The 72089-nt window shown below is 37.4% G+C and overlaps 1 protein-coding gene and 2 non-coding genes across 3 annotated transcripts; all 3 read right to left on the reverse strand.

Annotated features, from left to right (window-relative positions):
• Positions 1 to 6084: 6084 nt before the first annotated feature.
• LOC116137535 lies at positions 6085 to 6191 on the reverse strand. The gene has a single exon (XR_004129199.1). It is a non-coding gene; the product is annotated as a small nucleolar RNA R71 (small nucleolar RNA).
• Positions 6192 to 24625: 18434 nt separating this feature from the next.
• Positions 24626 to 25108, reverse strand: LOC116137520 (secreted RxLR effector protein 161-like). Its single transcript, XM_031423223.1, has one exon. It carries the CDS (start codon positions 25106 to 25108, stop codon positions 24626 to 24628), a length of 483 nt encoding a protein of 160 aa, XP_031279083.1.
• Positions 25109 to 35974: 10866 nt separating this feature from the next.
• LOC116137534 lies at positions 35975 to 36081 on the reverse strand. The gene has a single exon (XR_004129198.1). It is a non-coding gene; the product is annotated as a small nucleolar RNA R71 (small nucleolar RNA).
• Positions 36082 to 72089: the final 36008 nt, after the last annotated feature.

The raw sequence follows: 72089 nt of genomic DNA on the forward strand, positions 1-72089 counted from the left end.
AACTCTCTCTCAAACCCACGGCCACTCTCTAATCTCTCAATGTGGTGTTAAAGTGTGGAGGTTTCATCCTTTTGAAGCTAATCTTCATCAATCCAAAGCAAAGGAGTAGGTATAATTTCATTTCCATGCTTTGTTTGAAAACTGGTTTTAGAATCCATGCTTTCATGCTTTCATTCTCCATCTCCACCACTCTTCATGCATGCTGATTCTTACATAACTAGCCCAACTGGAAACCCATGATAGACTATAACCCAATCTCCTCCTCATCTGTAACCCTAGAAAGAAACATCTGACTCTTCTCTGCATTAGTCACCAACCCAAAAATCTTGGCAAAATAATCCAAAGCCGATTTGATCAGGCCTAAACCCTAAACCTTTTTTGGAAAAGGTAAGTATTTTATAAAAGAGACAAAAAAATGTACAAAAGCGTGGGGCATATCCCAAGAGGATGATTGATAAATCTCAGTCAAAAAACACATGGGAAAACCCAAAAAGCCATAAATGGTGTAAAAAGAGCACATAGGCTACTCGAAAAACAAAACAAGAAGATGCCATAAATCACAAAGCCACAAACCATCATAAAAGAGCACGCAGGCTCCTTGCAAAGCTAAACATGAAGATGCCATTTTGCACAGAGCTGGGTCGAGATCTCGTACTTAGGTGCTAAACCTAAAATCTTGGCCTGGACTAGATCACAAATAGCTAAAACAGTATCCTTGTGAGAGCTGCAGTGCTGACGAAACACTTTATTATTCTGTTCAAACCATAGGAAATAAACAGTGGCTGAGAGGACCAATCGGGAAAGGAGGTGTCTAAAGTCACCTTTGCGTCTAAGATGCAAGCTAGCCCACATGTATTTAAGAATAACCGCTCTATTCCAATCTTGGATCATCTTAATCCTCAACCTACCCTCTCTCAATGGATAGCAAACAGAAGACCATGCAACCTTGGCACCAAAAGGGGACAAAGAACTACCCCTCCAAAGAAATGATGCCAAAATACTCTCAATTCGTCTAACTGTAGCTGCCGCCAAAAGAAACATGGATGACTAATATACTTGTATGGAGAATAGCATCGACTTGATCAACTGTAATTGGCCTGCATAGGTCAAAGATGTCGACATCCATAGCCTAATCCAAGATAAAATTCGCTGTAACAAAGGCCTACAATCAGAATGTCGAAGCCTGGTAGAGATCAGAGGAACCCCTAGATATTTGACCGGTAACTAGCCCAACTGGAAACCCATGATAGACTGTAACCCAATCTGCTCCTCATCTGTAACCCTAGAAAGAAACAACTGGCTCTTCTTTGCATTAGTCACCAACCCAGAAACATTGGCAAAATAATCCAAGGCTGATTTGATCCGGCTAACAGAGGAAGCATCTGCTCAACAAAACACCATCAAATCATCCGCAAAACACAAATGAGTAATAACTGCCTGCCTACACCTCCAATGATAATGAAAACCAGGGCTGTGAGAGGTTTCCCAAAAGATACCAGCTAACCTGTAACAACTGTTGTAAGCTAATACAATGCATGCATAATAACAATAGAAAATTGGGCCCAAAAACTTTCTTTTCATTATAAGTCATATGTCTTTTATACACAAAGAGTATTGTTTACAAAAAGTCATTTTAAAAGAAAAACAGGGGAAACAGTGTAGCTATTGCTCCTCGCTTGCCGACGCCCCTCCGACTGCATCAACACCTAGATCCTGCATCAACACCTAGATCCTGCATCCACAAAGGAAAAATAACGGGGTGAGCACAAAATAATGCTCAGTAAGTAAAACCCTCTATCTGTCTGTCCCCGTATGTATTACTCTTAATTCTTTCCTTACACTATTTCTGTTTCTACTAAACGTCATGGCCTCATCTTACCGGAGGTACGGCCGGATGGCATTCACATAGCACCATCTCACTCTCCATGACTATCGGGTGGAATTCACACAGTACCAACCCGTTCTTAATGACTACCGACTGGGGATCATGAAGCACCTACTCGGTTTTCGTAACTATCGGGTGGAGACCACCTAGCACCTACCCGTTTCTCATGACTTTTGGGTAACAATCACCAAGCATTAACCCGTCTCTAATCACTGTCGGGTGATGATCACAAAGCATCAACCCACTTCTAATAAATGTTGGATGATGATCACAAAGCATCAACCCCTTATCTAATAACTAATCGGGTGGTGGTCACAAAGCATCCACCCATTTCTAGTACTTATCGGGTGACGATCACAAAGCATCAACCTATCTCTAATGGCTATTCGGGTGGTGATCACAAAGCATCAACCCGATTCTTATAACTGTCGGGTGATGATCATAAAGCATCAACCCATTTCTACTACTCTTCTCATTCACTATATTCTAGCACTTTTCATTCTCTCTGCCCTTAGAGTAGTTGCATCCACCAAGTTCTCTACTCATAGAGTAATTGCATACACAAAGTTTCCTACTCTTTCTTAGGTCACTTTTCAATGCACAATTAGTGCCTATGGATGGTTCATCTCCACTAATGCACTTATGAAATGCCAACATGCAATGTTGCAAGAATTAAGGTTCACTACTCATACTCAAACCTCTATTAGGCATTTCATCAAACAACTCATGTGCATAATAAAACTCTACTATAACAATAATTCTATGTCTTTCTCTAACCATCCAAAATGGGGAGAAACCCCCTCACATAGCCATAAATCCTGCCAAAGAAAGACACTTCCAAAAAGGATTCCTCAATATCCTTCAATTCCATCTCAAACTACCTTTCCAACCCACATCTCACTTCTTATATTTGAAATGTATAAACAATCACAAAGCACTAGAAATCTCTATTTAAGCCTCAATAACATGGCATATAACATGTATATAACATACATACATAAGTGCTATCAAAACCCTAATCAAGAAAATTCCCAAATCTCAACTTGGGTTGGGGTTTACTTACCTTGTTATGGAGAGACTTCACTAACTCTTCCTTTCACTTGGTTTGCTTGACTTTTTCTCTACTCTTAAACAAAAGAACAAAAACCCTCAATATTCAATATATACACAAAAACTCACAAGACTTCACAACCAAAGCAAGAATCCTTACCTTAGGATGCCTTAGGTTGATTTTCTACCTCAAATCACTCCAAAAGCCCTTTAAAGCTCCTTGATCAAAAGAAAGAGAAATTGAGAGGAAGCAAGAGAGGAAAGTGGCGTTGGAGAAGAAGAATGAGGGGTTTGCAATGTCCTAATTCCTTTTAATGAAATTTATACACAAGCATTCCCATTTTGCCCTTACTCTTCTTTGGGAATTATATCTATATCCTTTGATTCATTACAAACACACCCCCATATCAACATATTCTCTATGAAAAATCCTTACATTTTACTCCCCACTTTTCTTGCTAATTAGGGGTAGAATGGTCAAATTGCCCTTAGGAAAGAAAATATCTAAAACTTAACAAACATTTTGGTCGACCTGTCGCCGCGGCGAGGAAGCTTCTGTCGTCGCGGCGAGGAAGCTTCTGTCGTCGCGGCGAAACTATCCAGCATGTTTCCCCGTGGCTTCAACACCTCTTCGCTGCGGCGAAGATTCTTCTTCTCCCCGGCGAAGTTTGTTACACTTAACTTCTTCTATTTTCTACCTATTTCAGTGCAATTATTCAACATAACACTCAATCAAAGGTCAACCAAACAATATTACCAAGAAACCAACTCAAATAAGAGCAAAAGAAGAAACAATAACTACGTACCTCAAGTGGGGCGTTACATAACCCCTCCATAACCAACACAAATAGGTAAGGAGAAAGCGAGTCCCCCTGTCGAACACCCCAAGAGGACCTAAAAAAATCGTGAAGCTCTCCGTTCAAGGTAACAAAGAAATACGGTGTAGAGATACATGTCATGATCCACCTCACCATATGCTCAGGAAACCCCACAGTATGCAGTCCCAAAAGGATGAAATCCCAACTCACAGTATATCAAAAGCTTTGCAAATATCAACTTTAAGGGCACATCGAGGTGAAATACCCGCAAGATGATAACTCCGCAAAAGCTCCTGAGTCAGTGATAATCCGTGGATTATACAGTTTTCATTAGACTTTTTAATCGGATTTTAGGTACTTTCTAGTGCATTTTGACCTGAATTGTTGCTTAATTCTTTACATTTCGTGTTTCAGGTTAAAATGGACATTTTGAGCAAATAAGGACAAAATTGGAAATTTTTTACTCATAAGTTAGCGGATCTCAGAAGTTATGAGAGTTCTGAAGCAGGATAAAGCACGATGAGGCTTGTTCCAAAGGGAGAGCACCGAGAATCAAAGAATCAAGCGAAGATGCAAGTAGAGTGGCAGTTCTATAATTTCAGAACTTTTCAAGAAGCTTCGCTGCGGCGAAGTGAGCTAGTCACACACCAGATCTGTTTGGTTCTTCGCAGCAGCGAAATTACTTCTTCGCCGCGGTGACGATCGTAAATTCCAGTTTTGTGAAACAAACAGTTTTACTTTTTCCAGAGAGTGGAGGAAGTAGGTTTAGCAACTTTTACATTTTCTTTGATTAAGCTTCGAGAGATTTAGTGATTAGAAGGGTGAAGATTCGATTTTGAACCAAGGGATTCATCATTTGGGGAGATTTCTTGTCCTTTCTCTTACTTTTCATTATGTTGAACTTGAATATTATCGTTTTTCTTATTTGTAGTGTTGATTTAGCTATGAACTAACCCATTTTGGGTTAGGGTTTTGATTGTAATTCGGATTTTAATGGGTTAAGTGATTGATTGTTTTATGTCCATATGACTATGCTTTGATTGTGTGTTTGCTCTGAGTTTTAATGCTTTATGTGATGAACATGATGAGATTGAGAAATGAATCATGTTAGGCTTCTTGGGTAATCACCATTATAGTATTGGATGCTAGAGATAGATTCAAGAATTAATGAAATCATTGTAGGATTCTTATGCTTAATGAGTTTGGAATTGTTAACTTTCAAATTGTTAGGTGCGGAAAGTTAATAAGGAAGAATAGGAAAACATAGCCTGAGAAGGTATGTTTAACACCTTAGTGAGTTCGATTTACAACCAATGCATATGAATGTGAATGTAGTTTAATTTTTAGGTTTAACCCATAAAGTTTGAATGAAGTCAAAACCCTACCCATTTTAATTGAATTGATTTTATCCGTATTTTTTTTCATCTTGCATTTCATAGTTAAATTTTAGTCAGTAATTTCAGATTTTGTTTTCTTTAATTGAAATTGCTCCCATTAATCCAAAAGAAGTCGATTGCTCTAACTTGAGAACAGTAGAATACTTAGTGCTTAGCTAGCAGTCCTCGTGGGAACGATACTCACTCATCACTTTATTACTTGAGCGATTAGTATACTTGCTACATATTGCATGTTGTAGGAAACACACATCAAGTTTTTGGCGCCGTTGCTGGGGAACTGTTTTAAGTTAACATTGAGCCTTTCTATAGTTAGCTAGATTAGAGTTTTTGTTTTTGTTTTTATCATTATTTGTTTTATTCTTGTTTTTAATTTTCAGTTGAGTTGTGATCTCACTTTCCTTCATTTTTGTTCTTGCAGTTTATGTGAAGAGCGAGACGTCAACCAGTGGTTCCTGTTGACCTTGAGATTGAGAGAACCGTCAGACAACGTAACAGAGAGGGAAGAGAAAGAGAAGATTTAGTTGTAGAAGCAGAAGAAATAGTTGTTGAATTGGCAGAACCAGAAAACAGGACATTGAGGGAATTTTTAGTTCCCATAGTGAATGGTAGTGGGTCGAGTATTACTAGACCTACAGTGCAAGCCAACAACTTTGAGATCAAGTTGGTAATCATCCAGATGATCCAGCAGTTGGTTAGATTTAATGGTGATTTGAAGGAAGATCCGAATCAGCATATTGCAAATTTCTTGGAAATTTGTGACACCTTCAAGTCGAACGAAGTGTCAGATGATGCCATTAGGTTGAAGTTATTCCCATTCTCATTGGGGGATAAACCCAAGGGGTGGTTAATGGCACTACCACCGGGAACTATCACAACTTGGAATGATCTAGCACAGAAATTCCTTACCAAGTTCTTTCCTCCAGCTAAATCAGCAAAATTGAGAAATGACATCACATCATTTCTACAAGATGAGTCCGAGTCATTATATGAGGCTTGGGAGAGACACAAGGAGTTAATGAGGAAATGCCCACACCATGGCTTGCCAGTTTGGATTCAAGTCCAAACATTTTACAATGGACTGATGGGTAACGTGCAAACCATGGTGGATGTAGCTTCAGGAGGGGCCTTGCAAAACAAGACACCAGAAGAGGCCTATGAGTTGCTTGAGGTTTTGGCAAGCAACAATTATCAAAGACCAAATCAGAGGCAACCAAACAACCCGTACTCCAACACATACAATCCGGGGTGGAGAAATCATCCAAATCTGGCTTGGGGCAATTAGAACCAGCAAAATAGTCAATGGAATTAAAGAACATTGCCAAACAACCAACCAGGGGTGAATAATCAACCGGAAGATGGAAGAGTAACAAAGTTGGAAGACATGTTTGGAAAATTCATGCAGGAGACCACGGGTTTCATGAATGAGATGAGGACAAATTTTAGAAATCAAGGGGCGTCCATTCGGAATCTTGAGGTACAGATAGGCCAATTGGCTGAGAAGCTAAATGAGAGACCTCAAGGTTCTTTACCAAGCAACACTATGACTAACCCACTTGAGCAAGCAAATGCCATAATTTTGAGAAGTGAGACAGTTTTAGAAGAGGTAGAGCAAGCTACCAAAGGTGTTAAGCAAACCGGAAAGGAAGATTCTGATGAAAAAGTTGATGAAGAGATTGTTGCTGAAGAGAAACCAAGTGGTTTGGAGGAAGAGAAAAAGAAAAAGGAAGAAAGGCAAAAGAAGAAGGAGAAATTGCCATTCCCGAGATACCACCAGAGTTGGCACATCACACCCCACCCGTGCCTTTTCCTCATAGATTGAAGAAAAAGAATCAGGATGAGCAATTTTCAAAGTTTATTGAAATTTTTAAAAAATTGCATATTAACATTCCTTTTGCATATGCATTGCAGCAAATGCCGAGTTATGCAAAGTTCCTTAAGGAAATCTTATCGAAAAAAAGGAAGTTAGAAGATGAGGAAACGGTGATGCTCACGGAGGAGTGCAGTGCCATCCTCCAGAAGAAGTTACCCCCGAAGCTCAAAGATCTAGGGAGTTTTACTATCCTGGTATTATAGGAGATATTACGTTTGATCGTGTTTTGTGTGATCTAGGAGCTAGTATTAATTTGATGCCCTTTTTTGTTTTCATGAGATTGGGAATTGGTGAAGTGAAGCCAATGACCATGTCGTTCCAACTAACGAATAAGTCAATAAAACACCCGAGGGGGATAGTAGAGGATGTTTTGGTGAAGGTGGGCAAGATAATTTTTCCAGCAGATTTTATGGTGTTGGACATGGAAGAGGATAAGGAAATTCCTCTAATTTTGGGCTGACCATTCTTGGCCACAGGGAGAGCACTTATTGATGTGCAGAAAGGAAAGTTACTGTTGAGAGTTCAAGATGAAACAGTAACTTTCAATGTCTTTGAGGCGATGAAGTTTTCAGCCGAATCAGATTCATGTTTTAATGTCGATGTGATGGACAAATTAGTTGTGGACACTATTGAAGAGAACACCCCACTATTACCTTTAGAAACGTGTATAGCCAAATCAAAAACAGTAGAGGCAGATGAGTCGGTGAGTAATGCATGTGCTAGGATGTTAGAAGCACTTCAACCGATTGATAAGAGTCAAGATGTAGAATTTTAGGAGTTTGATTTTGATAAAGAGAAGGAGAAGGAAAAAAATGAAGAACCTCCAAAGCTTGAATTGAAACCTTTACCTTCCCACCTCAAATATGTTTATCTTAGAGACTCAGAAACTTTTTCGGTGATCATTAGTTCAGGTTTGAGTACATAAGAGGAAGAGTGGTTGATTAGGGTGTTGAGGGAACATAGACTAGCAATTTGATGGACCATTTCGGACATTAGAGGTATCTCGCCATCATTTTGCATGCATAAGATACTCATGGAGGATGATTTTAAGCCTAGGGTGCAACCACAACGGAGATTGAATCCTTCGATGAAGGAAATGGTTAGAAAGGAAGTGGTGAGAAAGGAGTTGGTGAAACTCTTAAATGCAGGGATTATTTATCCTATTTCTGATAGCCCATGGGTGAGCCCGGTACAAGTGGTTCCGAAGAAAGTAGGTATCACGATGGTAAAGAATGAGAGTAACGAGTTGATACCAACGAGGACGGTGACGAGCTGTAGAGTATGCATTGATTACCGTAAATTGAATGAGGCGACAAGGAAGGTATTCATGTTTATGCAATGCACTGGGATAGGTATTCAGGATATAACCAGATTGCCATCGCTCTTGAGGATCAAGAGAAGACGACTTTCACTTGCCCCTACAGCACCTTTACTTACCAAAGGATGCCTTTTGGTTTATGCAATGCACCAGCAACATTTCAAAGATGCATGATGTCAATCTTTGGAGACATGAAGGAACAGTTTATAGAAGTTTTCATGGATGACTTCTCAGTTTTTGGTTCATCATTTGATAACTGTCTAACTAATCTTTCTCTTCTTTTGCAGTGATGTAAGGAGACGAACTTGGTGCTCAATTGGGAGAAGTGTCACTTCATGGTCCAAAAGGGAATAGTGCTCGGGCATAGGATCTCCAAGGATGGAATAGAATTTGATCGAGCAAAGACATAAGTGATTGAGAAGCTTTCACCACTATCAAATGTCAAAGCAGTCCGAAGTTTCTTGGGGAATGTAGGGTTTACAGACGCTTCATCAAGGATTTTTCTAAGATTTCTAAACCTCTTTGCAATTTGTTGAATAAAGATGTTGTTTTTTACTTTAATGATGATTGCATGCATGCCTTTCTAACTCTGAAAAAATTATTAGTGTCTTCACCTATTATTGCAGTTCTCGATTGGGGACTACCTTTCTAATTGATGTGTGATGCTAGTGATTTTGCTTTAGGGGTAGTTTTAGGACAAAGGAAAAACAAAGTGTTGCATGTAATTCAGTATGCTAGCAAAACACTCGTTGATGCACAATTGAATTACACCACCACTGAAAAAGAATTGTTGGCTTATTATTTTGCTTTTGACAAGTTTCGTTCTTACTTGTAGGTGCCAAGTGATTGTCTACATGGACCATTCAGCACTCCGGCACCTTTGGCAAAGCAAGAAGCAAAACCTCGGCTGATAAGATAGATTTTACTACTTCAGGAGTTCGAGTTGGAAATCAAGACAAAAAGGATTGGAAAATGTGGTGGCTAATCACTTATCAAGAATTGAGAGACCAATCAGGGAAAGAGGAGGAAATGCCAATTGAAGAAACATTCCGGATAAAGTTGATGAGAGGGTGAAGACACCATTTGGCGGATTTTGCAAACTATTTGTCATCAAGGGTGCTCCCAGTGTTATGACTTACCAACAAAAGAGAAATTTCTTCTCAAATTTGAAGTACTACTTTTTGGAAGAACCGTTTCTTTACAGACACTGTATTGACAAATGATTCGAAGATGCATCCCGAGGAGGAGATGGAAAGCATTCTAACATTGTCATGAGAGGGAGTAGGTGGCTATTTTGGAGGAGCTAGAATAGCAACCAAGGTTTTACAATCGGTTTGTATTGGCCAACCCTCTTTAAGGATTCTTTCCAAATGATTCAGGAGTGCGATCATGTCAACGAGTAGGTAATTTTCAAAAGAGAATGAGATGCTGTTGAACAACATCTTGGTGGTTGAGCTTTTTGATGTGTGGGGGATTGATTTCATGGGTCCTTTCCCAAGTTCTTTTGGGAACACATATTTTTGGTAGCGGGTGACTACTGTCGAAGTGGGTTTGAAGCAGTTGCATTGCCGACTAATGATGCTAGAGTAGTTGATTAAGTTTGTGAGAAAGAATATTTTCTAAAGGTTTGGGGTACCACGGGTAATCATTAGTTGAAAGATCAGCATGCATGCATGAAGATGGTGGAAATGGAGAAGAAAGCATAAAAAAAATTTGATTCAAAAAACCGGTTTTCAAACAAAGCTTGGAAAAGAGATTATACCTACTCCTTTGCTTTATTGATGAAGATCAGCCTCAAGTAATGAGACCTCCACACTTTAACACCACCTGAGGAGGTTTAGAGAGTGGCCGTGGCTTTTAGAGAGAGTTTTGGTTTTGCTTTGAGTGAACATTTGTGTTATGCAAATGCAACCTTTTGCATTTATATACTTGGGCAATTTTGTAATTATTTATTTTTCACTTCCAAGCCCAATAAAATCTTATTTTATAAAGGGACCCCACGAATTTATATGCTACCCTTTGAATAATCAATATTATTCAAGGGCCCATGTAAACTAAACTAGTTTACATTAACAACCCAAATTACCCCTTTTTACCCTTTAACTATTAAAAGGTTATTTTCTTCATCTCATTAATCTTCACCTTTAAGATATAATAATTAATATAATTAATTATTTGTGGCAGCCCCGGATTCGGCACACAGCTCCAGCGGCCCCACTCACTAGGAACTTCCCCCCCCCCCCCCCCTTAAGGGATTTATTCTCGCCTCCCCCGTGGCTCGAACCCATGCCCAAAGGGCTAAAGGCAAATGGGAAGCACCACGAGTACCATCAGGCTAGCTAGCCTGATGGTACTCGTGGTGCTTCCCATTTGCCTTTGCCCCTTGGGCATGGGTTCGAGCCACGGGGAGGCGAGAATAATCCCTTAAGTGGGGGACAGTTCCTAGTGAGTGGGGCCGCCGGGCTGTGTGCAATCCGGGCTGCCACAATAAAAAGGCGCCTTTTTATTGTGGCAGCCCCGGATTCGGCACACAGCCCCGCGCGGCCCCACTCACTAGGAACTGTCCCCCCCTTAAGGATTTATTCTCGCCTCCCCTGGCTCGAACCCATGCCCAAAGGCTAAAGGCAAATGGAAGCGCCACGAGTACCATCAGGCTAGCTAGCCTGATGGTACACACCATGCTCCCGGTTGGACTATAGCCCCTTGGTCCCGGTCGTAGTGTGTGGAGCAAAGTTAAATCCCTTAAGGGGGGACAGTTCCTAGTGAGTGGGCGCGGGCTGTGGCCGAATCCGGGGTTGCCACAATAAAAAGGCGCCTTTTTATTGTGGCAGCCGCTAGCCTGATGGTACTCGTGGTATTGCTCATTTGCCTATAGCCCCTTGGGGAATGGGATCGAACCACGGGGAGGCGAAAGAAACCCTTAAGGGGGGGGACAGTTTCAGATGAGTGCCGCCGGGGCTGTGTGCCGAACTGGGGCTGCCACATTATTGCTTGACCATTTTAACCCTTAAAATGTCACAAATGATTTCTATGTACTATTACTATAGAAATCCCGTTATTACCCTCAAAAGTGCTAGCCCTCTTCGGATAATCATTTCTCTCTCTCATCCTTCTCTAACTTCCCAAGCTATTGGTGTGACATGTTAGGTCCACCGTGGATTAGCCGTGAGCCGGTTTGGATGAATCCGGAAACCTGTCCGGAGGCCCAACGACTATGGTAAACATCTAGCAATGTGTCATAGTCCCTAAACCCGATGAAGAATACTTCATCGAACCCATTTCAGATCTAACGTACCATACAGGTAGTCCCTCCATTGAGATATCCTAATCGAGTATGGATTCATGGAACGTCAAATCCTAAACTCGACCTTCTACCCGAATTGTCGATCAATATGTCCGGAACTTGTCATCACAAACTTACTTTTGTATGACTAATAATAGACTCTGGCCAGAGATTCAGTTTTCCAACATTTATCGATTTTCGTCTAGGAACTTGATCCGGATGGAGTCAGCGGTACTCCCGATCCTATTTTCCGAGTCAATGGATCCCCTCTTGACCCATTCGTTTCCGCATATGAACACGCATGACCAAATAGGCTTTATTGTACAAAATGATTAGTCTCGTACTTATACACTGTAGAACCATACGCATCCATATCGGATCCGACTACAATGTCTCAGGTCAAAGGACTACATCGTGCACTGTATAACCAAACAATAAATCATGACTACATGCTTTTCCAAGTGTTTGTCGTTATTCGGTCACGTTCGAAAAACAGTTCACACACCGTTATCCATACCAATGCCCTAGTACATGACTATCATCGTCATCCGTACTTATATCAACTCGATATCTTTCGGAAGCATCCGGTATGCCTCCTGTACATATAGTTGCCCAAATTTATATTGCTTCTGCAGGGAACCCTTTTCGATAATTCATTTACCTATTAAATGAATCATCTGGACAATCATATACATATTTTATTTTAAATGCATGACTGAATAAGGAAGCAATTTACATATATCAATTGAAGAACTCTTTCTTCTATTATTTATGATATATTTAGATACAGACAAAATGCTCTGAAACCGACAACACGAATGGTTTCTAGGGCATACACTAATATACACTAATATTAGTGATAGAGGATCTCACTTTTGCAATAGGCAAATGGATGCACTGTTGAGTAAGTAGGGAGTGACACATAGAGTTGCAACACCTTACCATCCAAACAGCAAGCATGTGAACTGTCGAATAAGAACTCAAGGGGATTTTGGAAAAGACAGTTAATCAGCTAGGAAAAATTGGTCATGAAAGCTGGATGATGCGCTTGGGCATACCGAACCGCTTTTAAGACTCCGATTGGTATGTCTCCATTTAGGACATTTATTGGAAAGCATGCCACTTGCCGATAGAACTCGAGCATAAGCATTTGGGCAGTCAAGCAGCTAAACATGGACTTGAAAGCTGTTGGAGAGAAAGAATGTTGACTTTGAACGAACTCGATGAGTTTCATCCGAAGCATATGAAAATGCTCGGATTTACAAGGAGAAGACAAAAAGGTGGCATGACAAGCATATCCGGAAGAAGGATTTTGAGTAGGGCAGAAGTGTTGTTGTTCAACTCTAGACTTAGACTTTTTCCTGGAAAACTTAAGTCTAAATGGTTCAGACAGTTCACAGTGACAAGAGTTCACCCATATGGAGCGGTGGAAGTGTCACATGAAGAAAAGGGCACATTTACGGTAAATGGACAGATTAAGCCTAACATGTTAGGATGATGAGTTGCAAATCCATCCCAATCCGACTTGACTCCCCAACTTGAAGGTTGAGAGAGTCGAGCTATCGACTAAAACAAGCGCTTCTTGGAGGCAACCCCAAGTGTTTTTAATTATTTGTTTTTCATTTTGGTTGTTTAATTTGTTTGATTCATTATGATTTGTATGGTTTTTAATGTGTGTGTTTTAGGTGTTTCAGGTAAAGTTTTTGCCAAAGAAGGAATTAAAATGCTCCAGACTCGCCAGGCGAAGAAGTATTCTTCGCCCAGCGAAGCATTGTGAGAAAATTCGGTATGAAAGTCCCAGACTCATCGCGGCGAAGATTTTTCTTCGCCGAGATGAAGCAACCTAAAATTGTGTGACTCCTGGAAGTTTTCGCCCGGCGAAGGAATTGTCTTCGCCGCGGCAAGAAAGTAGGATAAAATTTTTGAAAATTTTCTAAGGCATTGTCACCGTGGTGAAGAAAATTCTTCGCCGAGGCGATTCGCCTCTGTATGTTTTCACTCAAGCAAAGAATTTTTCTTTGTCGCGATGAAACCTGGGTTTTCTTACGTTCATGCACGAAGAACGTCACAGCGGTGAAGTTTGTTCTTCACTGCAGTGACGATACTTTTCTATAAATACCCACTTTTCTTTTTCATTTGTCACGCACACTCTTCATTTTCACTTGGAGAAAATTTTCAAAATTCAATCTTTTGCTTCCCTAGTGCTTTTCCACCCAAATTTCTTACTCCATAACATTCCTAAACACCAAACAACCCATTTCAACAACAATTTTCACGAAAATTTCACGAAAAATTTTGGATCAAGAATTTGGGGCCTTTCAATCTGGTGCTTTTCTAGTTCAATGGGTGGCGAATACTCCTTCATTTTGGTAAGATCTCAGGTTCCCTAACTTTTTATCTCACAATTTTGAGTTTTTGATTGTAGATCTAAATTTTTTGTTACGGTTGAGTTGTGGAATTCGGGTGATTTTGAGCGTTGATTTTGTTAAGGAAGAGTAGCTCGTGCGTTGGGTGATTGTTAGAGTGTGGGTTTTTGAAATATTGGAGTGCTTGTGTAAATTGAAAATTTGAAGTTTGGGGGGTAAAGCGCGAATTTTTGGAAGTGTTGTTTGTTTTTGCAGGATAGAATTGATGGTGTAGAACAACTAGGTTTGAATTGTAGGGTATAATTTTTGAGTGAAATTTATTGTGAACAATGCCTGCCAAAATTAAGCATCCATACAGGTTAGGGCAAAGGAAAGAAAGTTGACACCGTTTTGTTAATGAGGAAGCCCGTAAAAGGTATGAGGGGCATCCAAAGAAAGGATAAGGGTATTATTCCTGAGCGCGGATTGACCGCGAATCAGGCGTTGGATTAGAGTCGAGGAGAGGATGGAATGTTCTTGAGTGCTCCTGCACAACAGCTATAGAGCCGCTAGTAAGGGAGTTCCATGCCAACTCCCGATTGTCAGGAAGTACAATTTTTGTAAGAAGAGCTGATGCCATTTACAAAAAAGTCAATGAGTTCTATAACCTGCTTGAAATTTTCCAGGATAGTACATACAGTTTAAGAGATCACAGTTTGAGACAGTATCATCCTTCCGGTCTTGCAAAACTGGATGCAGATTGGGCAGTATCGAAGAAACAGAAGAAGACTCTCAAGGGAACTCAGTTACACCAATGGCTCGATTGTGGCAATATTTTGTCACTGCGAAATTGATGCCGAAATCGCACTACAGCACAGGTACTCACAAAGGCAGTATTGCTTTACTCTATTGCCGCAGGAAGAGTATCGATGTTGGAGACATGATCTGGAATAGCATTAAGCAGGCCTCCAAACTAGGGCGAACAAGTTACGGTTTCCCACATCTCATCACGCCTTATGCCTTAGAGCTGGAGTCGAGGTTCAGGATGATGAGCACATATTCATGTTGCCCTAGTCCTAGACCAGAGTATTATAGGAAGCACCTTGACCGTCCGAAGCTGCGCAACCAAGAGCAGGGAAAAAAGCAAAGACAGGCCTGCCACATCATCCAGCTCCACAGCTACACAGAAAGAAATGATGCAGCAGATGATGGGTTTAATGAAACATATGGCAAAATCAGGATTGGTTGGTTGAGCAAACCCAGATGATGTATGAATGTAGAAGAATATCTAAAGAGCTCAATTGTGACACTTCAGCATACCAATGAGCACTGGGACTCAGATGAGTGGATGGGCTCCGAGTCAAAGAAGAGGAGAATGAAGAGGAAAGAGGAAGAAGAAGAATGAGCCGAGCACCTGTTTTCGTTTGTCTTTATGTTTATTTGTTTTTATTTGATTTGGTTTTTCATTAAACTCAGTTTTATTTCTGTTTGGTTTGTTTAGTTGTTTTAGTTATTTTTTTTAATTTGTAGTTGTTGAAAGGATAGATTAAGTTGATATTTTCAAGTTAGTTTGAATGTGTAATAACACAAGGGCCACCCTTTTCAATTGTTTTGACAGATTCTAGGTGAGAAAAGTCTGAGACCGGGTGTCATTGTGGAGCGACACTTCACGGATTAACCAGGGAGTTTTCTCGTACCTTTGTTATTTTGATTTTCTATTCCTGATTTTTGCATATGGAACATTGGGGACAACGTCATGTTTAGTTTGGGGTAGGAAATAGAAATAAACCAGTTTAAGGGTATATTGGCTGGAAACCAGAACCCGCCTTAAAAACTGCCTAGCAGTACTTGGTAACCTCTGGTATAATAATGCCATGTACACCTTAAACGGAAAAAAAAAAAAAAAATTCCTTCCTTAGTTTGATTTATTTTTGCCGATGATGAATTGTATAAATCAATGATGGAATATGGTTGTTGCAATTTTATTGTTGAGAAATGTTAAGCATTGCTTTAAGTTTTTGTGTATTGACTGGTTTTTATTGAGGTTTGTTGAGTGGTTCAGCCACAATTTCATTTTATTCGGCATGCTTAGTTCATTTATTGTGTTAGGTGATGTCTTGATAATGTTGTGGGACTCTAGAACCTAGTAGAGAAGTGCTTGAGGTGAAATTCTAGGAGTAGACATGGTTGAGAAGATGATTTAGGCATTTTTCGAAACGTTTGAGCCTTTCTAGCCGACCCATGAATGAAATTGTCCCTAGTCACCCATTTGAGCTGTATGAATTTTATTGCTTTATTTTTCTTGGAAAACAACAAAATTGTCCAATCCTTATACCCTAAACACTTTATCGTACCCTTAGGAGAATTCGGTCATAATGCAAAATAAAGAACGGGAAGAGTTGTACGAATAGGCCAAAGGAATAGTTTGGGGGTTGGGAGAAAAGAAATAATAACAAAAGAGGTAGTCACCTCCATCCAATTGAATTGTTTTATGTTCAAAAAAAAAAAACAAACGAATTCTGCCTAGTTTAAGGGTATACCGACTAGAAACCAGAACCCGCCTTAAAAATTGCCTAGCAGCACTTGGCAACCTCTGGTATAACAATGCCACGTACACCTTAAACGAATTTCCCCTATATTTATGGTATCCAAAATAAGAAAAATACACGTTTGAGGGTTGTGAATTAGTGGACATATCGATTGGTGGTTGAGAAGAAGTGGAGTTCGATGTGATTTTAGTTTTGCATTAGGATAACCGAGTTTTCTTACTTTGTTATTCCTATCCTTTTTCTTGGAACCCACTACCCGAGCCTAACGTTACAAGCTTTTAAAGACCTTTTGATTCTTATCTTTGTCTAGTCCTTATTAGTGGAGAGTAGTTCGATATTTAGGCTTATGGAGTCTGCCACCATTTGATAAACTTTACATTTTTGCATAAAATAATCCAGGAAGTTGGAATGTGGATTGAAGTGGGGATCACCTACTTGGTGGACCGATTGAGGAAGACAGTCGATAATGCTTATAACTTCTTGGAGTGTTGAACATTTCCTAATAATAATTTTTCAACAACTTTTGAGACTTGTGCAATTTCTAGGCAATTCATTTGTAGAGTTAAGTCTTGTTGGTTTTGTTCATTTTCCATTTTTGTTGTGTGTGTTTTGTGTTTTTGTTCATTGTTTGTTGTCTTTGTTTCTGTTAGTTTTGTACCGTATGCTCGGGGACGAGCATATCTTTAGTTTGGGGGTATTTGATAATCTGTGGATTATACAGTTTTCAGTAGACTTTTTAATCGGATTTCAGGTACTTTCTAGTGCATTTTGACCTGAATTGTTGCTTAATTCTTTACATTTCGTGTTTCAGGTTAAAATGGACATTTTGAGCAAATAAGGACAAAATTGAAAATTTTTTACTCAGAAGTTAGTGGATCTCAGAAGTTATGAGAGTTCTGAAGCAGGATAAAGCACGATGAGGCTTGTTCCAAAGGGAGAGCACCGAGAATCGAAGAATCAAGCGAAGATGCAAGCAGAGTGGCAGTTCTATAATTTCAGAACTTTTCAAGAAGCTTCGCTGCGGCGAAGTGAGCCAGTCACACACCAGATCTGTTTGGTTCTTCGCAGCAGCGAAATTACTTCTTCGCTGCGGTGACGGTCGTAAATTCCAGTTTTGTAAAACAAACAGTTTTACTTTGTCCAGGGAGTGGAGGAAGTAGGTTTAGCAACTTTTACATTTTCTTTGATTAAGCTTCAAGAGATTTAGTGATTAGAAGGGTGAAGATTCGATTTTGAACCAAGGGATTCATCATTTGGGGAGATTTCTTATCCTTTCTCTTACTTTTCATTATGTTGAACTTGAATATTATCGTTTTTCTTATTTGTAGTGTTGATTTAGCTATGAACTAACCCATTTTGGGTTAGGGTTTTGATTGTAATTCGGATTTTAATGGGTTAAGTGATTGATTGTTTTATGTTCATATGACTATGCTTTGATTGTGTGTTTGCTCTGAGTTTTAATGCTTTATGTGATGAACATGATGAGATTGAGAAATGAATCATGTTAGGCTTCTTGGGTAATCACCATTATAGTATTGGATGCTAGAGATAGATTCAAGAATTAATGAAATCATTGTAGGATTCTTATGCTTAATGAGTTTGGAATTGTTAACTTTCAAATTGTTAGGTGCGGAAAGTTAATAAGGAAGAATAGGAAAACATAGCCTGAGAAGGTATGTTTAACACCTTAGTGAGTTCGATTTACAACCAATGCATATGAATGTAAATGTAGTTTAATTTTTAGGTTTAACCCATAAAGTTTGAATGAAGTCAAAACCCTACCCATTTTAATTGAATTGATTTTATCCGTTTTTTTTTTCATCTCGCATTTCATAGTTAAATTTTAGTCAGTAATTTCAAATTTTGTTTTCTTTAATTAAAATTGCTCCCATTAATCCAAAAGAAGTCGATTGCTCCAACTTGAGAACAGTAGGATACTTAGTGCTTAGCTAGCAGTCCTCGTGGGAACGATACTCACTCATCACTTTATTACTTGAGCGATTAGTATACTTGCTACATATTGCATGTTGTAGGAAACACGCATCAGTTAGCAAAATATTATCAGAAATCCTTCAACCCGGGACAAAAGTCGACTGGGAACTCCCAATAACATCCGGAAGCACTACATTAAACCGATTCACTATCACCTTAGAAATGCACTTGTAAAGTACATTACAACAAGATATCGGTCTAAAGTCCGTCATAAGACTCGGGCTCTCCACCTTAGGAACCAAAGCAATCTTGGTGGCATTAACACATCTTGGCATCTCATTAGTAGCAAAAAAATGTCTCACTGCATCTCTGAAATCTGTACTAATAATATCCCATGCCTGCTTAAAAAACAAAGAAATATATCCATCCGGACTAGGGGTTTTATCATCCGGGATAGAGAATAAAGCAATCCTAATCTCATCATCAGTGATAGGAGCAGTCAAGGGAGAAATCATATCAGGAGAAATGCGCCCAGAAAAATACCTGGAAGCGTCTGCGATCTGAGGTTGAATAGGGGCAATAAGAAGATCCTGAAAAAAACCCACTGCCAAATGCCCTAAACCCTGACTATCAGTAATATAAGTACCAGTCCCATCAGTTAAACCGTGGATGCGATTCCGAACCTGCCTATGGATCAACGACTTATGAAAGAACTTAGAATTCTGATCCCCTAAGTTGAGCCATTGAACACGAGACCGCTGCTTAAAAAAGCCTCCTTATCTCGACAAAGACTAAAATACTAGTTGGCAAGATTCCTCTCCTTAGAGATACACTCAGTAGAAAGGGGTTCCCGGTCCAAATTTTCTTGGGCTATTGCCCACTGAGCCCGAGCCTTAATTACCCTGCTGGAGATATGGCTGGAAACCCTAATATGTAAAGATTTGAGCTTCTATTTCAATAACCCCAATTTCTGTGTAAGACGGAACATAGGATTGCCTACAACAGGCTCGTCCCAAACTCCCTAAACAATATCCATAAAATTTGCATGATGAGACCAAAACTTTAGAAATTTAAAAGGGGATGGTAGCTTGCCACGATGGAGACCAAACCGGACAACCATAGGACTATGATCTAAGAGATCCCGAGGTCGAAACTCTTAAACTGTGTTTGATCAATGAAGGAACCAAGAAAGCGATGCAAAGACCCAATTGAGCTTCTGTAAAATAATCCCATCGCCCTACTGACTGTTATGCCAAGTATACCGAAGCTCAGTAAAAGGAACCCCAATCAACTCAACATCATGGATACATTGGCTTAAATCATCCATATAACCATACCACGCATGATCACCACCCACTCTATCAGAGGCTCCCAAGATGGCATTAAAATCACCCAACACAAGCCACGGGAGCCTCTCTGAATCAAACTCTGTCGACTAATCCCTAAGGAAATCCCACAGATTGCGGCAATTCCCAAGGTCATTAGAACCATACACAAAAGTAATCCCAAAGGAAAACCCCTCGGAAACATGAGTAACCCTGCAAGTAATCCCTTGAAGAGAGCAATGAAGACTATTTACAAAGTAAAGAGAAGAATCCCAACATACTAGAACTCAGCAAGTAATTAATCCATTGCATTTGACAAAAACTGCCACGAAGGACAAACTGCCGAGACCACCGATTGTAAATGAGACTGCTTAACCTTAGTCTCCAACAAACCAATCAAACCCAAAGAAGATTCAAAAATCCAATTCCTCATTGCGCGTTGTTTCAAGAAACCGTTAAGGCCTCTGATATTCCAACTCCCTATCTTTGGAATTGGGATAGAAACAAGCTAAAAAATCACTTGAGCCTAAGCCCTCGCTTTCCCCAACCTTTCCCCTTTACAAGGGGTGGCAAGGAAACTAATCCAGATAAGGTAGCATCTGGTGTCTAAAGATCGTCACTATGCAGAACAAGCAAGGCAAACCTATTGGAGGAAGTAGATTGCCTACTCCCATAACTCATAAAGGAAACCTGAGTATTTAGCGTGCAATTTGTGAAACCCATAATGTGGTCCTGCTCATCCTCAATAGGAAAAGGTGAATCATGTTCCGACCCCAATTCAGAGCCGAAAAATTCACCTCTACTAGCAAGAACAGTCTACTGATATGGGACCAGAGCCAAAAAAGCATCCCCAACTCTAACTATACTTGGAACTAAAACTCTAGCTGGTGCGGGAACATCCATCTCCCGCTCCCTCCCCCTAATGGGATCAGTAGTGGCTGGCTGCCTCAAAGGCTCGCAATCCTCAGATCGCACTACAATAGCTTTCCCTAGTGTCTTCTAGAAGCTAGTAACTATCTTACTCTTACCCTAAGCCATAGTTGCAGTAGGTACCTCTGGTTGGTGACAAACATGGCAAAAAACACAGCACTTGGGGCACCTCTGGGGGTCCACTCATATTCCACTGTAATCTGAATGGGTTCAGCAGATAACCGGTATTGAAATTCAAAATGGCGCTTTAGAGTGTTTGCTACATTTATCTCAACACATACTCGAGCATAATCTAAACGGGTCCGTTCAGAAGTTGTCTTATCACTCGACAACGGCCAACCCAACATAGAAGAAACCATGCAGAGTCCTTTGTGAGACCACAAAAGATAAGGCAAGCCATGCAAACGAGTCCATACCAGAACCTTAGAAATGCGGCTTTTATCAAAAGAAAACTGAGCATGCCATTGTTGCAGAATAATAGACTTGCCCCCAAACATCCACGACCCTCTCTCTAGGATTGAATGCATCGCATCCTCATCCCTAAATCTAAAAATGTAGAAACCAATACCAGTGGACATAACATCTTCCAACCCTGCAGCTTCCCATGCACGGAAAGTAATTAAGCGGACAACATGAAATGGCATAGAATGCCCTAGGAAATAACTCACAATACAGCGAAGCCATTCAACATCATTGTCATCAATAACATCGTCTGGTATATGTAAGATGTCATCTTTAATATCAAGGTCCACAGCTTCAAGGGTGAAATGGGACCCGGCCTCTATCACTCTAACCTTATCCGCCCAAGAGGAGGACACTTCTAATGTGCTCTTACCCATACTTTTCTTCTCTACAACTGGCTTAGAGACTGGCTTTTTTTTTTCACAGGGCTCAAAAGAAGCCCAATTGAGCTTGAAAAGCTACTTAGACTTCGGCATTTTTAAGCCATTAAAAGATTGCAATGACGAACCTGCAATATCATTAGATTCAAACTCAAGAAAACAAAAGGAAGAGTTTTGTGATGAAAAACCTTGGCTACTTAAATCGCCACATTTGAGAAAGCGAATAACAAATACTTGTCATCCATCCATCACTCCAAATCTCCAATCCATAAAGATTTCCCCAAATTTCTAGAAGCTTGTGGCTGTTGGGAGCTGATGGAGGCAGTGTTTAAAGTTTTGGCTTGGGTTGGGTGTCACAGTGTGTTATTTGGGAGTGAGGGATTTGGTTCGGACATTTTGTCGAACACTTGGTGGCAGGAAAAAAATGTGTGATTTAAGTGAGTTTAAAAGTTCCAAACAGCAGGGATTTGTGAAAAAATGTCAAGGCTGAAGAGGTTTTGGTGTTGGGAAGGGAAAGGTGGTCGAGAGGGCCAAAAGGTGGGAAGGCAACAGCAAGCGCGTGTGCTGGTGTGCTGGGCGTTGGGGCGCGCCCCTGTAGAGGACTTTTATCGAACAATTTGTGTGCTCGATAAAAACATCCTAAACCTAACCAAATGCAACCACGTTTTCCAAGAATATGCAACAATCAAAACCAGCAAGAAACCACAAAAAAAAATTGTAGAAAATCACACAAAAAATGCACCAAAAACAGGTCCACGAAATGGGCAAAGAAACCCAACCAAAACAACACGTTCCTAGGAAAAAATAGCGAGTTCTTCAGAGAACCAAAGGTCAACAAGGTGCAAATAGCTGTGGAGATTGTAGATCCTACCCAAAAGAGTCAGTCGTGATACTCCATTGTAATTCCCGATCAAGAAACCCACTGCGAAAACAGCTTCAGATCTGCAGATTCTATGAAATTTCACGGCCAAATACCAGCAAACAGAGTAGCAAACATAGGAATTGATGAAAGTACCAGATATCTTGTTCAAAACTCTTTCCAACGGTGGGTGGATCGTCCGATTCTGACACCAGACGTGCTCAAAAGAAGCCAACGAAGTTTCGATAGCGAGATTTCAGGTCTGCAGATTCTGTGGACTTTCATGGCCAAATCCCAGTGAACGAAGTAGTAAACACATACATTAATGAAATGACAAGATAGCTTATTCAACGCTCTTTCCAACGGTGGGTGGATTGTCTGATTCTGACACCAGACGCGCTCGGGAGAAGCCGATGAAGTTCCGGTAGCGAGAATGAGTTGAGAGCAAAAAACATAGAAAAATTTCAAATTTTTCCCTCCCTAAACCCTAAACCCCAAACCCTAAACTCCAAACCCCTAAACCCGAAACCCCAAACCCTAAACCCTAACCTCTAACCCTTAAACCCTAAACCCTAAACCCCTAAACCCTAACCCCTAACCCCTAAACCCCTAACCCCTAAACCCTAAACCCAAACCCTAAACCCTAAAATGGTATAAAACTTAATTTATAAACCATGGGCACAAAGTGTAATTTTAAATTGTTTTGGGAAGGCCTCAAACAATTTAAAATTAACTTGACAATAAACATTTATGTCAAGTCCTTGGTTTTATGGTTAATTCATAATTAGACCAAATTTTAATTCCATTAAATATTCTAACCCTTTAGAATAAAACCAATGCACTTTTGCCCTCATCATTGAATCCAATTCAATAATAATATTTAATAAATCCTTATTACCCTTGGTTAGTGCTAGCTATCCATGAATAATTATTTCTCACCAATACATTAATTCAGATGCAACCGTTTACGTCCAAACATCATTAATCTGATTAATGATATGTATTACTCTCTCTCCTTGAGCTTGGTTTTATGTGTGACCATTTTGGTTCATTGTGATCTAGCCGTGGGCCCAATATCTGATTTTGATATGTTTCGTTATAATCACTGATTATGGTAGACGTCTAGCAATGTTCCATAACCCCTAAACCACAATGAAGTGTAAACTCTAATGAACCTATTTTGATCATACGTATCGTGTAGTCAAATCCCTCCGTTATCTAATCCTGATTAAGAATGGTTCATGGTATGTCAAAACATTTAACTTAATCTTTAATCAAATTGTCAATCGATATAATGGAACACGTCAACATGAAACTACTTTTCATCTAACATTCATTATACTCTGGCCAGAGATTTCCCTTTTCCAATGTTTATTGACATTTGTCTGGGAACTCAAGATTTGACTATTTTGAGTTAACGGATCCCATCTTGACCATTACTTGTCCTCGCACATGAATAACATATGACCAAACCGGCTTATTACACAAGACATGACTAGTCTCGTGCTTATACACCATATGAACCATATGCATTCTATGTTGAATCCAACCTTGATGTCTCAAGTCTAAGTATAAGTGGTACACTAGCACGGTCCTACGATGCATCATTGACCACATCCATGTGATTCATTGTAATTGGTCGTATTCGATAAACAGTTCACTAACCGTTTATCCATGTTAATGCCTTAGTGACATACCTCTTATAATCACCCACACTAATACCATCACATGATATTCAATGGAGACATTCAGCATGCCTACTATGCAATGTTATTGCCCAATTAACATTACTTGCGTAGGGAATTCTTTGATGATTTGATCTTCTGAAGATCCGTGTCATCCGGACATTTCACATGCAATATTAAATATAATATAATATAAATGAAGTAGAAAATCAACATGTGATATAAGAACACTTTCTTTTATTCATAATACATTTACAAGATATAATGTCCTAAAACCGACAACATGATTGGTTCCTAGGTTATACACTGACAAAACTCCCACTTGCACTAGAGCCAATCGGTATGGTATCTAATACCCATCTTCTCAAGATGATAGTCCAACTGCTTCTATGTCATCGCTTTAGTGAGTGGGTCAGCTACATTCTCTGCTGAAGGTGTTTTCTACACCACAATTTCTCCAGCTCCAACGAATTCTCTCAAAATGTGATATTTATGCTGAATATGTTTTGACTTATATTGTGCTCTTGGCTTCTTTGCCTATGCAATAGCACCAGTATTGTCACAGTACAAGGTTATCGGATAAACCATGTTTGGAATCACACCAAGTTCAATCATGAACTTGCGCATCAAGACAGCTTCCTTTGTTGCTTCTGAAGCGGCAATGTATTCAGCTTCAGTTGTGGAATAGGCAGTAGTTGATTGTTTAGAACTCTTCCAACTGACTGCTCCTCCATTGCATATGAAAATGAACCTGGATGTAGACTTTCTATCATCCACATCTGATTGAAAATCAAAATCAGAGCATCCTTCAATTTTCAACTCTGAACCCTCATAACTTAGTATTAGATCCTTAGTTCTTCTTAAGTACTTAAGGATCGTCTTAACAACTGACCAGTGTTTTTCCCCTGGCTCAGACTGATATCTGCTTGTAACACTCACAACATATGCAATATCAGGCCTAGTACATAGCATAGCGTACATGAGACTACCTACGGCTGAAGCATAGGGTATTCCACGCATTCGCTCATGCTCCTAATCTGTCTTTGGACTCATATCTTTTTAAAGATGAATTCCGTGACTGCAAGGCAAAATCCCCTTTTGGAGTCTTACATGCCAAACCGTTTCAGCATCTTTTCTATGTACATCTTCTGGGATAAGCCTATTAATCTTTTCATTCTATCTCCATAGATACAAATTCCTAGGATGTAGGTCGTTTCTCCTAAGTCTTTCATGGAGAAAGTTCTGGATAACCACAACTTAACTTCAGTCATCATCCCAATGTCATTTCGCATCAATAGTATGTCATCTACATACAATATGAGAAATATGATTGCATGATCCTTTGTCCATTTATAAACACAGGGTTCATCCGGATTCTTTATAAAACCAAAAATTTTGATTATTTCATCAAACCAAATGTTACAACTTCTTAAAGCTTGTTTTAACCCGTAAATGGATTTATGCAGCTTGCACACTTTATTTCTTTCAGAACTGGATACAAAACCTATAGGTTATTGCATATAGATATTTTCCTCAATAAATCCATTGAGGAATGTTGTTTTGACATCTATTTGCCATAACTCATAATCATAGTGTGCAGCTATGGCTAGCATAATTCTAATTGATTTAAGCATAACGACTAGTGAGAAAGTTTCCTCATAATCCAACCCTTGTTTTTTAGTATAACCTTTTGCAACCAGTCTTGCTTCGTAGGTCTCTACATTTCCATCTTTGCCAATCTTTCTCTTGAAGATCCATTTACATCCAATAGGAACTATTCCTTCTGGAGGATCAATGAGAGTCCACACTTGATTAGCATGCATGGATTCTGTCTCAGAATTCATAACTTCTAGCCATTTTCTAAAATCGATATCTAATATCACTTCTTCATATCTTCTAGGATCATCCCCATGACTGACTTCTCCAATCATGATAGATTCAAAAATCTCTTCATGAAGTAACCCATATCTTTCTGGAGGTCGAGATACTCTAGATGATTTACGAATCGAAACCGTTTCAGGTATTAATGTTTCCTGAAAGGGACCACCCATTTGAGTATTTTCAGTCTGAGGCTCCTCGGACTCTTCTTGGAGCACAATTTTTCTTCCTACACCACTCTCTTCTAAAAACTCTTTCTCAAGAAAGTGTGCATTCCTACTAATCGAAATTCGTTGATCAATGTGGAAGTAAAAATAATATCTCAAACTATTTTTGGGATACCCTATAAACCGACCTTTCTCAAATTTAACGTCCAACTTGTCTATCTTGACAATCTTGACATAAGCTGGACAACCTCAAATTCTCATATATTTGAGACTAGGAGGTTTACCATACCACATCTCATATGGTGCCATCTCAATAGATTTAGATGGTACCCTATTCAGAATATGCACGGTGGATTCAAGGGCAAATACCTATAGTGACGTTGGCAAGTCCATAAAACTTACTATCGATCGTACCATATCCAATAAAGTATGGTTCCTCCTTTTAGACACACCGTTATGTTACGGCGTATATGGAGGAGTCAACTAGGATATTATACCATTCTCCTTTAGAAAATCTCAAAATTCTGTACTTAAGTATTCACCACCACGATCTGATCATAGAGACTTAATACTTTTTCCGGTCTGTTTCTCTACTTCATTCTTAAACTCTTTGAACTTTTCAAAGGATTTAGATTTGTATTTCATTAAATGCAAATACTTGTACCTAGAATAATCATCGGTAAAGGTAATGAAGTATTAAAAACCTCCTCGAGCCATTTCATTAAATGGTCTGCATACATCTGAATGTACAACCTCTAATAATTCTTTGGATCTTTCCCCTTTACCCTTAAAGGATGATTTGGTCATTTTTCCTTGAAGACAGGATTCACAAGTTGGATAGGGTTCTGAACACAATGGGCTTAAAAGCCCATTTGCTTCTAACCTGATTATCCTTTTATCTCCTATATGACCTAATCGATGATGCCAAAGTAATTTTGGATTAATTTCATTTCAAGATCTCTTATTCATTATGTCATAATCATTCATTACCAAAACATACAAACCATTTGTATTAATTGCTTTGCCAACTAATTCATTTCCAAAATAAATTAGACATTCATTTCCATTAAACTGTATTTTTAACCAGATTTACATAAAACAGAAATAGAAATGAGATTTCTAGTTGCGTTGGCAAAATAAAAAGTTCTGTACAAATACAAAATGTGTCCTGATAACAATGTCAAATGGCAAGTCCCAACTGCCTCAGCCGCAATTTTTGCTCCATTTGCCATCTTCAAAATTACTTCACCTTTTAACAGTGTAGAACTATTCCACCTTTTAACAGTGCAGAACTATTCCACAGTGCCTACAATGAAACACAAATGTGAGATGTAGCAGCTAAATTTAATATCCAAGAATGATCATTTGAACTAACATTTAATTCAAATTCTATAACATAAGAATGGAACATACCTGCTGGAGCTTTCTTTAAGCTCTTTAGATAACGAGGACAATTCCTCTTCCAATGTCCATCTTTCTTGTAGTGGAAACACTAGCCTTTATCATTGACATTTTCTTTGCCCTTCTCAGTCTCAGAAGCATCCTTCTTAAAAGGCCTTTTCTATGGTCCAACTTTTGGACCTTTCTTTTGCTTCCATTGCTTCTTCTTAGTCTTACTAGAAGAAGCTACAAAAACATCCTCTTGCCCCTTTTCCTTTCTTCCCTGCTTATAGAACTGTTGAATCTCATTCGACAGTTTTGCAAAAGTGCCCTCAATCCTATTGAGATTATAATTTGTGATGAAGGGCTTGAAACTTGGTGGAAGGGATTGCAGAATCAAATTCACCTCAAGACTGTGTGGCATCACAATCTCAAGTGTACGTAATTGCCTTATAATATTACTCATTTTCATAACATGATCATTGGTGCTTGTTTACTACAACATGCAAATATAGCAAGTGCACTAGTCGCACAAAGTAATAAAGTGATGAGTGAGTATCATTCCCATGAGGATTGTTTGCTAAGCACTGAATTTCCTTTTAGTTTTCAAGTTGGAGAAACCGAATATTGTTTGGATTTATGGGAGAATATAAGACTAAACTGAAAGCAAAATTAACTAAATGTAAAAACAACTAAATTATGAAAGCAAGGGTTAACACAAGTGTAATATCAATTAAAAAAACGGTTAGGGTTTGACTTCATTCGGACTCTATGGATTAATTCTGTGGATTATGCTACTGTTATACTCACATGCACGGGTTGTAAACCGAATTCCCTTAGTTGTAAAACATACCTTCTCAGGCTATGAATTTCTACTTTTCCCTATTAATCTTCCGCACCCAACACATTAAAGACTAATAAATCCAAGTTCATTAAGCTAATGGAATCCTAGATTGATTTCATTGTCTCTCAAATCTATCTCTAGCATTCAAAATAACAATGGTGATTATCCAATAAGCTCAACATGACTCATTTCTCAATCTCATCATGTTCAACAAGTAAAATCAATAAAATTCGGAATAATCACACAATCTATGCAATAGAATATAAAACCAACACAAATCAATTGATCCGAATTACATCAAAACCCTAACCCAAAATGGGTTAGTTCATAATTAAATTAACACAAATAGCAAGAAAAACAATAAATCCAGAAATCAACATATTGAAAAATAGAGAAAAGAGTAGAGATCTCCCCTAGTTGAAGATTCCACACGATTCAAACTCAAATCTTCTCCCAAATGTAAAAGCTATTCAAAACTCAATGAAAAACAGACGAACCTAGACAAACTCCTCTCAAAATGGTAAGGTTTTTCTTATATAGCTCGCCCAAAAGACCTAAAACTTTTCTAAAATAAAACTATGCGTTTTGGAGAAAACAAAAATTCGCAGACTTCGCCACGGCGAAGAAAGAATTTCACCGCCGCGACGAACTAAAGCTGAATCTCATTCTTAGCTGCTTTCACTGCGGCAAAGAATAACCTTCACCGCGGCGAACTTTCCTGGAAAATTCTGGAATTACATAATTGCCCTCTACTTGCTTTCTCCTTGAATCTTCGATCTTTGATGCTTTCTCATGGAAACAAGCTTCATAGTGCTTCACACTGCTTCGGAACTTTCCCCAAATCTGATATCTGCTTACTTCTAAGTCCAGAAACTCCAATTTGCTCATTATTTGCTAAAAATGCACGTTTAGGCCTGAAACACAAAATATATATAATTAAGTAGCAATTCAGGCATAAACAAGCTAAGAAGTATCTAAAATCCGGCCAAAAAGCTTAAATAAAATAGTATAATTCTCGGATTATCAAGTACCCGCAAACTAAAGACATGCTCGTCCCTGAGCATCAAGTACAAAACACAAAGAAAAAAAAAACAATCAAACAACCAAAAACACAAAACAACAAAACAACAAAACTGAAAATGATAAGACAAAAATTGGACTCAAACTCAACACAATAATTGCCTAGAATTTATACAAATCTCAATAATTGTTGAAAAATTATTACTAGAAAATGTTCAACACTCCAAGAAGTTATAAGTTGCATTGACTATCTTTCTCTATTGGTTCCCCGAGTAGGTGATCCCCACTTCAGTCCACATTCCGACTTCCCAAATTATTTTATGCAAAAATGCAAAGCTCATCAAATGGCGGCAAACTCCATAAGCCTAAGTATCGAACTACTCTCCACTAATGAGGATTAGACATTACTAAAGATCAAAAGGTCTTTACAGGCTTGTAACGTTAGGCTTGGTTAGTGGGCTTCAAAGAAAAGGAAAGGATAAACTAAGCAAGAAAACTCGGTTTCCTTTAAGCAAACAACACGACTTAAATCAACTTCCACTTTCTTCCTCAACCACCACTTAAGAAATCAACCATTTAATAACCCTCAAGCTTGTGCACTTCTCATTTGTGCTACTGCAATGCAATTCTTAAAAGTGTTTTTTTTTTTTTTTGCAATATCATACAATAACCAATTTGAGGTTAGTTGCCCCTCTTATTCTTCTTGCCCTTCTCACAACCCGCAAACTAATCTTTTAGTTTATTCACACAACTCTCCAAGCTCTTTGTGTTTGCATTAGGTTTAGAGTTCTCTTAAAAGTTGTGGATATGTTTAGGGCGAAAGGTTTTGGGCATTATTGGTTGCACAAAAAAACAAAAAAAAAGATATGACAACGATGATTTCATAAGGCTCAAATGGGTAACTAGGGATAAAATCTATGGTCAGTTGGAAAGGCTCAAACGTTTCGAAAAGCTGCCTAAATCACTTCCTCAATAATGTCTATTCCTAGAATTTCGCCTCAAGCACTTCTCAACTAGGTTCTAGAGTCCACCAACATTATCAAGACTTTACCTAATCATATAAAATGTTTCTAAGCATGTCTTAATTATGAAAATGGTGGTTGAACCACTCAACAAACCTTAAGCTAAATTCAGTCAACCAACATAAACTTGAAGTAATGCTTAACATTTTTCAACAATAAAATCCGAACAATTTTATTCTCATCATAGACTTATAAAATTCATCATTGGCATACATGACAACACATGAAAACAACTAAACACAAATTCAAATTTTTCCTACCCCCAAATTAAAGATGACATTGTCCCCAATGTCACATTCTGCACAATTTAGGAATAGAAAAACAGAATTTACAAAGGTACGAGGTAGTTCCCTGATTAATCCGTGAAGTCGAAGTTCCGCTCAACAGCATGCACACCCGTTCATTGGCTTTCTCATCGCCATAATCTGTAAAACAATTGAAAAGCTACGGTGTCCACTGTGTTAGAAAAATTCACTGACGAATATGAAAATATTACAATCCTAATCTCGCCCTTACAACTATTAAAAAGTTCAAACAAATTTAAAACAATCCAAACCAGAAGAAAATTAGTTTGATGTTCAAAATAAAAGACAATGACAACTAAAACAAAGAAAAATAAACTACAAAACAGGTGCTCCGGTTCATTCTTCAGCCTCCTCCTCTCCATCAGTGTCGTCATCTTCTACATCGGAGCCCATCCATTCTTCTGAATCCCAGTCTTCCTATTGGAAGCTCGAAGTATCAACGTTCAGCTTGGTGAAGCAGCTGTGCTGCATGTCATACATCATCTGGGTCTGCTCTACCAGCCAATCCTGGCGTTTTTCCATCCGTTTCATCTTACCCAGTATCTATTGCATCATCTCCTTTAATGTGGATGTGGAACTGGATGATGTGACAGCTTCTGTGGTTCTTTGTCTTTTTGTTTCGGAGCTAGGTGCTTCACTAGGAGTATGCCTAAGTAGCTTCCGATAGTAGGCTGTGTCGAGAACTGGGGTAGCATGGATAAGTGGTTCATAATCCGCCTTCTCTACGCCTGCTTTAATGCACAGCTCGGTGATGAGATATGGGAAGGGGAAACTCCCTCACCCTGGTTGGGCTGCATTCTGTATACTATTCAAGATAATCTTCCCCACATCCATCTTCTTTCCAGTGGCAATAGAGTAAAACAGTAATGCCTTGTCAAAAGTTACTGAACTATAATGTGTTTCTGGCATCATCCTCGCACACACAAAATACTACCACAACCTAGTTGTCGGAATCAGATTAGTTCCCTTGATGCTCTTCTTTCCCTTCTTTTAAACCTCCCAAAGGGTATCCGGTTCTGCTATAACCTTAAGTATCTCATCCTCCTAAAATTGTTTCTTCTTAAACTCCAGATACTCATCAGGGTCAATCGAAGGCAAATGAAAAAAATCATTGATGACCTTCGCATCAAACGGCACATTAGTACCCCTCACAAACACATGACCAGGATCACACTCAGGGAGGTTGGCGTAAAACTCTCTTACTATTGGCTCTACAGCCGCATGTCCGGGTTCATTCATAAATGCATTCCACTTTCGCCCTGGACTCCACTCTTCAGCATAAACAGTGGTCAAACCCTGCTCGGCAATAAACCCTTTATCCTTCTTTTTGATTGCTCCTTCATCTCGTTGCCGAGCCTTATCATTTACAAATCGGTTGTCCAACTTTTTCCCTTTTCCTTTATCCTTTGATAGTACTTTGAGCGGCATTTTCCCAAACTACAAATCTAAATCGATATCAACGCTGAGCACCCTACTATTAACCACAATCACTCCTACAAAAACACCAAATTTTCAAAAAATTGCACCTAGACCCCTGAACTATGACTCTTCTAAACTTCACAAAACACTCCCAAAATTGCAAACACAAACTCCTCAACACCACACAATTCAAAATCCACACTTCTTCAATCAAAATCAAAGCATAACAACACTAAAAATCCACAACTCACTTAAACAATCCAAATCTCAGATTTGAAATGCTAAAACTCGAAATTGAGCAATTAAAAGTCTGGAGAACTCAAAATCTTACCAAACCCAAGATGTATTCACCACCAATTTAGCCAAAGTCGGCCTAGATCACAAAATCCCCAAATTCTTGAACCCAAAAATTTCTTCAATTTTTGCAAAGATCATCTAAAATGAGTTGTTTTGGTGTTTTTGAAGGTTAAGGAGTGAGGAAAGGTGATGGGAAATCACTAGAGAAGCTCTGGATCGAAGATGGAAAAAGTTTGCTTTTGAATGTGTTTGAAGCGTTTGGCGAAAATGAAGAGTCGCGGTCACTATTTATAAAAAGCAATTTTCGCTGCGGTGAAGTTCTTCATTTAGGAAAAAATATCAACCCAGTTGATGCCACAGCGAAGAAAAATTCTTCGTCGTGGCAAAAAAATCCAGTGCATAAAGCGCCGCAGCAAAATTCCCTTAGTCAAATTTTGCAAAACTCTCTCTGCCGCGACAAAAAATTCCAAGGAGCATGTCGCCTCGACGAAGAACAAACTTCGTCGTGGCAAAATCTAGGACTTTTCAACTTCCGTTTTGTGCAAAATGTACTTCACCGCGACGAAACTGGAAAATTTTCCTTTTTCACCTTAGTTCAAAAATTCACCTGAAACACCCAAAAACACACTAAATCAAAATCATTCTAAATCATAAGAAAACTAAACAGGTTCAAACAACAAACAATTATCAAACAAATGAAAACACTTGGGTTGCCTCCCAAGAAGCGCTTGTTTATAGTCGAAAGCTCCACTTTCTCAATTCCTCAAGTTGCGATGTCAAGTTAGATGGGGAATGACTTACAACTCATCACCCCATCAATGTATGGCTTCAACCTCTGTCCATTGACCTTAAATGTGCCATTTTCTTCATGTGACACCTCCACCTCTCCAAACGGGTAAACTCTTGTAACTATGAAGGGTCCGGACCATCTAGACTTAAGTTTTCCAAGGAAAAGCCTCAGTCTAGAATTATACAATAGTACCTTCTGACCCACTTCAAAGTTCTTCTTCCGGATATGCTTGTCATGCCACCTTTTTGTCTTTTCTTTGTAAATCCGAGCATTCTCATATGCTTCGTGACCTAACTCATCGAGTTCATTCAAAGTCAGCATCTTTTCCTCTCCAGCAACTCGTAAATCCATGTTGAGCTGCTTGACTGCCCAGTATGCCTTGTGCTCAAGTTCTATCGATAAGTGACATGCCTTACCATACAACATCCTAAATGGAGACATACCAATAGGAGTCTTAAATGCAGTGCAGTAGGGCCATAATGCATCGTCTAATTTCCGTGACCAATCCTTCCTAGATGCATTAACTGTCTTCTCTAGAATTCCCTTAAGTTCTCTGTTCGACAGTTCCACTTGCCTGCTAGTCTATGGATGGTATGGTGTCTAATAAGAGCTTGAGAGTTTATATTTTGTTAGTGATTTAACAGGGTTATTTATAGAAAAATGTGTTTAAATTTTGGTATTTGAATAAATTCTTTCATAAATACCTTTTACGGGATCACAGGTGTATTTTGAGTATTTTCATTTTCAAACAGATATGTGAAGGCAAAATAATGATGTTGATGGAATTCATGACGCGTAGGAACAAATGGTACAAAAATCGGAGTTGAAACGAGAAAGTTGTGACGCGTTGAAGATATAACGTAAAATCTAGAAATCCTTCAAGATGAGCGTGCTTCGATGTTTCTATCATAACTTGAGCTGTAGAAATCAGAATTTGATGATTATGGTGGCGTTGGAAAGATTATTCAGAGAGCTATAGAGTTTATGTTCATGACTTTACCAAATTCTAAATATCACAGACACATTGGATAGAAAGAACGATCATCACAGCAACTATTCTTACCATCGCGGCGATGGGTCATGGGCTTGTTATGTTAATGCATTATCCTAATCCGAATCTGAATGGGCTATGGAATTTACTATTTTCCTAAGTAAGATAAAAACCCTAGGATATAAATAAGGGTCTTTAAGAAGTTTTTACAGAGTTTTTAGGGAGAAAGAGAAGGGCGGCTACTAATTTGGAGATCAGGATTCTTGAAGCTCTCATTCACCGATTAGAGAAATGTTTATATTTTTCTTTCTTGAACTCATGTCATTGAATAGAATGATGGTTTTTATTATTACAATTATGAACTAAATGTCTTTTCTAGGGCTAAAGATGTAGCCCAATTTATGAATATGTGTTGACGTTATCTTTATTGTTTTCTTATTGAGCGTTGATTCTAAGTTTTATTATTGTGTGTAATGTTTTCAATTCTTAAGGATCCAAGGGTTGAATGATATCATGGGTTGGGTTGAGATCGAGAGATGAAACCTGATTTGTCTAAGGTAATAAAACCATAGATAGAGCGAACGCTAGATATAGGTTATCGCGATCTATGAGGCTCTGGTAAATTTCATAGAACTTAATGATCTCTTAGCTTCTAAATCCAAATTAGAGATATTTTGGGTTGTTGTTTAAGGGTTAATTCACTAATTGTTTGAGAGAAAATTAGGGGAATAATAGGGAGTTTGGCCTTTAGAATAAGCTTAATTAGGTTAGTAATGATCGTCAATACATAGGATTAAATTGGTGTGAAATCTGTGCCCTAGAGTTTAGCCATATTGATTTTTATACCAAAGTTATTCTAAAATTCTAATTTCATTTAGATTTTAATTTGTTTTCTTTTTCATTAAAGTCATTCATAAAATTATGTTTCATCAAATAGCAATAAAATAGACTAGTTTGGTACTTGGTAGATAGTTCTCTTGGGATTCGACACTCGTTTACTCTAGCTTTATTACTTGCACGATTTCGTACACTTGCGAATAGCCTGTCAAGTTTTTGGCGCTATTGCCGAGGAACTATTTTATTTTACCAATATCAATACGAAATATTTAGTTGCTAATTTGATTTGTTTTATTTTTGTTTACTAATTAATTTTTTATTTTTGTTTGTTTTGTTTGTGTTTTCAGCTAGAATCTGAAGAGTTTACGTTCAAGAGGTGGTGGTGATCTTAATCCACTAGATTTTGAGATCGAGAAAACCACTAAACATTTGAGGAAAGAAAAGAGGCAAGCTGAATCTGAAAAATCAATGGCTAACACAGGAATTCTCAATCCTAATATGGGAAATCAAGAGAATGAGAATAAGGATACCTTAGGAGGAAATGCAATGGGTGGAGCAGTAGTGGTTTAGAGAGCATTGAAGGACTACTCTAGTCCTACTATTAATGGGTGTTATTCTAGCATTAGGAGACCACCCGTTCAAGCGAATAATTTTGAGATTAAGCCAGCAATTATTGGAATGATTCAGCAGTCAGTCCAATTCGCTGGGTTACCTAATGATGATCCCAACCTACATATCACAAATTTTCTGGAGTTATGCGACACATTCAGGCATAATGGAGTATCCGATGATGCAATTAGGCTAAGGATTTTCCCATTCTCTCTTCGGAATAAAGCCAAGGCTTGGTTGATTTCTCTGCCATCTGAGAGCATCACAACCTGGAACAAGTTAGCTCAAGCATTCCTCACAAAATATTTTCCACCTACCAAGTCTGCCAAACTGAGGAGTGAGATTATGAACTTTCACCAACAAGATTCAGAGTCATTGTATGAAGCATGGGAAAGGTATAAGGATCTCTTACGGAGGTGCCCTCAACATGGTTTACCAATCTGGTCGCAAGTGCAAACGTTCTACCAAGGGTTGCTACCAACTATTCAAGCTATGATTGATGCTGCAAGTGGGGGAGCCTTGAACAATAAAACGCTAGAGGAAGCATACAATCTAATTGAGGTAATGGAGAACAATAACTATATGAGGACTCCAAAGAGAACTTCAATAAGGAATCAGCGGGAGTGCAAGAAGTTGACGGTTACACTGCATTGGCTGCTCAACTTTTGAACATCCACAAGCAATTAGGTAATGTGTTGAAAGTAAATGCAATTGAATCTTCTTATCTAATATGTGACCTTTGTGTAGGAAATCATTCATCAAAGGATTGCTAAGAAGGGAACCCGTTTGCTCAGCCTGAACAAGCCAATTACGTCAATAATTTCCAAAGGGGGCAAGGGAATCCATATTCCAATACATATAATCCAGCATAGAGGAAACACCCGAACTTTTCATGGAGCAACAACAATGAGCAAAAACAAGCTCCTATTTTTCAACCTCAAGAGCCAAAATCTAATGTAGAGAATGTGTTGACCAAGTTCATTGAAGAGACAAGCAAGAGGTTTGAGAAGACTGACATCCTGGTTCAAAATCAATCAACCTCTATTAGGAACCTTGAGACTCAGATTGGGAAAATTCACAACATATTAGCGGGAAGGGTTCAAGGAGTTTTGTCGAGTGATACAGAGAAGAATCCCAAGGAACAAGCGCATGCAATCACTTTGAGGAGTGGATGAATTTTGGAAAATTCAGAGGGTGAAAAACCAAGGGAAGAACAAGACCTAAAGGATGAGTAGAAGAACGATCGTCGTGGCCGTGATGACGGTGGCCGCGGCAGGCGTGATCATGCTTGCAAATTGTCAGAAATTTCAAATAATCACCACGGCGAGTGTGCATCTGAGCAGAAACCTCCTTCAAGCTAGGCAACCCTTCCATACCCACAACGGTTGAAAAATCAGAAGCTCGATAAGCAATTTGGTAAGTTTATTGACATGTTTCGAAGTTTACATATTAATATCCCTTTTTTTATATGCTAGAACAGATGCCGAAGTATGCAAAAATTTTGAAAGAGATCTTCATGCACAAGAGAAAATTCGGGGAACACGAGAAAGTTATGCTCACGAAGGAATGCAGTGCACTGATTCAAAAGAAACTACCACCTAAACTACGAGATCCAGGGAGTTTTACTATCCCTTGTATTATTGATAGTTGTTATTTTGATAAAGTGTTATGTGATTTAGGGGCAAGTATTAACTTAATGTCGTTTTCCATATACAGGAAGCTTGGATTATGAGAAGTGAAGCCAACCACCGTTTCTCTTCAATTAGCTGATCGATCGATAGCATATCCTAGGGGGGTGGTAGAAGACGTCTTGATTAAGGTCGACAAACTGATTTTCCCAGTAGATTTCATAGTGTTAGACATGGAGGAAGATAGGGAGATACCTTTAATTTTAGGATGACCTTTTCTAGCCACGAGTAGAACATTAATAGATTTCCACCAAGGGAAATTAATCTTAAGGGTAGAAGATGAGCAAGTAGAATTTGATGTTTTTGAATCTATGAAGCGTCTATCTGAACTAGACTCATGCTTTAAGATTGATGTTCTCGACACCATAGTGGAACAGAATTTTAAAGAGAGCTACCCCATTTTTCCTTTAGAGAATTGTTTGATGAATTATAAAGATCAGGAGGATGAAGTTGATAGTGAAGAGATGAGAGAGTGTTTAAGATACTTAAATGCTTTACCACCCTTGGTTCGTCCTTAAGCTAATTCGATTAGAGAAATTAGAGCTGTGGCGTCTCAGTCAACTTTACCAATCACAAAGGCACCTACACTTGAGCTCAAGCAACTACCATCTCATTTAAGGTATGTATTTTTAGAAAAGGGTAAATTTTTTCCAGTCATTATTAATGCTTCTTTGAGTGTTGTAGAGGAAGAAAAGTTGTTGCGCATATTGAGAAAATACAAAAAGGCTATTGGATGGACAATTGGGGATATCAAAGGTATCAGTCCTTCAATCTGCACACACAAGATCTTCATAGAGGAAAGTTATAAGCCTACTGTCCAACCACAAAGAAGATTGAATCCATCAATGCAAGAAGTGGTCAAGAAAGAGGTGTTGAAGCTTTTAGATGCAAGAATCATATAACCAATTTCGGATAGTACATGGGTAAGTCCAATCCAAGTAGTGCCAAAGAAGAGAGGAATGACAGTGGTCTGTAATGATAACAATGAGCTGATTATAACAAGAACAGTCATGGGATGGAGAGTATGTATCGACTATCGTAAACTGAATTCCATGACTCATAAGGACCATTTTCCATTGCCATTCATCGATCAAATGTTGGAGAGGTTAGCTGGCCATGAGTTCTACTATTTCCTGGATGGATATTCAAGCTACAATCAAATTGTTATGGCACTAGAAGATCAAGAGAAAACGACTTTCACGTGCCCATACGGAATATTCGCCTATCAAAGAATGCCTTTTGGCTTATGCAATGCTCCTGCAACTTTTCAACATTGCATGATCTCAATATTCTCTAATATGGTTGAGAAGCCCATTGAAGTTTTCATGGACAATTTTTCTATTTTTGGAGATTCTTTTGTTGATTGTTTAACTAACTTATCTAATGTTTTGCAGAGATGTGTTGACACTAACTTGGTGCTAAATTGGGAAAAATTCTATTTCATGGTACGAGATAGGATTGTGTTAGGTCATCGGATGCCCGCGAATGGAATTGAGGTGGATCGAGCGAAGATTGAAGTCATTGAGAAACTACCACCTCCAAATTCAGTGAAGGTTGTCAATAGTTTCCTTGGGCATGCTGGCTTTTATAGGAGATTCATACAGGATTTCTCTAAAATCTCTAAACTTTTTTTTGATTTATTTGCTAAGGATGTTTCTTTTAATTTTATTCATGAGTGTTTAGATGCATTTAAGTGTTTAAAAGCAAAATTAATTTCTGCTCCTATTATTGTTGCGCCCGATTGGGAACTACCTTTTGAACTCATGTGTGATGCAAGTGACTATGCTTTAGGGGCTATTTTAGGACAGCGAAAAGGTAAGGTTTTGCATGTGATTTATTATGCCAGCAAGACTTTAACGGGACCACAATTAAATTATGCAACTACTGAAAAAGAATTTTTAGTAGTAGTATTCTCTATTGACAAATTTCGTTCTTATTTGCTAGGTACCAAGGTTATTGTGTAATGTGAACTCATACCCTAGCCTAACGTTACAACCTTTACAAAGACCTATTGATCCAAGGTAATGTGAAATTCTACATTAGTGGAGAGTGGTTTGAAAAGTGAGCCTATGGAGTTTGATTCCATGATTCACATATAAGCCATAACCCGAATACTAAGATCAAAATTTTGTTCATGAATTTTATGCATAAAACTATCCGAGTTTGTGGACTAATGGTTTGTGGTTGTATGGATGTTCTAGGGTCAATAACGAAAATGAAATTGATGTTTGCATTGTCTGTGAGTTTAGGTGACTTTTAATTATTCTATTTGTTTTGTGTATATGCGATTTTTGAGACACTTCTATGAATTGATTATTGATTAGAGAATTTTTGTTAGCTTTTGTTCTTTTTTTATGTCTATGTTTATCTTTGTTTTTGGAGTTTAGGATAAGTGTAGTGTGAATGTTTGTGGGTATCATCGCTGGAAACCCTCACGAGACTATAGATATGTGAAGGGAAAAGAATGATGTCGATGGAATTCATGACGTGTAGGAACAAACGGTACAAGAATCAGAGTTGAAAAGAGAAAGTTGTGACGCGTCGAAGATATAACGTAAAATCTGGAAATCCTTCAAGATGAGCCTGCTTCGATGTTTCTATCATAACTTGAACTGTAGAAATCAGAATTCGACGATTATGGTGGCGTTGGAAAGCTTATTCAGAGAGCTACAAAGTTTATGTTGATAACTTTACCAAATTCTGAATATCACAGACACATTGGATAGAAAGAACGATCGCCATAGCAACTGTTCTTACCGCCGCGGCGATGGGTCATGGGCTTGTTATGTTAATGCATTATCTAAATCCGAATCTGAATGAGCTAAGGAATTTACTCTTTTACTAAGTAAGATAAAAACCCTAGGATATAAATAAGGGTCTTTAAGAAGTTTTTAGAGAGTTTTCAGGGAGAAAGAGAAGGACGGCTACTAGTTTGGAGATCGGGATTCTTAAAGCTCTCGTTCACCGATTAGAGAAGTGTTTATATTTTTCTTTCTTGAACTCATGAATAGAATGATGGTTTTTATTATTACAATTATGAACTAAATCTCTTTTCTAGGGCTAAAGGTGTAGCCCAATTTATGAATATGTGTTGAAGTTATCTTTATTGTTTTCTTATCTCTAGCGTTTGCTCAATCTATGGTTTTATTACCTTAGACAAATCAGGTTTCATCTCTCGATCTCAACCCAACCACCAACCCCTTCACCCCTCAGACTCCCTCAACCTCGCGATCAACCTCCTAACCCTAAAAGGTTGCAAAGGCCCTAAAAGATTCTAATATGCCCTAAAAGGCTTAAAAAATTCTAAAGACTCTAAAGGTCCTAAAAGCCCAAAAAGTCCTAAAAGGCTTTAAAAGTTCTAACTCCCTAAAGGTCCTAAAACCCCCAACCCCTTCACCCCTTAGGCTCCCTCACCATTCACCCCCCATCAACCCCTCCACTCCCTCCACGGCTCCACTCAATCAACCCCCTCAACTCCTAAACTCCCTCAACCCCCTAAACCCCCAACCCCCTCACTCCTCCACTTCCTCAACCCTCTAACCCCCTCAACCCCCCAACCGCCCCCCTAACCTTAAACCCTGATTTAGAAAAAAAAAAAAAAATCCCTAGTCTTAAACCCCATTGGCCCTAAAAGGTTGTAAAGGCCCTAAAAGATTCTTAAAGTGTTAAGATTAAATCTTAAAGTGTTAAGATNTATCTACTAACTATTCCTCTTTAGGGTTTAAGGGGACTATTCTAATTCCAATCACTATTCCTACTATTGTTGTTCAGAAAAATAACCAAACATATATAAAAATTAAATGGAAAGACAATAAAAATTGTATCGAATGATTTGTAGCCAAGAAAGTAAAAGTAAAAATTGTAAAAAGAAACATCATTCATCACATTTCTAATCATTCAATTCGAATTGCAAATTCAAATGCAGACATATTGCAGTTAATGATGACAAAAGACATACCATGGGAACCACCTCATATAAAGGAGTGAGAACTTGACCATGGAAAGAAACACCTTCCTCATAATTGCCTTAAAATTTCGTCCTTTTCCCTTCCCATCTATGGATTAAGTTTAATTGGAAAATTCTAACAACAGACATAAATAAGGCAAAACCGGTTTATATACATGCAAATACAAAAAGGACCAACCAATATGTAGCCCAAACATTCTAGAAGAAATCTAATGTTGTCAGCTTCTCCCTGTATTGTAGCACAAACATTCTATTAAGTCAATATTGTTGCTTAAGAAGAGCAACATTCTCAATGTGGCCTTGAAACAAGTAGAAAATGTCGTCCACAACTGCAAATAATCAGATACCAAAAATAAGCTACATCAAATTACAGATCAATGTGGCAACGAAAATTCATTTAAAAGTAAAACAAAAAACAAAACAAATCAGTAAGTACAAAGAAACAAATTGTATCTTCTTGCTAAACTGCACATTACGATTAGTACTCCACATTTATTATATGCCATTAACAATATACACACTTGTTAAACAACCATAAAAAGAAACCGAGACCATTAACAAAGACATGCCTGCTCTAACCATAAAAAGGGTTTATGATTTTACGTATTTTGTCAAGTGAGTTCAAGAATACCTTCTACATAGCAGCCTTCTCCAATTTCGAAAAATAAAATAAAATAGTATTGCCATTGAAATTCAAGTTTTTTTTTTTTTTAATTTGTTTACCATTAAATCAATTTATTCAGAAATCTTTCACTAATTAATTAGAAATTTTAGTTTTTGAGATCATATAATTTAACTTTTACATAGACAAATTTTGAACAAATAACTCGACTAGATAAAGTTTGACAAGCTAACTACTTAAAGAAACAAAGAACCAGATACCAATATGTTTCTACCGTCAAGCAGTAGTTTTGCACCATTTTCAAAATTTGCTTGGATCAATCTGCATATCCTTTCCTTCACCTGTAAATATTTGATAGCCATATAGCACAGTAGTATCATCAGTGAGAATAGAAACGATTAAAAGGTGCAATTTAAAAAAGCAACGTGCATACACCCAAAAATGCAACTGCTAAACCTTAAACAATGACTAGAATGATATACATAGGAAAAGTACTTTTTTTTCCATTACTGATAGGGAACAAGAAACAAATTTTATTTAAGAATTATAAAGTAGTGAAACGGCAATCTACTACAAAAACCAAAAAATACAAGAAATAACCATTCAAATGACACCAATCACGGACTAAAATGCCCTCCCAGTCTCTAGAAATCAAGAGAAAAAGAAACAACTTCATGAATGCACCTGCTTTCTATAATTATAAAAGAAGGAAAGTGATTTAAATTAAAAGAGGTCCACAAATTCTAGTTCTTCTCTTTGAGAATTGGCAGATCTAATTATTGAAAAAATGCTTAAACATGAATGCACCTGCTTACTAATTACTGGACCAAGGTTTGCATCTAGTTTAGTTCCTGCAGTTACTTTGAGTGCTTTGGCACATTCCACTAGTTTATCTTCCCTGGCAAAAAGGTTATAAAGAAACTCTTATACTTGCCAAATCATGTCTATCATTGAATTCAGATAAAAGATATATTATCACTGATTTAGAGTCTCCACAAAGTAGACCTGATTCCTTTCAAATCTTACAACATCATTTTTCGAGGACGGACAAAACCACAAAGACAACACACGTTAACAAGGAAGATAAACATACCATGGAGTTAAGCTTCCAACAAAAACGACTAGGTTGAGTGCCATGCACTTTTTTCCTACACCACCAAACCCAGCAGCAACTAGGGCATTCAAAGTAGCATCCATACTTGCATCAGGCATGACAACTGCATGATTTTTAGAATTAATATTGCACTGAAGAAAACAATAAGCTAGTCAATTTTAGTTTATATTAACTATTGCACAGGTAAAATATCAGACATATCGCTCATGAAAGTTACAAAACTTACCTGAATTCGCTTCCCCTTAGCTGATGCTTTTGCATATACATAAGCACCATCCTTTAAGGACAAAAAAATTTAAAAAAAAATATGAGTATTAATAAAAGTAGCACCAGAATCCTAAGAGATTTTTGAATGTGATTTCAATGATAGAAGATTTTTGCAAAAATCTTGAGAAAAAAATGTTCACAAGAATTAACCAAGTAATGACACAAGAAGCATGATCATTTCATGTCAATTCAAGTTTGTACATATATTCTTCAATGATGGAAAATTAAAAGCATGATAAATTTAAACACGAAAATTCAATTTTCTTATACTAAATAAGCAAGCAGAGTATTGAACGACATGTTCATGAGAAAATATCAATTGGCATTTGTTTATATTTGTAATCTAACAAGAAGTCATTCATAATCTTGAACACAAATTTGGTGATGCATCTAAATATTTAAATGTTGGAAACTTTTGGCAGATACTAGGTCTACCATATGAAAGCTATTGGCCAAGGACTATAGAAAGTCATAACTTGCAAAACCAAAAAAAAAAAATTATATCACTAATATTTACACGTTCCAAAAGTGTACACTGAAAGTTCACGAGAAGTTGTCCATTCTTCCATCTAAAAAGCTTTATCCTCTACATCACACTAAAGAATAATAACACAATGTCTAATCATTTATCATTGCATTAGGAGTTTGGGAATCTGCATCTATGGCAAACTCATAATCAAGTATTCTACTTAAATACCCCATATGGTATTTTCAGTCTTTCAACAAATTTCATCCACAAATGATGTAAATCAATGGAACTCAATCATTAGAGAACTTATCCACATTGGGTTGTATTTTTTACTCCAAAATCAGAACTGAAGTCTTCACTTGATAAGCATACTTTTCCTTCAATGATAAATAGGTATACCAAATTACTTGATCATGAGATTAAGAAAGTTGTCCAAGACCATGTTTTTATTTCCTATTAATTTGTGAACTGGCAGACCTTCGGTTAATAACTATGTAAGACTTTGTGATTTCGGTAAACCATACAAATGCTTGGAAACGCTTAAAAATGATTTGATGTTGAGCTTAAAAGACTCCATTCTCTTCCAATCTATTGAACTCTATACTTTCATCCTCAATTGTCTTTCAAGTAACCAATAATGTGTTTTCTCTCCTTGTTGAAAACCCTAACTACCAAACAAGTCTGGGGCAGATATTATCTCAGGCTAGACACAAGTTAGGGATAATTTCCCAGACATTCCCCTAGCTTTATAATGGTCGAACGAACTAAGGCACATGATAATTCCCCAAATATTCCCCTCTCTCCATAATCTAAAAATTCACTAACTAAAACTCAAATTTCCATAGTAAAGGCATATATCCATCATCATTGCTAGCAATTACAAAGAGTACCACATCCTTTGAATGCAAAAATATGAAAAATATTACCCAAAAATATCAAAAAAAAAAAAAACACTCTAACTAAAGCAGAACTAAATAAACATCAATGGCTTACCAGTCACCAAACAATCGATAAAACAAACATGTCACATGATCAAAAGCCAAAATCATCACCACATTCATTCACATAAAACAAAGCGATGCCTTCTCAGAAATCCATCACAATAAACCCATTATTTCTACAAACAATACTGACTTGAAAACACTGATATTTGTCAAATGCAAGTAAAAACCAATAATCAAAGAGCCAATAACCAAAGATACCTTTAAATGGAGAGAAACAGAAGCTGCTAGGTTATCATTTCCAATAACATGGCAGTTTGATTGTGAAACTGGAAAAGTTGAATTCACATTCACAGAAGATCTTGCAAAGTTTAATGAACTACCAGAATGAAGTGTTGATAACTTAAGGCATTGTTCGTCAACAAATTTATCCACAATTCTAGGAGGCATGGATGGAGAATCTTGTGGTCTCAAGTTGAGATAAGTCCTAGGGTTACTGTGTCATTGGCTTCTTGAAGCTCTCACTAGAATGCAACCCAAATTAAGGGCAGCTTCAACACAAGGCGGTAAAAGCTCTCTAGTTTCATATTAGTGTACATGATTTCTTCGGCTTTTAAGACTACAATAGGTGGTTTTTCTTGCCAATCCTTGATTTTTTTTTTGTTCAAGAGTTATGCAACAAAACATAACAATTCCTAGTCCCGCTACTTCCATTTCTTTTTTTATTTGCCCAGTCTCGCTACTTTTTTGGTACATCCTGCTACTTTTTATTGTACATCCCGCTGCTTTTTTGGTACATCCCGCTATTTATTTATATTGCCTCTTTAAAGTCTCTGCTCTCTGTATTATTATAGTCCTTTTGCTTTCTTTTTTGTAATTTTAACTAGGGACTTTTCACAATTTCCTTTTTCCAATAAACTATATTTGCTATGACACATCATAATTTCATAATTTTAATAAACTAAAAATTATTTTTTTATTATTTTATTAATCTTCAGGGTTTTAAGAAATATAATATCATATTAGCTTGCTTTCTTTTTTGTAATTTTGTTTTAGTTGCTTAATTGTTTGTTACACGATTAGGTTGAGTTTTTAATCAGGCCAACTTTTCGTTCTGGGTGGTTTAGGTTATTTTGGGTGCATTTTGTGCTTTTTGAGGAATTAAAATTGGAGGAAAGGGTACATTTGAAGAAGTTAAAATATGAAAATGTACACATCAACCCTAAAAAAGTCCACTTCAGTGCCACATGTACACGTCAACCCTCATAAATTTACACATACACATTTTAGAATTAAAAAGTACTCACGTCATTTATTTTTAATGGTATTAGAGGCCAGTCTCTAAAGTGTTTGACGGTGTGCAAGTTTGATACCTTCAATACGAATAATTGATAGTTTAGTACCTTCAACAGAAAAAAAAATAGTTCAGTACCTTCAATAGGAAAAAAAGTGATAGTTCGGTATCTTCTAATGTAATTAAGTCAAAAACACATACAGTATCACAAATCTAAACATTTCTTAGTGTTAGATGACACTAAATTCTATTAAGTTTCTTAAGTAAAAAAAACAAACACAACCTAATTGTGCTCCAATAATTCATCATCAACTTTACGAGTTTAAATGACAATGTCTTCTAGATTCTAGTTCACCTGTGCCAAATGAATCAAGCTTAGAAAAAATGAAAAATGAAAATAAAATTTAACCCCAAAATATCATAGTAAAGTTGCAAAAGATCCTAACATTGGAATTAAATTGTAACACATAGGGGCCGTTTGGATGGGGTTAATATTAGATAATTGGGGTAATATTTTTTAAATTGAGCAGATGAAAATGTTAGGTTGGTTTGTAAAAATTATTCCCGGAATATTTTATGACAAACAGTAGCATTTGGGGGGTATATTGTCGGGAATCTTAATACCTTTTTTTTGGGGGGGAGGGGAGTTGGGGAGGCACTGTTATTAAAATTCACCCCTAGTAATACAATTGTGTTTCCCATGTTGCCCCTAAATAGTTGAGCATTTGGTCCAAATTAACCTTATATTTGTTAACATTTACAAAACACCCAATTCACTCATGCAGACACTTTTGTCCTTGCTTTTTAAATTTTTCGGATGACATTGCCCTTGTTATTATCATTATTTATAGAAATGTCATTATACCTAGAACTAGTCACCACCGCCAGCAACCGTCGACTATCAGACTGCCAAAAGTTGTCATAGTATGTATAACGATTGTACGCCAGTGAGGCTTTTTTCGACCATAGATCACAGACCCATGGTCGGAAAAGGCCAGATTTGGCTATTTCATGGCCACATCTTTGGCCGTGAAACAACCATAGATCTGGCTGTGAAACGGCCAGATTTGTAGCATTACCAACATCACAGCTAGATCTGTGGCACTACCAGCAATGGTGGCTAGCTACTGGCAGTGGCTTGGATGGGTATGGGTGTTTTTGTTAGGTTTAAAACGTTTTTGGTTACTAGGGTGTTTTTGCTAAATTTGAAAAGTAAGGGGTTAAAAGAAATTATTCAAAAAATAATAATAAAAAATATTGTTATATTAATATTTAAAAAGGAGGGCAATTTAGTAATCTATATAATATACCCACTCAATTATCCTTCCAACCAAATATATTATTTACCAATTTATTTGAACTAACTAAACACATTTTCTAAACATTCCTAGTAATCTTCAAGGTAATTGTTATAGATTTTCGCAAGTGTACGAAATCGTACAAGTAATAAAGTGTAAAATTACGGATATCGAACCCAAGGGAATTACTATTATCAATTACTAATTAAACTATCATATCACTATTTGATCAATCCAAACTGTATCAAGGAAAATCTAAACTAAATTAACAATTGAATTTGAAAAGAAAACTGAAAAGAGAACAATTAAAATAAATCTTTGGGTAAAAACAAGATGACTAGACCTAGGGCATAGATTTCACACCAACTCTTATTCATATGTATCGATCTCTTATGCTAATTTTGTTAAGCTCTTCCTAGTGGTCAAACTCCCTAAATTTCCAATAACTTTCTCTCGAACAATTATCAAATTAACCCCTAATTACTAACCCGAATTATCTCTAATCAGATTTAAGTAATTGGAGATCATTACGCTCTATGGAGTTTACCAAAACCTCACAAGTCGCGGTAACCTATCTCTAGTGTTCGCTCAACCTATGGTTTTACTATCGTAGACCAACTAAGTATCATCTCTCGATCTCAATCTAGTCCATTAGTTCATTCAATTCTTGGGCCCTTAAGAATCAAAAGCATTAGGAATAATAGTAAAACTTAGGAAGAATTCTTAATAAAAATTAACAATCAAAGATCAATACATAATCAAGAGATTGGGTAGAGAATAAATTTAGTTCATAATAAACATGAAAGAAATAATCACATTTATTAAAACAATCATCATGAGTTTATAAGAAAAGAACAAGGAAAAGTTCCCTATATTGTGAATCAAAGCTCTAGAATTTCCATTACTTCTCTTCTCTGCAGATTTTTCTCCCTTTCTTCTCACCAAAGAATCCCCCAAAATAATGTTAAAAGACCTCCCTTTATATCCCACAAGGGTTAGGGTTTTATTTCCTTCAATTCTATTAGGGATAGGACTCTTAACCCTATTTTTCTACCTAAAAACAGATAGGTGATTTTTTAAGTTCCGTGACTGTACCCCGGCACTGTGCTGCAGCACAGTAGCTACTGGAAAAAGTGTGCCGCGGCACAGTAGCTGCTGGCCTTCTTCCCACATCATTCCACTTTTCTTCAGAGATAGTGATTTTTGAACTTGATAACAATGAAATTGGGAAAAGTGGTAAAGATATGAAATGTAGCCCTTTGAATCAGATTTCCAACGGTCCAAGAATTGTCTTAATCCAAGTTCTAAAGATCAAGATATTCTCAAAATACCAAGGCATGCTCAAGCTAGAACGTAATCTAGAATATTCTCTTTACTTCAACTTCCATAGCTTCTTAATTCACCTCCGATTCTTGATCTGTTTGCTTCCACTCGTCACTCATTCCGTTGCCAATATGATTCTTCATCCGAGCATAACATTTAAGCACTAGTATCTTGAAAAACACTCAAAAACACCCGTGATCCCGTAAAAGACAATTATGAAAATATTAAGCAACTTTACCAAATTAAGCCTAATTTCCACAATTAATCCCTAAAAACCACTAACTAAATGTGTATTTTCAAGCTCTTATCAGTAATCTTTTATTCCGTTAATATAATATTCTCCTATAATAAAACATTATATAATCCAAACGCCCCTATAGGGTGCGTTTAGTTCAAAGAATGTTGTATTACTGATAATGTTATATTAATGAAAAGATAGATTACCTTGAAGATTACTATGAATGTTTAGGAAAATGTGTTTGGTTGGTTGGAATAAATTGGTGGGTACGTTATATTGATATGTTTGGTTGGGAGGTAAATGGGTGGGTATGTTATATAGATTACTAAATTGCCCTCATTTTGAAATATTAATATATTATTATTTTGTTAATCATTTCTTTTAAACCGCTACATTTGAAATTTTGCTAAATACCCCAATCATATAAAACTTTAATTTGTAGCAAAATCACCCCTACCCACCCCAAGCCACTGTTGACAGTCGCCAAAATGGCGCAAGACCAACTGCGTCTGGCCAGTTGTGAGTCCGTAAGGTCGTTTTCGGCCATCGATCTATGATCTAGCCATTTTCGGTCATATTGAAGGCCGAAAATAGCCAGATCGGTGCATGGCAGGCCAAATCCCGCCAGTTGTGCGCCAATATGGCGACTTTCGCTAGCTACTAACGGTGGTCTTGGGTGGCTAGGGAGATTTTATTAACTTTTAAACTTTACTATGGCCGAGGTGTTTTAGCTAAATTCTCAAATGTAAGAGGTCTAGCTAATTGTTATTTGGTAGACATTTGAGGGTAATTGTGTCCGAAATGGTATTTAATTAAGGGCAAAATAGGTATAAAATCATATTACCTCGGTAATCTTCTAATAACCCCTTGGTAAGGTAATCTGATTACCCCCTATATTACCAACAGTAAACACCATTTGCAACAAAAGATTACTGTAATATTTTATTATTTACAAATCAAACAAGGGAATCTTAAAAATTAAACAAAGATTACCAGAGTAATCTTATTTTACCCTGAACCAAACGCAACCATATTAACATAATATAATATAATTAACGGAGTGAAAACTAAATTTAATATAGGTGTTATTACAACAAACCCTCATATGTTTCAATTCCATTCCATTAGATTTTATAACTAGAATTTGGGGCTAAACAATATGGGTTAATCATTTTGGAGTTTATTGGTTATATTTTGAAATTTGAATGTTCAATAAAATGTTTTTGTGTAATTATAAATTTGATAAGTTTTGGGATAATATAAGTTTTTTGAAAGCCCAAAATTGATATGTCCTTTTCCATTTAATTTTTAAGGAGAAAATAAAAAAAAATGATTCAAGATATTGAAAAGTCTATTGTATCCTTATTAATTTTTCTTTTACTATATTGATTATTATGATATGGATTCAGGATATAGAAAATGATTATTCAATCCTTTTTAACTGATAAAATTCCAAAAATAAAAATATAACTATTTCGGTTAAATGGTTTTACTTTGATTTAGTTTACATTTTAACAATGGTAGATATGTTGTATTCTAAATAAAAATCACGATTGATTATATAATTAGTTTTGTTGGGGATTTAATGAAATTCCTTTTAATATTATTCTTGATATTTAGTCAAATAATATTGTAATACGTATATCATTTTCTTATACAATATGGCTTTGACAGATGTTTATTTCTTAATGGCTATTTATATATTCTAATAACTGTTTTGACATTTACATAATATAATCAAATAGATTTATTATTATTGCATTTTTAAAATTAAATCAAACGGTCGTTTAAGTGTCATACTTTTGCTTTTTAGAAAAGTTATGTCTCTTTTTAATGGGATATGATTTTTTAATTTAAATTCATGACTTAAATTGACACATAAATTCATGACCATTTATTTATTGCAATCTAATTAATATGTAATAAAAGTTGAAGGTGATTATTTACATTGCCACATCATTAACTCTTAAACCATAGATTGAAATGGATCAATGGTTAAAAGTTTTGTGTAAAAAATTTAAGTTAAAAGGATCACAACGGACCCAGCCTCTTTTTAATTATTTTAAAAAATATGTATCCTCGTTTTATTTCAATACAACCTTTGCAAAATTTATATAAAAATTCGAGTACACACATAAATATATTTTTCTTACACATGACCTTTAGAGGCTATCACAATCCCCCCTACTTAAAGCATCTCCAAAGGATTTTTTATATGATTTAAACTGTTTATTATAAAGAGTTTATGAATAAAAACAAAAGTCTAATATACTCTTTATTATTTAAATATAAATTAAAGAGTTAGTTTGACTCTCTATATTTAGATAATCAAATTTCACTCTCTATCCCAATGTTATTTAATAAATTATAAATTTTTATGTATTTTATTATTAATTCTCTCTCCAATTTATTAAGTCTAATTTAAAAATTTTATTCTTTACATTTAAAAATTAACGAGAATATTCTTTATTTAAAAATGTTACTAGCAGGGTAAAAAAAAAAAAAAATCTGGTATGTTTCTTTCAACGTATTTCACAAAGAGTAATGCTACAGTCACCGACGGTAGTGCACCGAATTTATACACCGAATAACGTGATAAAATCCTGACCATTGGTTAATATTAAATTAAAATTAATCAACGATCAAGATTTTGCCACATCATTCAGTGCACAAATTCGGTGCACTATCGTCGGTGGCTGTATTATTTTCCTTTTACAAAACGCAAATTTGAAGTCTTGCTAGCCCACAAGCCACAGTACCACATCAAGAAAGTACAATACCATCACGGCACAGCCTTGAATCTCCCTGTCTTTCTCTTTCTCTTTCTCAAGACTGGGTGCTAATTTACTATGAGACAACGCATCATACGACCAAAAGCAAAACTCTGCAGTCCCGGAACGTTCGGTGCCATCAATTTGTCAGCCGATTGCCGTCGCCGTCACTAGTAAGCCTTCCCTTAACATTCTCCTGTTTGGTTCTCGAGAAAAGAGAAAAGAAAAATGGAATGTCTGAACAATCTATAATTTTAATTTAACTTATTGAAATTGTTGTTTTGGGCTCAGTTGAAAAATGGGTCCCATTCAAAATTCAGTTTTGACAATTGTTTTGGTGAATTCTGTGTACTTTGCATTATGGACTCTAATTCCTGAAGATTAATAAATAAGTTGAGAGATTATAATTGGGTAGTGTTTCCTGCTTAATAATTTATTCATTTGTTTATTTATTTATGTCTATTGTGTGATCAGTGGCTAGAGGAAATGTAAAGTTTTGGTTTTGAACTTCTTTTCCTTTTCCATATTTTTTTTTTTTTTTTTTGTTTTTTTTTTTTTTGGTTTCTAGAGGAAATGTAAAGTTTTGGTTTTGAACTTCTTTTCCTTTTCCATATTTTTTTTTTTTTTTTAGTTCTTCTTTTTTAAATTTATCTGAAGAATATCAATAATCTTGTTTGCAAACTGATAGTTCTTATTTGCAACCAAGTGTCAATATTTTTGTCCTTAGAATGGCTAGTATAGTATGGATCTATAAAACTAATTTCATTGCCTATATAGATTTGGGGTTCATTAGCTGAATTTGATGTGAGGATGATAATGGGATAAGTGATGATTATAAGGATGTGTAAAATTGTAACTTATATGTTTACTGCAAGTTATCTCATTCATAATTCAATGATGGACACTCAAAATTCCTCAGAGTTGATTGATAAGAGGGGTAATTAACCTCGATAAGATTATTGTTATTTTTTTTAAAAAAAAAAAAAATTCGAGAATTGAAATTTAGAAGCAAAAATAAGAAGTGCACATGTTTGAGGGTTATAAAATAGTTGACATATTGAGTGGCGGTTGAGAAAGAAAGTGAAAGTTGATGTAAGTCTAAGTGTTTGCTTAAAGGAAACCAAGTTCTCTTGCTTAGTTTATCCTTTCCTTTTCTTTGAAGCCTACTAACCGAGTTTAATGTTACAAGCCTATAAAGACCTTTTGATCTTTAGTGATGTCTAGTCTTCATTAGTGGAGAGTAGTTCGATACTTAGGCTTTCGGAGTCTGTCGCCATTTGATAAACTTTGCATTTCTGCATAGAATAATCTGGGAAGTCAGAATGTGGACTGAAGTAGGGATCACCTACTCAGGGGAACAATAGAGAAAGATAGTCAATGCAACTTATAACTTCTTGAAGTGTTGAACATTTTCTAGTAATAATTTTTTGACAATCTTTGAGACTTGTATAAATTCTAGGCAGTTTGTTGTGTTGAGTTTGAGTCTAATGTTTCTTATTTCATTTTCGGTTTTTGTGTTTTTGATTGTTAGTCGTGTGTTGTACCTAATGCTCGGGGACGAGCATGTCTTTAGTTTAGGGGTATTTGATAATCCAAAGATTATATTGTTTTATTTAGACTTTTTAACCGGAATTGCTACTTAATTTAACATATTTTCTATTTCAGGCCAAAACGTGTATAATGAGCGGATCGGAGTTTCTGGACCCAGAAGCAAGCGAATCTCAGAATTTGGAAAAGTTCTGAAGCAGAGTTGAAGCACTATGAAGTTTGTTCCCATAGGAAAGCATCAAAGATTCAAGCAAGGAAGCAAGCGGAGGGCAATTATGTAAATTCAGAATGTTCGAGCAAGGTTCGTCACAGCGAAGTTTATTCTACGCCGCGGCGAAAGAAGATAGCACGAGATTTACTTTAGTTCGTTGCCGCGGGGAAATTCTTTCTTCGCCGCGGCGAAATTCTTTCTTCGTCGCGGCGAAGTCTACGAAATTTTGTTTTCTCCAAAACGCACAGTTTTATTTTAGGAAAGGTTTTAGGTTTTTGAGCGACCTATATAAGAAAAACCTTGCCATTTTCGTCGAGGTTCGTCTAGTTTTCGTTCGGTTTAGAGTAGCTTTTACATTTGGAGAGAAGATTTGAGCTTTAATCTTGTGGATTCTTCAACTAGGGGAGATCTTTACTCTTTTCTCTTTATTTCAATATGCTGACTGTTGTGTTTACTATTTTTCTTACTATTTGTGTTAATTTAGTTATGAACTAACCTATTTTGGGTTAGGGTTTTGACGTAATTCAAATTTCTATGGATTAATCAATTGATTATTGTTGCTTTTATACTCTATTGCGTAGATTGTGTGATTATTCTTTTTTTTATTGATTTTACTTGTTGAACATGATAAGATTGAGAAATGAATCTGATAGATCACATGCAATGCAAGTCTACAATAGGCAAAGGAAGCATAGTAGAAGATCACAAGTTGGGCTGGCAAAACAATACAGGACAGATGGCAACTGGACAGAGGACAGTCAGCACAAGACAAATGGCAATATGGGAGAGGAGCAGTACAACATTCTGTTATTGGAATACTAGACAGGTGGCAATATGGGAGAGAAGCAGTACAACATTTTGTTATTCTAGGAATTACAAAAAGGGAACAGATCATGAGGGAAAGGCAGAAGAGAAGACAAGGTTTATTGGGAGGCAGCTGGCCTTCAAAGCACAGCAGAGTTATCTTTTTTCTTTGAATCTATTTGAGTATTTTTGAGTCCTTGATTTTGAGTACGCAGTAAGCTTTTATTTTGGTTTTTGTTTGCATTTCCAAAAGTGTAATACACAGTCTGAATCATTCAAATACAACCTTCAGTTCTTGAACTTTCTGTTACATTTCTTTTTTTTACTGTTACATTTCTTTTTTTTACTGTTACATTTCATTGCTGGGTTTGTTGAGTTGCTGAATCCTATCAATTGGTATCAGACCGAGGTTGTTCGCTTGGGTATGGTCAGTACTCAAGTGGAAAATAGAATGGATATTGTTGAAAAGAAGGTTACTAGGGTGAAGAGAGACATTTCCAAGTTGACAGAAATAGTGCATCCATAAGGGAGATAATGATGGATGTGCAAAACTGGATGAGGCGTAAGGATGAACAGGATGAAGCTCACCATAGAGCAGAGCAAGAAAGACGACGGAAGGCTGAGGAAGAGACTCGTCAGAGGATGATGGGGCAAGAAGAAGACAACAACTCAGGCACGGGGAACCACCGCAATGAACCACCACCACCACCTCCTCCTTACCACGGAGGCTATCACCACCACGAGGGAGGAAACCGACGAGAGTGGGGAGGCGAAAAATTAGAGCTCCCACTATTTTTCGATGAAGATCCGTATGGCTGGGTTTTTCGCGTGGAAAGGTACTTTGCCCTTAACCAAGTTACCGATGAGAGCAAGGTCCTCTCCACGGCGTTGTGCATGGAAGGGGAGGCCCTCCATTGGTATCAATGGAACGAATCCAAGACACTAGGACTGATGTGGACTGCGTTCAAGGTAGCCTTCCTGCAGAGATTCAGTGGCACATAAGAAATCAGCCCGCTAGAACTACTTATGTTGACGAGGCAGGCAGGAACTGTGTTGGATTATCGCCGGCGGTTTGAAGAAATTGCAGCAATGACAGTAGGAGAAAGGGAGGATGTGCTTTCTGCAGCGTTTTTGAATGGGTTACGACCTGAGATCAAAGCTGAAGTGAAGCTCCAACAACTAGAAATTTTGGGTCAGCCAAATTCTTTAACTCAAATTTCAGTTCTAGCCAAAAGAGTGGAAGAAAGAAATTCAATCTCAAAAGAGGCCAACGGAGGGTGGGGCCGATAAGGAAAATTTGGGGAAATTAGTCATGGCCCACGTTTTAACTTAAACCCAACTGGAATGGAAGAACAAAAAAGAGCCCAAACATATGTAACCCAAACCCACATAACCCAACCCAGAACCACCCAAACACATTCAATATACAATACAAAGATTCAGCCCCAAAACACAAATTTTAGGCGTGCTTCCACCGAGAACAATTCCAGTTACATGTCAACTCCAACAGACACCTTTAGATCTTCCAACTTTCAGCGAGATTTTCCTTTTCGGAGGTTGACAGAATCCGAGATCCAGAGAAAGAGAGAAAAGGGATTATGTTATAGATGTGATGCAAAATTTTCACCTGGACATAGGTGCAGTGAGAAACAGTTTCAGATTGTTTTGGTTGAGGGAGAAGATGACGATCCAGAGTTGCAGGAAGAAGAGGAAAAAGAGGAAGTTGCAGTTGAGCAAAATCAAAGCCATGTGGAGCTATCCATCAGCTCGGTGGTGGGAATACAGGGGCCAAAAACAATGAAGCTTAAAGGGAGTATCCACGGTAAGGAATTAATTGTGTTGGTTGATAGTGGGGCTTCCCACAATTTCATTGGTTTGGAGGCAGTGGGTAGGTTGGAATTACCAGTGGTTACGACCCCATCTTTCAGAGTCAGAGTGGGAGATGGTTATCGGGTGACATGTCAGGGGGAATGTAAAGCGGTTCCGCTGGAATTACAATGAGTGGTTGTGGTTCAAGATTTTTTTCCGTTTGAAATGGGAAGCATTGACGTAGTACTCGGGATGGCGTGGCTGGAGACTTTAAGGGAAACAGTAATTAATTGGAAGAAGCAGACTATGAAGTTCAAAGCAGGAGAGCGAATGGTACAACTACGAGGGGATCCTTCCTTAAGCAAAACACTAGTGTCTTTGAAGGCCATGATTAAGACTGTACAGAGGGAAGGACAAGGAGTGTTAATCGAGTTTGGGGAGACTCAGAGACAAACGGGAAACGAAGAGAGAATTGATCAAAAATTGGTGGAGGTGCTGGATAAGTTTGGACAGGTATTCGAACCCTTGGCTGAGTTACCACCCGTCAGGACTCAAGACCATTCAATTCCATTAGTGCCAGGAACCCAACCCCCAAATCTTCGACCGTATAAATACCCATACTATCAAAAGAATAAGATAGAGCGTATTGTTAAAGAGATGATGGCTTCCGGGATCATCAAACCCAGTGTGAGTCCGTTTTCAAGTCCTGTGCTACTAGTGAAAAAGAAGGATGGTGGATGGAGGTTTTGTGTTTACTACAAGGCCGTAAATAAAATTACAGTACCAGATAAGTTTCCAATTCTGGCAAGTGATGAATTGTTTGATGAACTAGGAGGAGCGTCGGTATTCTCTAAACTAGACTTGAAGTCAGGTTACCACCAGATAGGAGTCCTCCCTGAAGACACCCACAAGACGGCATTCCGCACTCACGAAGGACATTATAAATTTTTGGTTATGCCCTTCGGTTTAATAAACGCACCTTCCACTTTCCAAGCATTGATGAATGAAATTTTCAGGCTGCACTTGCGCAGGTTTATACTTGTTTTCTTCGACGACATACTCGTCTATAGTAAGGGGATGAAAGAGCATTCAGGACATTTGGCAACCACCCTTCAGATTCTACTGGAACATCAGTTGATAGTGAACAAAAAAAAAATGTTTGTTCGAGCAACGACAGATAGAGCATTTGGGGCATGTCATCTCAGCCGAAGGCATAGCCGTTGACCCATCCAAGATAGAGAGCATCATCAAGTGGCCGGTACCAAAGAATGTGAGAGCACTCCGTGGGTTTCTCGGTTTAACAGGCTATTATCGGCGTTTTGTTCAAGATTACGGTAAGATCGCAGCACCCCTAACAACTTTACTTAAAAAAGAGGCTTTCGGATGGAAGGAAGCAGCCCAAACCGCATTCGAAGAGTTGAAGAGGATTATGACTAGCATTTCGGTTCTAGCTATGCCTGATTTTTTCAAAAAGTTTGTGATAGAAACAGATGCTTCGAGTAATGGATTAGGGGCAGTCTTGATGCAAGAAGGACAGCCACTATCGTAAATAAGTAAATGGTTGTCGATGAAGTCTCAGTTAAAGTCAGTCTATGAACGAGAACTCATGGTCGTGGTTCTAGCCGCTTAAAAGTGGGGTCATTACCTCCTAGGACAATAGTTTGTTATCCGAACAGACCAATGGAGCTTGCACTTCCTAACTGACCAAAAATTGTTGAGTGGAAGTCAACAGAAATGGGTCATCAAGCTGCTGGGATTGAATTTTGTTATACAATATCAATCAGGAGCAGAAAATAAGGCTACTGATGCACTGTCTCGCAGGGAAGAAGAAGCGGAACATAATACCATAACCGTGGGTTGTTTTGCAGGTATGAAGGACTTAGAAAAAGCTATTCAGTAGGATAAGAAAATGCATCACATTATTCAACAACTTTTGATTGATCCAAAGGGCCGACCTCCCTTCCAACTGGCGGGCCATCACCTACTCTATCAGGGTAGGTTAGTAGTCCCTAAAATAGGCCCTCACATACAAAACATTCTACATGAGTTTCATTCTTTACCTATTGGGGGGCATTTTGGGTTTTTTAGAACCTACAAACGCATTGGTAATGTGGTTTATTGGGAGGGGATGAGAAAGGATATCAAGAATTTTGTGAAAGCTTGCGTGGTTTGCCAACAGAACAAATACGAGGCCTTGAGTCCTGCGGGATTGTTGCAACCACTACCCATTCCGAATCAAGTTTGGGAGGATATATCTATGGACTTCATTTCAGGGCTTCCAAAGACCAGAGAGGTAGATACTATCCTAGTGGTGGTCGATCGTCTCTCAAAATATAGCCATTTTGTCACATTGCAGCATCCCTACACCGCTAAGGAAGTCGTTAAGGTATTTATTAAGGAGATAGTCTGCTACATAGATTTCCATGATCGATCGTTTCTGATCGAGACCGAATCTTTATGAGTCATTTCTGGGGCGAGTTATTTCGCTAATCGGGGACCCAGCTCCACATGAGTTCTGCCTATCATCCACAAACGGACGGGCAAACAGAGGTGGTAAACTGTTGCTTGGAAACTTATCTTAGGTGCTTTGTCAATGGCCAACCACAACAATGGCCGAAATGGATACCTTAGGCAGAATTTTGGTTCAACACCACATTCAGTGTATCGGCAGGTATGTGTCCCTTTAAAGCATTGTATGGTCGTGACCCTCCGGCGGTATTAAAGCAATGTATGCAGATAAAAATAGAAGAGAAGTCGATTTTAAGGTAGGGGACTCAGCCTATTTGAAACTTCAACCATACAGGTTACGCTCTCTAGCAAGGGGCCACAATGAAAAGCTTAGCCCACGATTTTATGGTCCATTTGTAATCAAAAACAAAATCGGGGTAGCAGCTTACCAATTAGATCTTCCTTTCTCAGCTCACATACACGATGTTTTTCATGTGTCTCAATTGAAGAAAGCCATTTTTCCAATTCCCAACAGCCAGCCCCTTCCGAATAACCTCAATGAAAACCTAGTTTTGAATGTGGAACCCCAATCAGTTCTTAAAAAACAAAAACTACTGAATGGGCAATAGGAAGTTCTCATCCACTAGAAAGGACTTTCGGAATTCGAGAGCACTTGGGAGGACTTCCACACCCTCAATACTCAATTTCCCTATTTCCACCTTCAAGACAAGGTGGCTCTTCTTGGGGAGGGTAATGATAGATTACATGCAATGCAGGTTTACAATAGGCAAAGGAAGCATAGTAGAAGATCACAAGCTGGGCTGGCAAAACAGTACAGGACAGATGGCAACTAGACAGAGGACAGTCAGCATAAGACAAATGGCAATATGGGAGAGGAGCAGTACAACATTCTGTTATTGGAATACTAGATAGATGGAAATATGGGAGAGAAGCAGTACAACATTCTGTTATTCTAGGCATTACAAAAAGAGAGCAGATCGTGAGGGAAAGGCAGAAGATAAGACAAGGTTTATTGGGAGGCAGTTGCCCCTCGAAGCACAGTAGAGTTATCTTTTTTCTTTGAATCTATTTGAGTATTTTTGAGTCCTTGATTTTGAGTACGCAGTAAGCTTTTATTATGGTTTTTGTTTGCATTTCCAAAAGTGTAATTCACAGTCTGAATCATTCAAATACAACCTTCAGTTCTTGAACTTTCTGTTACATTTCTTTTTTTTATTGTTACATTTCATTGCTGGGTTTGTTGAGTTGCTGAATCCTATCAGAATCATGTTGAGCTTTTTGGGTAATCACCATTGTTATTTTGAATGCTAGAGATAGATTTGAGAAACAATGAAATCAATTTGGAATCCATTAGCTTAATGAACTTGGATTTGTTAATCTTCAATTTGTTGGATGCGGAAGATTAATAAGGAAAAGTATGAATTCATAGCCTGAGAATGTATGTTTTACAACTTAGGGAATTCGATTTACAATTCGTGCATGTGAGTGTAAAAGTAGCATAATTTGTAGAATTAATCCATAGGATCCTAATAAAGTCAAAACCCTAACCGTTTGCTTTACTTGATATAACTCTTGCTTTAAGTAATTAGTCTTTTAATTGCATAGTAGATTTTGCTTTTAGTTTAGTTTTAGATTCTCCCATAAATCCAAACACTTTCAGTTTCTCCTTGAGAACAAATAGGAAAATCAATGCTTAGCAATTAATCATCGTAGAAACGATACTCACTCATCACTTTATTATTTTATACGACTAGTGCACTTGTTATATTTACATGTTGTAGTAACAACGCATCAAGTTTTTGAGGATAAGTGGTGTTTAGCGTATTGGGTGAGTTAGGCCAAAACCAAAGCCCAAATTGTAAGTAAAGGGAAAGATCGATCAGAGTTGGTGGTATTGATTGGACCTTTATACTTTACTGCTAGGAGGAATATATAATTAGTGGTTGGTGCTATACCTAATAGTTTATTCTTGTGATCTTGCAGGGGTTTACCCACTTTATCCTTTTTTTATTCTAAGAAATTTCATGAAGATGCTGGATCTGTGGGTATGAAGTTCCTAAAGACATTTGCACTCCTTGGTGCTGGTGTTTCAAGGTTTTTGAGTTTTGCAACAATAGCACCTGCTGATGAAGCTGAGCATGGCTTGGCATGTCCAAACTATCCCTGGCCTCATGAAGGCATTCTTAGTTCATACGACTATGCTTCGTGAGTTTAGGGCCTCCTTTTTCAATTGTAAAATTCGTTGTTGAACTTGCAAATTTAAGTTGACTTGTAAAGTTCTAGTTTAATGGAACCTGATTAAGTATCGCATTTTTTTGTTCCCTAATATTTATATTCACCATCAATTAAGTTATATATCTTCATGCTATGTCCAATATCAGGGTTCACATTATGTTTAGGCTTTAGCCTTACTCTTTTGCTTGTAGTGACTGTAAGTGAGAATGTTTTCTTTTATTCTACTAGTTTAATCGTTGTTTGAAAGAAATTCTGGTGGTGTTAAAAAATTACATGCCCCTACATGTACTATACTTGTGGCTGCTGTTACTCCACGCTATGAGTGAAAGAGAAACATTCAATATATATATTTAGACAACAAGCTGGCTGTTCTGTATCATTTAAATTCAGAGGCAGCTTAGCTCTTCAAATTTATCTATTTAGAATCTTTCATCAGAGAAATTGTGATATTATTTGTTTCTTAGTTGCTAGTAATATTTAGTTTGACGGTACTACATTAATTTCTGCGATCAAATTTCAATGTTCAGGATTCGGCGTGGTCACCAGGTTTACCAGCAAGTATGTGCATCCTGCCATTCTGTGTCACTAGTATCATACCATGATTTGGTGGGAGTTGCATATACAGAAGAGGAAACAAAGCCAATGGCAGTTGAGATTGAGGTGGTTGATGGACCTAATGATGAGGGTGAGATGTTTACATGTCCTGGTAAACTCAGTGATCGTTTTCCTCAGCCATATGCCAATGAGCAAGCTGCTAGGTTTGCAAATGGAGGGGCATATCCTCCAGATTTGAGTCTTATTACCAAAGTAATTACTATCTTCCGGTATTAAACAAAAAAAGTTGTAATTTCCTATCCGGGAAAAATCTTACTCTTTTTCCTTCTAGGCTCGTCACAATGGTCAGAATTATTTGTTTGCTCTTTTAACTGGTTACTGTGATCCTCGTGCTGGTGTTACGGTAAATTCTGCTGCCAAACCTCTTTAACTCTCGGCTTCCATAATTGGCGTGTGGCATTTAAGTTATGCTTTTGTGGAATTCTCCATATCTTATCATAAGTATAGACATGGTTGACTGTAATGGTACATGGAGAACCAAAAACAAAGATGTGTTAAAGCTGGCAGGAATTTGGCCCGCTCTTAATTTTTTTTTTTTTTTCATTAAAGTTACCTTTCTATTGGTTCTATCTTTCATAATAGCTCTTTGAGATGTTATGAGGTTGGTTGGCCTGGACCACCAGTCATTTTTTCCAACTGATAAATTAAGCTCACTTCTCTGTCACAGCCACAGCAAATTTCTTCTCAAGCAATATATATATATTTATATATTTTCATTTAGGAAGTTTTCTGATTTTTGAGCTTTCAAGAGGAGTTTTGTTTAGCTAATTAGGGGTGTTCAAAAAAATGCAAAAATCGAACCGAACCGCTAACGAACTGGTAACCGAACTGAAAAATCGGTTAACCGAAAAAACGATTCGGTTACAGTTCGAAAAATTCAAAAAACCGAATTTTCGGTTTGGTTACCAATTCGAGAGAAATTAGAAACGGTTAACCGAAAACCTAAACCGGTTTTTCAAATATATATATTATATATTAAATAAATAAATAAATAAATAATAACCTAAACTAAAATAAATCCCTAATTCACTCAATCTAAAATCCCAACCCAAATTTTTTTTCTTAGTTCCCAATGTATTGTCTATATTTACAATTTAATTTAGGACAAAATTATAAAAAAAAAAAATTTATAAAAAATAAAATAGGGAAAACCGGTTCAAAACCGGTTAACCCTTTTTTTTTAAAACAGTTAACCGAAAAACTGGTTTTTCCTGTTAACCGAAAAACCGGTTTTTCCTAAAAACCGGTTCAGTTTTGGTTCGGGAATTTTTTCGAACCGAAAATCCGGTTCGGTTTAGAAAAGCGATTAACCGTTTTTGAACACTCCTATAGCTACTGACCAGATGAATATAGTTGATTTAGAGATGAAATGTAAACCTAATGAGCTGAAAAGAAACAGAGCAAGTGAAGAAGAAGACTGAAATTTTCGTTTTTTCTTATTAAAAGCTTTCACTGTTTACAAGCCTTTTATAATACAAGGCAAGGGTAAATCAGTAAATCCCAGGCAAGGGTAAACCAGTAAAACCAAACTACTTTAATATTCTAATATCCTCCCTTAAACAAAACTTCTATCAGTAATAACTGTTACCAACTACTCTAATATCCACCCTTGAATCAAGCATCAATTCCTTGCTGTACCATTCACTGGCTGCCTTTGTGGAGCTGACAAGCAATTGGTCAATAGGTAGTAATTGGTCTACAGGTTTGCACCAGAATATACAAACTGTCCAGCAGGTTTTAATTCAGCTCAAGCAACTTCAACACCACCTGCTTCCAGACAACAGACAGCACTTCCCAGAACTCTAAAATAATGCTAACAAACAGAATTCCATAATGCAGCTCTTCGATAATGCAGTTCAAACAACTGCAATGTACCAAACAACCTTTAACAAATAAAATGCCATAATGCAGCTCTTCCATAATGCACCAGAATATGCACCAGAATAATGCTTCAACACCAGAATTCCAGTTTCAACAGCTTCAATGCACCAAAACAAGCTTCAACACCAGAATTCCATAATGCAGTTTCAAACAAGTTTCAACACCAGAATTCCCGTTTCAACAGCTTCAATGCACCAAAACAAGTTTCAACACCAGAATTCCAATTTCAACAGCTTCAATGCACCAAAACAAGCTTCAACACCAGAATTCCATAATGCAGTTTCAAATAAGTTTCAACACCAGAATTCCATAATGCAGTTTCAAACAGCTTCAATGCACCCAAAAAAAACAAGCTTCAACACCAGAATAAACTGTCATAACTGAGGAACAACTTCAGTCATTTCATATATTTTTTTTTTCAGTATCAATACTGATCTCAACAACCAAAACTTCACTGACTGAATCAATATTCTGCACCAGACCATAAATCACAAAAAAAAACCAGCAATCAACAGAACAATTCAAACACCACAACTGCAGAGATCATAAAAAACTCCAACAGAACAGCAATCAATAGAACACATTCACAATGAATCACAACTGTACCAGATCATAAAAAAACTACACCAGAACAGCAAAACAACTGAACCCATTCGCAAAACCACAACTGCATTAGTCCAGTAACTAAACACTACCAGGTGCTTGTACAGTAAGTTTTTCTCTAAGTGGTTCAAACTTCGAAGCTGAAAGTGCCTTAGTAAAAGATATCAGCTTTTTGATACTCAGTTGGAACATATTGAACCTTCACTTGTTGGCTGTAACGTTTCCGTATATAGTGAGCATCTAGCTCAATATGTTTAGTCCTACCATGAAAGACAGGATTGGAGGCAAGTGATCTGCACTCTGGTTGTCACACAGATAATAGGAATTTCAGTCAACTGAAGACAATTTCTGAAAAAAGACTGCAGAACCAGGCTATTTCAGTGGACCCTTGTGCAAGAGCCCTATATTCTGCCTCAGTGGAAGAAAGAGCCAATACCTTTGTTCTTTGAATTCCACTGAATGAGATTAGACCCAAGAAAACACACAGCAGCCACTAGTTGACCTTCTGTCCAATGTATTGCAAGCCCCATCTTCATCTGTATAACAATCTAGATTAAGCCTAGATTGGGACAGAATTGAAGGCCATATTGGAGGCTCCTTTAAGATATCTCAGTAGCCTTTTACAGGCTTGCCAGTGCAGTTGTGTAGGAGCTTTTAAAAATTGGCTGAGCTTATTGACTGAGTAAGAAATATCAGGTCTAGACAATGTCAAATACTGCAGTGCACCCAATGTACTTCTGTAGAGTGCGGATTTTCAAAAGTTCACTGTCCTCAAGTGCAAGTTTAGCTCCAGCAGCATTGGGGTATTACAAGGCTTACAATCAACCATATTGTTTAACACCAGTAGACTTTTGCATATTTCTCCTGATTTATGAATTCCTGTCTTATTTCTTGTCACTCAAATCCAAGAAATACTTGAGAGATCCTAAAGCCTTTAATGCAAACTGTGTTATAAGATCCGATACTGTTTCTGAACCAGATTGGGATCATTTCCTGTGAGTAAAATGTCATCCACATACACTAGAACATACATCAATGTGTGCTTCTTTTATACACAAATAAACTAGGATTGCTAGATAGAGAATGAAACAAACCCCCAACAAGAAATGCTTTCTTAAGTTTATCAAACCAGGCCCTAGGAGCCTGTTTAAGTCCATAAGAGTTTGGTCAGTCTACAAACATGATGAGGATGCTGTGAATCAACAAATCCTTCAGGTTGAACCATATGACTTTTTCTGAAGATCTCCATTAAGAAAAGCATTATTAATACTACCTGTTGGATATCCCATCCAAAAAATTACAGAAGCTCAAAATAACTCTAATAGTTGGAGATTTAACCACTGGATTGAATGTCTCAAGATAATCTTATACAGGGTCTGCTAGAATCCTTAGCAACCAACCTGGCTTTAAATCTCTGTATAGAACCATCAGGATTAGTTTTAACCTTAAACACCATTTACAACCTACTGGATTCATATCAGAGTTAGCTGGAACAAGCTCCCAGGTCTGATTGGATATCAAAGCATCATATCAGCCTGCATAGCAGCTTTCAGGATGGATGGAGAGTGCTTCTGACACAGTGACTGGTTCTTTGGTATCCAGGGATGAAGAGGTCAGTAGGGCAGTGTTATGGGCTTTGGTTTTTGCTTAGTTAGCATAGGATGTGTATTTGTTCCATAAGGTAAAGGTGCTGCTAAAGGCAAGTAAACTGCAAGTGGTATAGTTTCAAAGGAGTTATTAGAGGAGATGGTTACAGGGGACATCAAGGATTCTTCAGTCTTAGAGGTTGTGACTCAAGGGAAGACTCGGCATTTTAGAAATTTGGACATCAATAGGCTGACAGGGTATGGAATCTGAAGTGAACTGGACTGAGATGAAACTGGAGAATGTATCCGGTTGATTTGTTCCAATGATCATGGGTTGATTGACATTGTGAGGTTGGAGGTAATATAGGAGCTGAATTAAGTACTGCAGTAGGTACATGCCAGGATGAAACTGTGGGTTGGAATGACTCAGAACTGGTGATATAATGGTGAAACTGGAGCTGAATTGGTAATGTTCTGAAATGGAAAATCTGACTCATCAAACTTGACACTTTGACAGTATAAATTTGCCTGAAGGAGCTAAGCACTATACCCTTTATGATGTGACTATAACCAATGAAAGTACACTTGACAGTGTGAAAGTTAAACTTGTGAGTGTTATAGGGTAAGGAAAGGGTAAACAGCACAACCAAAAACTCTAATGGCAGAGTAATTAGGGACATATGAAACGTCTTTGAAAGGGTGAAAAATTGTTCAAAAACTGTGGGAAGTCTGTTTGTAAGATAGGCAGCTGTTGGAATGCATACCACCAGAATTTTAATGGCATGCCAACTTGTGCAAGAAGAGTTAATCCTGTTCAAATAGTTGTTATGTTTCCTCTCACCTCCCATTTGTTGATGGGTGTGTGGACAGGGATGCCTAAACAAGATACCTTGGCTTTGAAATAAGGAACTAGACTCTATATTCACCCCCCCAATCAATTTGAACACATTTTAAGGGGTGTCAAATGTTTTTCAACAAGTTTATGAAATTGAGTGAAGATGGTGGTAAGTTTCAGATTTGGTTTTCAGAGGAAAATCCAGGTGAATCTTGTATAGATCATCTAAGAATTGAATGTAGTATTAAAACCTTCAGGTGAAGGAATAGGTGAAGGTCCCCAAAGGTCGAGTATACAAGTTCGAGAGGTTTAGAGGCTTGAAAGGTAGATTTTGGATAGGTAGATTGATGCAATTTACCATATTGGCAGGCTGTACAAAATGTGAGGTCAGTTTTTGTGTGGAAAAGGGGATCTCCAAATTTTTAGAAATTTAGTAAGGACTAAGTAGTTAGGATGACCCAGCCTTTTATGCCATATCATAATGTCATTTTCTGGACAGGAAAAGATTGAAAATTATCTAACTTAGTGGTAATAACCTTGTCAAGAACAAGAAGATTGCAAACAGTACTTTCATTATTATTAGGTGCTACATCATAAGAGGGTACATTGCTTGGAATAGACAAACTAGAATACATGGCAAGATCAGTGTATTCTCTACAATTTTGCCCTTATTAGACGTACAATCTTTATTACAATTATTGAGAGTTGGAGAAATCAAAGGTGATTGTTGAGACAAATCAAGAAGATCTTGATTGGAAGAGCAAGAAAATGAGGCAGAGCTGGTGCTGTGATGTTGAGCATTGTGTGAAGAGGACAATAAAGGAGACAAAGCTGCAATGGAAGTAGGACAGACTGGAGTTTGAAGTTGGTACAGACCAGCTTTAAGAACTCCTTGGAGAAGAGTTGCTTTGGAGGATTTGTCCTTAACAACACAATGATCATTGAAAAATTAACCAAGACATCATATCTCTAGTTAATTTGGAAACACTAAGTAAATTTTTGGTAATATTAGGAACAAACAAAATATTCTAAGATACAAATTCCTATGTGAACAGGCTAATATAGTAGAAACAGTATGTGAAATAGTTAGCAACTCACCATTGCCAACCTGAAGCTGTTCTCCTCCTGTGTAATTGGAGCTTGTTGTCAGCTGGGAAAAATCAGAGGTAACATGGTCTGTTGCTCCAGAGTCATGTACCAAGCAGCATCTCTTACAGTGGATGGTGTAGCTATGTAGTTAATGGCTGCTGGAGTCTGATTGTGTGCTGATCATAAGTCTGAGACTAAGCCATAAACACCTGATAGACATATTTGAAGGTCCAACATTAGACAGTAAGCCAGTGTTGCTAGAGGAAGCTCTAGGGATTGTTGAAACTGGAGGTTGATAATTGATAGACATTCTGAAATGGTGGTAACTGGCTCGAAATGGTGGAACTGGCCTGCATTGGCAGTTTGTGAGTAGTGTGAGGAGATATGGAGAGGATAAAACCCTCCATGATAAGGTTCAGGTGCTCTTGCAAATCATGAGGATTAAAATTGTTCCGTAGCATTGAAGAGTTTCTGAGAAATTAATCAAAACCTATGGTAGCAGTTCAAAGCCAGATGACCAGTTTTACCACACACTTGACAGATAAATCTGTTCTTCCTCCTACACGACCTCTTCTCTGCCGCCAGAATATCCTCCAGTAAATTGTGAAGTAAAGAATTGATCTGGAGGTGGCATGAATTGATTCTGAGAGGTGCATTCACTACTGAATTCTGTTAGGTGCAGCGTATGACTGGTTACCAGATTGGTTGAACTTAGAGGATTGTGAGGTTGGAGCTAGATTAGTAGAGAACTGTGGTACAGATTGTAACTTTGTCTGTTCATGTCGTAGAAGACTAGCAATATGTAGGAACTGTTATGAAATCATTCTGAACCAAGGAATTCATTGTACTATTAGCTTTTTCCAGCCTAAGTTCTAGCTTCTGTAAAACAATTGAGCTTCTTGCACAGTAATCGGATCAAACTAGATTCAAGCCTAGTGTTATGTTAACAACTGCCGCATCATATCAGAATCAAACCATCCAATATGTAATTCAACAATTCTCATCAGTGATAATAACACCACTAGCAATCAAACTCTCAGCATAACTTTTCATCTTTAGGAAATAGCATGCATACTTAAACCATCCTTTTTCGTGTTTGCAATAGATCTTAACATGCAGTGTTTTAGCTTTTGATTCGGTTAAGAAATTCTTTTTCCAAGGTCAGCCATATCTCGGTTGCAAACTGACACTTAGAGATCGCAGAAAAACATAGACTCTGATATTGAAGATAATAACCAACTCACCAGCAATTTATCAGTTTTTTCCAAAGTAGATACTGAATTAGGTTTTTGTGAACCTTGAACTTGAGCTATCCACTTGAACACGAACAAAGGGTGTTGGACATGGTACGAGGTCCAATGAGGTGTTCTTCGAGTCCATGAGCTCCAACGGCAAACAGAATCTGTGATTTCCAGAATCGGTGGTTATCTCTTGTCAATTTTGGTGAGATTACCGGAAGTGTTGAAGAGGAGAAAGAAGAAGAATTGGAGAAATTGACTGAATCAAATGAGTGTTTGAGACTTGAATCGTTATTTGCTTTGTCAAAGGAAGAAGAAATTGGAGATGGATCGGCCATTTTCGACGTTGGTCAGTGGCTCTGATACCAAGTTGATTTAGAGATGAAATGTAAACCTAATGAGCTGAAAAGAAACAGAGCAAGTGAAGAAGAAGACTGAAATTTTCGTTTTTTCTTATTAAAAGCTTTCACTGTTTACAAGCCTTTTATAATACAAGGCAAGGGTAAATCAGTAAATCCCAGGCAAGGGTAAACCAGTAAAACCAAACTACTTTAATATTCTAATAAATATAAAAGCACACTATTGCTCAGTTGGCTGTTCTTTTTTGCTCTCTTGTTTGTTACAATACACTTTTGGGTTCACTTTTGGGTTGTTTTCTTTCTTTCTATCTTTTTTGGGTAATTTCCAATCTGCCTTGATGGTAACGGTGTGATGTCAAACTTAAAGGTGTTTAGATCTTGTCATTAAACTATGTATTTAAAAGTGGAGTGCTACTAAATATCATCTAATGTATTTATTGAGGTTGCATCTTCTTTGCAGTTGAGATTATGACTTGTATTTTTGATGAAATAAAGGATAATGATTGTTTCACTTCCTAACCACAATCTATTTACAATTGCTATTGTAGATTAGGGAAGGATTGCACTATAATCCTTACTTCCCTGGGGAAGCCATTTCTATGCCTAAAATGCTTATTGATGGTGCCATTGAGTATGAAGATGGTACCCCTGCAACTGAATCTCAGGTTGGTTTTCTTCTAAGATGTAATGCCTTAGGTTTTGGTAGACGTTCTTAGTTGTAAGCTTACTATATAGATGTTTCTGTGGTACAAAGCTCAATCTTCTACCCTTGTTATTGTGATGCAGATGGGAAAAGATGTTGTGTCATTTTTATCATGGGCAGCAGAACCAGAAATGGAAGAGAGGAAGGTGGTACATTTGTTTTTAAATCAAGTTACCATCAAAAAAACATTATTTGATATTGAGTTATTCCTAAAATTTTATGCCTTCTAATGCAGATGGGTTTTAAATGGATATTTGTACTGTCATTGGCATTGCTTCAAGCTGCTTATTACCCGCGCTTGAGGTGGTCAGTTCTCAAGTCCTGCAAGCTGGTCCTTGATGTTGTCAACTAGCATCCCTCCAGTTTCTGTTACTTTTTTGTTTCTGGCTAGACCTGAATTGGAAATAATTGCTTTATTAGATATGTCCGATTGGTGGATCAATTATTATTGGCAATGGAGTGACCTGAAGATTTTTTTTCTTTTTTCCAAGTTGAGGAAGAAATAAGCTACTGCATATACATGATACACTATTTTTTGTTAGATTCCCTACGAGTGCTATGCTTGTGGCTGAATTACTAGTGTCACAACTCATAATTTGTTGCTTCAATGGGATTTGCAAATGCAGTCATTGGAACAAGAATGGAAACAATGGTCATTGGTCAATATTGTACCTTATTTTGGAGAAATGTCCTTTGACCACATTCTGGCTGGTTCTTTTTCTGTTGATGAAATCAGTGTTTGACTTTTATATGGTAACCGTTAAAAGTTAATCACTTCATGGATGTTATGGTTAATCGGTCTGAGTTATTCTATCATGCTCAAAAAAAAGTAACTAAGCTTCAGGAAGCTTTAACCGTGCCAATTGCTTTCCGAATTCCATTTGTATTCTTTGTGCGTTCTTACCCCAGTACTATTGGCATCATCAAGGTTAGGGCATTTTGCTAAGTCTTTCATGGTCCGTTTGATCTCAGTATTTGTTGATAAGATTATATTAGCCGAAAGCACTGACTTTTGTCTTCTAATAACAAAGATAAGTAAAAAATTTGTTACTGGGCAGTGGCTTGTCTTGAATGAGATGTCAATATTCTGATATTTTGTAATTTCGGTTGTGTTCCTGCAACTGAACATAATGTTTATTAATCAATAAAAGAAATTTTATTCTATATTGTGTAAATCATAAACTATATGTATCGATATATGTCCTTAGGATGGTGGAACCGTGACGAGTGTGTCAAGTGTTTCAAATCTTGATAATGAGAATCCTATGATCACATATGGTGATCATTCTATAAATGTCCATGCCCAGTATCACTCTGACTAAGGACATAGATAATACGGTAAGGATATCATAGTGTTGAACGACCCTGTCGAAAAACAATGACTAATCTCACTTGTCAAGGTTGTTTGTCGACAACTTAGTGCAACGCATGGGTGCTTGCTGGAGGCAAGTTCACTAGACAAACCCACCAGAGGATTCCATATAGAGGGTAAGTCTAATGTAGTTTTATTCAGGGCTATCAATACGGTAATGATTGGCTACATCGAGAAGTGTATCAAGACTATAGTGGATCGACAAAAAATGTATCACTCCCGAGTACGGGAGAAGTTTATCTCACTACGCAATTCAGTAAATGGCAATAACACCAAATCTGTGGTCACAGTGAGATTCAGTTGTTGCTCAATCAAATTTATTTATCCGATCATTGGTCGAGTAACTAAATACAAAGATATCGAGAATAACTGAGGTTGACACTATTTCTGTACCTCAGCTTCGATGAGATAACGTATGATGAAAAGTTTGATTGCACAGTAATCATATCGTTGATAGGTAACTATTTCGCTTAATCCAAATCTATGGGGTAGCCATGATACCTTTCTAGGAGTCAACTTTAGTATATGTGTAATGAGACGATTAATTAGTGTTAATCGCGATACTACTCACTGCCGATATGATAAGGAGCCTACGGGTCACACACTTAGAAGATAATTTAAGAATCAATTTATAAAAGAAGTATTTTTGTCTTTTAGGACGAAAAAGTGTTATAGCAATCTCACAATGCAATTAAAGTTACTGAGGTTGTTGTCTGTATTTAATTTTAATATTAAAATTAAAATTAGTTAGATTATATTTAAATATATGTGCTCATATATTTAAATGGATTATTATTATTATTAATTAAACGTTAATATATTTTTTTTATATATTAATTGATTTTAATTATAATAATAATTAATTAAAATTTAAAATACCAATTAAAGGGTGTTTGGTTGCAAGGGTGGATTAGGGTTGGACCACATGAATATTCCTTATTGGAATAGGGTTTTAATTTTTGCACTATATAAGTGCAACTTAAATTAAAAACAATATAACATTATTCAATTAAAAAAAAAAAAAACCCTAGCCACCTACCTCACTCTCTTTATGAAGTCCAATTCATTGATTGAAGAGAAATATTTTTCTCTT

This window comes from Pistacia vera, unplaced genomic scaffold (genome assembly GCF_008641045.1).
Source record: "Pistacia vera cultivar Batoury unplaced genomic scaffold, PisVer_v2 Contig329, whole genome shotgun sequence".
Lineage (NCBI taxonomy): Eukaryota > Viridiplantae > Streptophyta > Magnoliopsida > Sapindales > Anacardiaceae > Pistacia > Pistacia vera.

Excerpts from the sequence above, each read along its gene's own strand:
- LOC116137520 (XM_031423223.1), bottom strand. The coding sequence starts at position 25,108 with ATGCGTGGAATACCCTATGCTTCAGCCGTAGGTAGTCTCATGTACGCT.